The sequence below is a fragment of the Cryptomeria japonica genome, chromosome 6 (assembly GCF_030272615.1).
Source record: "Cryptomeria japonica chromosome 6, Sugi_1.0, whole genome shotgun sequence".
NCBI lineage: Eukaryota > Viridiplantae > Streptophyta > Pinopsida > Cupressales > Cupressaceae > Cryptomeria > Cryptomeria japonica.
This window is the reverse complement of record NC_081410.1, coordinates 152,141,991-152,214,079: the sequence shown is the minus strand read 5'-3', so window position 1 is coordinate 152,214,079 and position 72,089 is coordinate 152,141,991. Positions and strand designations below refer to the sequence as shown.

The window sequence follows — 72,089 nt, the reverse complement described above, 5'->3', positions numbered from 1 at the left end:
GTCAAGTGTGGTCAAACGGTTGGTCAGACATGTTTAATGTTTCATCTCTAACTTGCAGATAAATTTCATGTTTAACAATTTAAGTGGCGACTTAGCGAGTGTTGGTTTGGGTTTAAATCGCGAGGCCTCTAGTTTTTTGAGTGTTAGCATTTTATGTTAGCGAGCTGGAGATTGTTAATGAAATTGCTTTGGTCATGAGGTCTCGAATTGGTTTGATGCTATGCATTATAGCCACGAGAGTTAGCGAGTAAGTACTAAGTCATTAATGGTCTGTGTGCCACTACTCGCACCTGTTTATGATGGTAAATTAACATAAAACATCAATTTTTGTTGGTACTCGCTGGGTTTTTGTGGTCAAGAGATAAAAAGTTTTGAGATTTTATGGTTATCGCTAGCTCACAGGTCCTTTATCATCAAGTCAGTTTAAGTCGCGAGCTTGCGAGTACTGGGATATTTTAGTTGTTGCTACCTCACAAGATGTTTTGCACTTGACCATTTTATGTTGCGAGGTTGCGATTGGGTGTGATTTTATGTTGTCGCAAGGTCGCGAGGTGTTCATGGTTAAATCATTTTAATTTGCGATCATGCGATGTGGTTGGTATCGCAGCTTAGTTGGTTTCGTGCTTGCTCGCAGGTTTTGAATTTTTTTAGCATTTTAGGTTGCAATCTGGCGACAGGTAAGTTTTGGTCTAATTTTGTGGTCATCGCATGCTCCCAAGTTTGTAAGTCTTAAGTGAAAAAATGTTGTGAGCATGCAACGGTGGTTAGGTGGCTTGTTGTTGTGGGATCGCAAGGGTTTAAGTCAAGTTAAGTTTCTAATTGCGAGCTTGCGATGAAATAAGTTGTTTCGTTAGATTTGCAGTGGTCGCCAACTTGCAGGTAAAGAAAGAATATTACAAATGTTGTTGCGAGGTTGCAACTAAAGGGCTTGATGAAGATCAACGGTTGTCGCTCACTCGCGAGATTCTTTGAGGATTCGTAAAAGGGGTTACGAGCTTGCAATTAAGAGGATTTGGTAGCATTGTCACTAACTCGCCAGTTCCTTTCCAAATTGTTATAACCGGTTGTGAGTGTGCGATTAGAGATGGGGATTGACATGTGGACTTGTTTGTCAGGTTCTGTAAAAGTTTTGAATGGCAATCGCCAATCAAATGCCACAGTAGCTACTACTACTTCATGCAAGTGTGGCAATTTATATTAATGAGAATTGAGAGAAGTGACGGCGCCCAAATACAATAAATTGCATGATCAAGCTGAGATTTTGACATTTGTATAATTGCATTATTGCCACACTAGCTAGTTCATGCAAGTGTGGCAAACCGCAAATGGAAATTAATGAGACTTGAGAGAAGTGACGATGCCCAAATACCATTTTATGTTGCAAGGTTGCGACTAGGTGTGATTTTATATTATCGCAAGGTTGCGAGGTGTTTGCGGTTAAGTCATTTTAATTTGCGATCACATGATGTGGTTGGTATCACGGCTTAGTTGATTTCATCACTTGCTTGTAGGTTTGGAAGTTGTTTAGCATTTTAAGTTGTGATCTGGCGATAGGTAATTTTTGGTCTGATTTTGTGGTCATCGCATGCTCGCGGGTTTGTAAGTCTCAAGTCAAAAAGTGTTGCGAGCATGCGACGGCGGTTAAGTGTCTTCTTGTTGCAGGATCGCAAGGGTTTAAGTCAAGTTAAGTTTCTAGTTGTGAGCTTGCGATGAAATAAGTTGTTTTGTTAGATTTGCAGTGGTCGCCAGCTCATAGGTAAAGAAAGAACATTACAACTATTGTTGCGAGGTTATGACTAAAGGGCTTGATGAAGATCAACGACTATCGCTCACTCATGAGATTCTTTGAGGATTCGTAAAAGGGGTTGCAAGCTTGTGATTAAGAGGATTTGGTAGCATTGTCACTAACTCACTAACATGTGGACTTATTTATCGAGTTCTGTAAAAGTTTTGAATGGCAATCGCAATCAAATAGAAGGGCATGAATTCAAATTTCACTCGAGTACTTCAGCTTTGAAGTTTGAAATTTGAATTAATGCCACAGTAGCTAGTTCATGCAAGTGTGGCAATTAATGAGACTTGAGACTTGAGAGAAGTGACGGCGCCCAAATACCATAAATTGCATGATCGAGCCAAGATTTTGTATAATTACATTAATGCATTCTATCTTCGAGGTAATCCAGTGAATTGAGCTCTGCAATAACATTGGAGAATTCAGAGTGTTGGGTGTGGGAAAATTTCAGAAAATTGGTTAAGTTTTTCTCCTGCAGCTAAAATGAGCCAGGTGACGAGTGGAACTGGAGCTTCCAAGCCCAAGCCCAAGCCCAAGCCCACAACAAGTGGAGTAGGAGGACCTGGAGGTTCCAAGGCTAGTGCCACTGAGGAAAAGATGGTTAAGAAATACAAAGAAGAATTTGTAGATTTGATGCCAGGGACTTTCGTTGCTTTGAATATAAATGATTTGGCATGGAAAGATTTATGAAGCCAATGCATAAACACTACCATGATTAATATAATTGGTTTTTCTCTGTTTAATTATTTCTGGAATAATAGGGTTAAGGGTGTCCCGATGTCAAACCCTTGGGATTTGAATATGGCAAAGTTAATTGTGCTAGATGTGTATATTGATGTGGATTTGATCAAAGAGTTGGCCAAATGCTATTTCCCAGTATCTAGGTTAATCAGAAGAAAGAACCAATCTGTCCTAGTTTCAATTAACAGAAATATCTTTGTTGAAGCTTTCTAGATTACTGGCGTTGCATGTACAGATATAGATTTGGAGCAAATTGCAGAGGATTATGACAAATACAAAGGTGTTATCAAGAAGCATGCAATCCCCAAATACATGCCTAGGGTGAATAGGAAGCCGGTTATAATTCCAGAGAGTATCGAACCACCATTTGACATCACACCTTTCCACCATTATATGCATTGTACAATCTATGGATTATGCAAAGTGTTGGGTTTTGATGGAGATTCAACAGTGTTAGCTGAATTACTGATGATGGCTATGGACATTCAACACCCAAATGTTAACAAAGATTACAATTATGTAGGCTATGTGGTTGAACACATTCATAATGCTCTAGTTGAAATTCAGAGTGGTGCACCCAGCCCTACATTCAAGCATTATTCATTGTTGATGCATTTAATCTTGTTCTATAATGTTGAGTTCGTTGATAAAGAATTGGAGCTTTTCAAAGAAGAATTTGGTGTCTTAATGCCAATACAAAGATGGACCCAGGTTTGGGATAGTAGTTCTCCCCATTCTTCTTTCCTTTTATTTGAAAATTAAATTGTTTCGCCAATTATGGAAATGCTAGGAATAAATAGGGAACGATTGTCAATTAATGTTAGGAGAGTTTTGAGACCTTACCAGTTTGTTCCAAACTAGTCTATTTCACATAATTGGGGGGAATTTTTTTTTTTCGATAACTTTACTGTGATCAGAGTCTATGGGTGTCCTCAACCTCCCCATATTTTACCAAAATTTGTTCCAATTAGGATTGCTTTTATGGAGTTTATCTGGCAATTGACCCTAGTTGAAAAAGAATACCTTGATAAACATAGGAAGGGTTCTCTTCTTCCTAGGCTTTGGGTTGCATCTGATTTTACCATTGGTAGGAGTTCCTTTGATGAAGTAAACAATTTCCTTAAACAGTATAGGTTGGTTAATGTTGTGTCTAGATTATATGATCTGGAACAATTTATTAAAGTTGCAATGCCAAAAATGACACCTTGAGCCACAATAAAGGACCATGAACCATTGGATGATGAAGATGTGGTTAGAAATTTGCTAAGAAAAGATGAAGTACAAGAAAGGAGAAGAAAATGGAAAAATTTGATGAGAGTTGAAGCAGAATTGAAGGCTGCTGACCCTAGTTTCTCGGGTTTTTGCCCTAATAGCCTATACCTAGAGAGGATTAACAAAATGTTGAGTTTATATGAAACTCTAATGGAACAAATGCCTCAAATTCTAGATTTAGAAGTGGTTGCTCAGCAGCAAGACCCCCAAGATGGACATTCTTCACATGGTAAGAGGCCACTTAGTGTGTTTGGTGATGATGTAGAGAGTGGGGATGAAGTTCAATCTACCCCAACTACAAAGAAACAAAAAACCAATGAGGTCGGTACAATTATGAGGAGAGACCCTACTAGAGCAATTGTTACAGAACAAGGACAATACTTTCATCAAATAAGGACACATCTCAGAGAAGCAGGGTAGAATGAAGAACAGGGAGAAACAAATGAAGCCCTTGCTCAAGGCTTTGATGAGTGTGTGATGTTGTCAAATGAGTTCATGAAAGATGATGACTTTATTAAGTCAGATGAGTTTAAAAGTTTTTTGACAAGATTGAAACAAAAATAATTAAGACAAAATCTAATCATAGAGGAAGCAAATGAAGAAAAGAAATAGAAGATCATCAAGGCACTATAGGAATATGATCCTCACAGGGAGCAAATATCTGTGGAATAGGCAAGACAATTGATTAAGAGTACTGGTATGATTATGATGCTTGACAGGGATATCCAGTCTATTTTTATTATTGATCAGATTAGGAAGCAAGAGGACCCAATGTTTAAAACTGAATTTGAAATTGGAGATGTAATAAGAGGAACATGATTTAATCCTAAGTCAAAGACACTTGCTTCTTGGTCTTTGGCCCCTTCCACTCAAAAGACCCACCTTGTAAATATCCAAGTAGAAAAGAAAGCTGACAGAATGATCTAGAACTTGCAGAACACAACTGACACGGAGATTGCCTCATTTTTGACTCAAGTGTCTTTCATGAATTTATCAAAAACAGAGGATTTGTCAAGAAGATACACAAAAACATATACCCAATTGATTGCATTGTCTAAAAAATATGAAGAGACACTGATGAAGAAGGGCGCTCTGGAGGAAGAGTTAGTGGAGTTGAAAGAAAAAATTGCAAATGAGCCCCCTCCAATACAGATTACAGAACAAGTACAATAAATACTAGCTGATGTGATAGCAAAAATGGAGGAATACATAGGGAAAATTAAAAAGCTTAAAAAGGAACAAAATTTCAAGGCTATCTCTATTGTGTCAAGAATTCTGAAACACGGGATTAATGTATTGAAAGGAAAATTGATGGTAGTGCATGATTTGCACATTTCTTTGAAAGAGGCAAGTAAAACATCCTCTAAGGTTATCGCTTTTCTTGGAACTTTGTTCAATGTTTGGTCAGGAAGAAGTAGATTAATGAATAAGCTAGATACTGCAATGATGTATAGTGACAAGTTCCCTCCCAAGATCAGTGACACTAAAGACATGGTGGAGGTAATCAATGCAACTTATGCATTTTTCACAGGGAAGGATGTGCTTATAAATGAAAAATTGCAGACATTTGGGGAAGGTTATAGTAAATTGGTGCCTTCAATTTATGGTAGTAATGGAGATTTGAAATCAGTTTCTGATTGGACTAGTGAATTTGATTTGATTCCGGAGCAAGAAGAAATAATCAAGCATGTAAATGAATAGGTTGATGTTGATTTTCTTAATGGTATGCTTGATTCACTGTTCAAGGTTGAGGTTGACCATGCAAAGTTTATTGTTGAGTCTAGGGCAGTTACAGATGCTAGATGGACAGATTCAGTTGCAAAGTTGGAAGAGGTAAAGGCATTTAGTTGGCCAATAGAGAAATAGGTGGACAGGTGGCAAGCCATGCTAAAGCCAAAGAAGAAATCTCAAGTTGAGGTTGCTACCCAAAATTCCTCACAGTAATCCTAAGCTTGTTGAATCCTCATCTTATAAAAGGATTCCAAGATTAATTTGAGAGGGATGGCTACTTTTTCTTTTTGATCGGTAGAGAGGGATGACCAATTGGCCACTTTTATTGATGTTGAACTTGAAAACTCTTATATAGTTATAATAGCTCAATTGTTCAAGAATTTGATAAGTGCATAGTTGAATCGCATTGTGAATTTACTTTCTGATATCATTATGAATATAATATCAATATCATTTGTAGTTTGAGATCTTCACATAATTATCTTTGTGTTGAATTTATGTTTTCATTGTGAATTGAAAGGTTAGGATTTTTCAGTTTACATATGAATCTAGGTTGTGTATGTAATGGCATTATTCATAATTTCATTCCTATTTATCTACAAATGAATCTTATTGAAGTTTATTACCAGGTTGTCTTTGAATTGTAAGTGACTCTATGCCCTAGGATAAGGCACTGGTATGTTGTCTTGATGTTTTACTAATTCTGTTGTATTCCTATCTATTGTGGTGTTTAATACTTTCATTCTTAATACTCTTATGATTTTATATGCTATGGATGTTTATGTAATATATATGGAGATGTTATAACTTCTATGACTATGTCTATAATCCACCCACCAATTACAAAAAGGTGAATCCTTAATATGATTCTAGACTAACAAAAATTTTGTATTCCTAGGAATAATAGGATTAGGAAGCATTAAATGAAAAATTACATACACCATAACAATGCAACAAATGAAAAAAGTTAAATCTCATGATTTTGATCATTTGAAAGAGATAGAATTATACAAAAAATTAATTTATATATAACTCCTTCAAGAACCTACACAAAGCTTGACACTAAATGCTTTTCATTTTCTCTGTAAATGACTATACAGTATACAACTTGCTCCCTTCACCTAGAGTCTAGAATCACTACTAGAACCAGAAAAGGAACCCCAATGACTATACAACTTGCAAAACTGCTTGAACCATGCCATTATCAACCTGATGCCTTCAGATTGAATGTGAGATGTTATGTTCTATCCAACAGATCATTTCCAAATAGAGGAGGAAGCCTTCATGCCCAGGAACAAAGACAATGGAAAGACGAGCCCAAGTCTTCATGCCCATGATCAAGGAAAGTGGAAATAGGAGCTTTAGGGTAAATGTAATATGTTGGGGAGGGGTTGCAGCTTCCATGTCATCACAAAGATGATTGGCTGCCACTCCCCACCCAAACAAATCCTTCTTTCATTCCTCTATGGGCTCCTTCTTCAAACCCCTTGCCATCCTATGGCAGAGTAGAAGCAAAGGATGTGCCATGCTTGGCCTTTCTTGACAAGAAAAGGCTTTCACACCCCCTTTGGTAATCCTTCTCACTTTCACAACCCCTCTGACAATAAACAAACTCACACAAAAGAAAACAAAAAAACACCCATCCGGTATCAAAGAGCACACAACAACTCCATGCACGATCCTGCTCAAACATCATCTTCCTTTCTGAGGAAAAAACCACTCTCAGAAAATGAAAAAGGTTTCTTTTCTAAGTTTCTCTTCTACCAATTAAGTCACCACTCCATTGTATTTATAACATTTTCACACTTCATTTGGTGATGCTCATTCACCTGAAAAATCATAATTTTGGTGTTTTACAACATGATTGTAGACTCTAGAAGTCATGCCTATCAAATCTACTACATCTTGCTAAGGCTCATCTATTGTGAATGATTTTGTTCTGATTTTATTCCTCCTTGATTGGACAAATTCTGCTTCAGAATCCCTAACAACAAGCAACCTGAGCTCTTATTTCTCAAAGAAATCTGTGATCTCCCATTTCTAACTCAGAAGCTATCAAATTCTTTTATGCCTCTAAAACCGTCGTCCTCGCTTCTTTAATCAACCTCGACTCAAGAGAAACCTTCAAACTAGTCCCTCAGGAGCGAGTCATCATCCAAGGCTTAAAAACTTTAGGTTGCGAGCTAGCAACCAAATAGTTTGTGGTTAAGTTTTATGGTTATTGCCAGCTCGCGAGGTAAAATGTATGAGGACGTGATCAAGCCGCAATCTGGCGACCAGTTGGTTTGGGTTTACATTGCGAGGTCTCTAGATTTTTGGGTGTTAGCATTCTATGTTACCGAGCTGGAGATTGTTAGTGAAATTGCTTTGGTCGCGAGGTCTTGAGTTGGTCTGATGTCATACATTATAGCCGCGAGAGTTAGTGAGTAACTCATTTCATACAGTTGTTGCTAGCTCTCATGTTTGTTTAATGTTAGCATTTTTAGGTCACGAGCTAGCGACTAGACAGTTTGTGGTTAAGTTTAATGGTTATCGCCAGCTCATGAAGTTAAATGTTTGAAGACCTAATCAAGCCACGAGCTTGCGAGTGAAGTGCTAGCAGTTAAGAGATAAACAGTTTTATGTTGGCGAGTATGCGACAAGGGTTAAAGTTACCACTATCTCCAAGTCACTGTAGTGACGAGGACTTAATATTTGTGGTTGATACTTGGCGAGTGCCAATTCAGTTTCCCTTAGTCGCTAGATCTTGAGGTTACAAAGGCTTAGCATTTTCAGCTTGCGAGTTGGAGATAGAGAGAGTCGTAAGGGCTTGTCGCTAGGTCGCGAGATTTTATAATGGACAGTCTTCCAGACAGAGAGTTGATGACTGTGTGCCACGTGTTTTAATTACTTAAAGTTAATATCTTGAAATAGCCAATATTTTATTTTTATGGTTTGAAAATAGCTTGAAATTGCCAATATTTTATTTTTTATGGTTTGAAAATAGCTTGAAATCGCTAATATTTTTTTTCAATGGTTTGAAATCATCTTGAAATCGTCAATATTTTATTTTTATGGTTTGAAAATAGGTTGAAATCGCCAATGCAAATATTTTTCAGGTTTTAAAAACATTACGATTCCCCCATGCAATTATTTTTTGGGTTTTAAAAATAGTACAATTTGCCAGGATTTTTCACAAACTTTGAGCGATCATGGCTAATTTGCCAATGGAGATTATTATTTTTCTCCGTAAACCATAAAAATTCGGCAATAAAATTAAAATTTTCTTCGAAATTATACAACTTTTGCCAGGTTTTTACACCTTGTCCAAGGGAGGAGTTTCTTAAAGTTTTCCCTGCCCCTCTCCTTATCCTATTCTCTCTCTCTCTCTCTCTCTCTCTCTCTCTCTCTCTCTCTCTCTCTCTCTCTCTCTCTCTCTCTCTCTCTCTCTCTCTCTCTCTCTTTTCCCAATCTCCCTCTCTCTCCCTCTCCCTTCATCTCTCCCTCTCCCCCTCTCCTTTTCCCAATCTCCCTCTCTCTCCCTCTCCCCCTCTCCTTTCCCCAATCTCCCTCTCTCTCCCTCTCTCTCTCCCCCTCTCCTTTTCCCAATCTCCCTCTCTCTCTCTCCCCCTCTCCTTTTCCCAATCTCCCTCTCTCTCACTTCCCTCCCTCTCTCCCTCTCCCTCCCTCTCTCCTTCTCCCCCTCTCCTTTTCCCAATCTCCCTCTCTCTCCCTCTCCCCCTCTCCTTTCCCCAATCTCCCTCCCCCTCTCCTTCTCTCCCTCTCTCCCTCTCCTTTCCCCAATCTCTCTCTCTCTCTCTCTCTCTCTCTCTCTCTCTCTCTCTCTCTCTCTCTCTCTCTCTCTCTCTCTCTCTCTCTCCCTCTCCCCCTCTCCTTTTCCCAATATCCCCCTCTCCTCTTCCTAGTTCGACATAGCCCATCCAGGTTATGTAGAACTAAGGTCAAAACTTCTAGTTCTACATAACTCGTACGGGTTATGAGAAATTGTGAATGTTGACATATAAGGTTTCCATAACCCGTACGGGTTATGGGAAAATATTTATATATTTTAGTCCCAATGGCCTAAAAACCAAGATTGCAAGTTGTTTGAAGGCCCCACTGCTTTTGCATAGATTTTCTGGGACAGTAAAAGTCACGTTTTCATATTCTTTTGTCACTTTTTCTTTGGAATGATTGATTTTGAAGTTATTTTATAATTGTTACTTTAGATAATAATAAAATCATGATCATTTGTTATTTTTTTGCTTTGATCATGATTTATTTGTCTTGTATTTTGGTTTTTTTTAAAGTTATTTTATTATTGTTACTTTAGATTATAACAAATTGATGATCATTTGTAGTTTATTTGCTATTTGATTGTGGATTGTCATCATGATGTTATGTATAGGACAATGGGAAAAAATAAGAGAGGAACAAATGAACAAAGAGAGGTAGCAAAGGAAAGACAAAGGGAGCGTATGAAGAGATTACATGAAGGTACATCATCTAATGCACCTAATGAAAGTGATGAACATTCAACAATTGAAATTGATATGATTAATGAACAAAATCAAAATGATCAACATACACCAAGTCAAATACATATGATGAATGCACCTAATGAATGCAATGAACATACACCATTTGAAAATGATTCGGTGAATGCACATGTTAATGAAATTGAAGAAGATATACCATTTAAATTTGATGTGATCAATGCACATAATGCACCTAATGAAAATGAAGAGCATGCACTAATCTTAACACCTCTTAGAATAATTCGTAGAAAACCAAAGTTCCTAATAGATATTGATGAAAATATTGTGAAGCCAATGCATGATAAAATTTCCGAAAGAACTTGTAGAAGAATGGTTAGAAGAATTTGGAATAACTATTTTGAAAACTTAAATCAAAGTGGAAGATGCCAATTAGTTGTTGAAATGATTAAAAATCTGAAATTTAGAGAGACAATGAAAATTTTGGGGTTAAGAACATCCAAAAATAATAGTGAAAGAACCATTGTGAGAAATCTTTTTGATGCATACCAAGCCATTGGTTCGAAATCACGCACTAAAGATGCTAATGTTACTCGTTGTGTCCTCACATCAACCATAATGGGAAAGAAAATGAAAAAATATCATTTAATAAGCAAAAGAAGCAAGTCATTAAGGATAAGTAGAACCATGTTACACTATGCCTTAGAGAGGTGAGAGAAAATCGAGGATCCTAACAATAATTCTCTTTGGGCATTCTCGGGTAGACTTCCACACAAGGACAAGGTTGTTGTTGTTGATGCACTAGGAACGTTAATTGAGAAATATTGGCATGACAACACAAGGGTTTCACCCAACCAAAGAGATGTTGTTAGAAGGCGAATTGGAATTAGTAATCGTGAGCCACATCCAAAACACTATTTAGATACAACTCAAACACAATTTTATGAAAGGTTTCTTCAAAGCTTTCCTCAGATTAAAATTAGTCAAAGATTTTTTGAGATGACAAAACCATTCTATGTTAAGATTAATCATGCACGTACTACATGTTGTAGGGTCCATGTTGAATTTTCCATGCATTTTGATATTTATTGCTATATTTGTTATACTTTGCACACTAACGATGTTTTGCAAGAATGTGGTCTACAAGCACTTCCTAAGTCACCGATAGAATTTATTTCATGTGTACTATTTAGATGAGATGACGGGTGCATTTACTATAAGATGATGTGTTTGAGAGGTTTTTGTCCTACATGTGGCAGTTTGCAACAGTTGCATAGATGCCTACATCTGGATAGCACACATGAAATTGGTAAGGAACTAGTTTCTATTGGAAAATATAAGTTAGTCACATATGGTGTTAAAGATGGAAAAGAATTAAAGAGGTGTGAGTTAGTGAAAAGGGATATATGCGTAGCTGATTTTATGAAGATGTTTCAAGAGAAACTAGTATATGAGTACATAGGTCACACACATAGAGCTAGGTGGTTAGATGAGCAATTCAAGTTGTGTAAGGACACTTTTCCCCTCGACACTATTGTCTCTGTCGTTGATTTTGTTGAGAATTATACACTAAAGCTGCAAAATGAAGTACAATCTATGTATTACCACTCTACACAAGTTACAATTTTTGTACACATAGCATTCATGCATGCACATGATAGCACTGAGGAGGACAGAAATGTTATAAGAGAATATCACTTCTATATCAATGATGATCGTACTCATTCCTCAGAGTTTGTGCAAGGATGCTTTACAGTCTTCTATGATAGTTTAAGGGAAAGAGATATAAGATACAACCAACACTTAATATGGTCGGACAATTGCATTGCACAATTCAAGAATGCAAGGATGGTCTACTAGTTGACTAGGATGCATGTGACAAGTGGTGCGCAACATTTTTGGAATTTCATTGAGGCAGGGCACGGAAAGGGAGAGCATGATGGTACAAGAGCATGTGTGAATAGAGATCTTAACATAGAGGAATTGAAGTACGAAGGTGGTGCAATGTTAATAGATGCAAAAATAATTGTGCAATGGTGTAGCTCTACGATGGGACCAGGCAATGCAAGTAAGTCTGTGGTTTCTAGATATTTTTGGTTAATAAGTGAATCTAACATTGAAAACTATCTAGATTGTTGTACACTTACTGGATCAAGTGACATGCATTCATTTAGAAGTTCAAATGCAACATCACTAGTTATTTATACTAGATATATTGCATGCTTTTTCTCTTCGTGTATGCATTTTTTGTGGGATGAATGTGAATCAAAAGAGTGGGTTGACCAATGGTCTTTTAGACCTTTGCAAACCCTAGATACATATCAACTCCCTAGAGCACTACAAATGAACTGGATTGAAGCATCGGTGGATTTTGACCATGTATTAGACATAGTTGAACCAAGTAAAGGGTTGCAATTTGCTACAATTTTAAGCTTAATTTATTAGTATTAACTTATGCTGATTTTGGTATTAACTTATATCCTTCTATTAAATACAGGTCATGTATATGCAGTTATTGCGGATGAGAACAACAAAGAAGGAACATATTACTTTTTGTGTCGTTGTATTGAGGCCAAAAAGAGGTTGACTTCTACAGTGGTTTATGGAGAGGGTATTGAGTACCCAATAGGATCCATTGTTGTGACAGGGACATGGCTTAGAAGGTACCGTTGTTGTGTCAAGTTGTATTGAGACCTCTTAAACTTATTTATTTAGCAGTCGTTGTATTGATTTTGGCATTATCCTTCTATAAAATGCAAATACCCTATCGAAAATTCTAATGCCTGGTTGTTTGAGGACTTTGAGACACAAACATATTCTTCATTACTCAAACCTTCTTGTTGCAACAAATATTTATTTGATTAAATATCGTGGTAGACCTCTTAACAAGGATTTGTGGAAAGTTCGTGAATCAGACCACAAGGCAATACTTGAGACACTAAGGGTTAGAGTTGATCCAAAAGGTTCACTTGATTGATTTTGGGCCATCTAGAAGAATAATTCTACAATATGGTAGAATAATTTTGACAATTTTGTATATATCTTTTGTGAAACGTTGTAACTTCACTTTTTTGGATGCGCTCTACATGCATATGAGTTGTAATATGCATATGAGATGTAATGTGCATATGTAGATGCCAAATTTTATATATAAAAACATCAATGAGTTGTAATGTGCATATCTAGATGCTAAATTTTGTATAAAAAAACAATAATGAGTTGTAATGTACATATCTAGATGCTAGGTTTTGAATAAAAAAACAACAACGAGTTGTAATTTGCATATTTAGATGCAAAATTTTGTAAATATAAATAGTAATGAGCTTTATTGTTTATATAAGATGCCAAATTTTATATATGAAAGTGTCCATGGGGTTGATTTGCAAATTTTGAGAGCCCAAATTTGTACCATTTGATTATAAATACATTTGTAATAAACTTGTACCATTTGATTATAAATAACTGAGTTTAATTTTTACATATGTTAAATAACTTGCAAATGGGTATCTGAATATGCAAATTTTTTTCCAAGTGTTTTGGGAAAGTTTTGAGTTATTATTGAATTACCCGATTTGAAGGGCTAGTAGGAATAGTCTGAATCCGAGATAGGATTTTTTAGGCAGAAATAACGTGACCCCATAGGTTCAAATAGATCATCCATAATTGCAATGGTCTATGAGCTATGCTATGTCAAAGTTTGACCCTTTTTTCCACTTTGAGTGCTCAAGCGAAAATGTCGCTACGAGGTGGCTCGTAACGATCAGACGTCTTGGGAAGTGAGACAAGGGCACACCTAGCATAAGCCTGACCACCTAGATGTGCTTGCACTGATGGTTCATTCCAATGACAAGCAGAACAAAAGATGCACTATTTTGCCCCCTCTCACTGACGGTTTTTGACGCGATAGAAAAAATCTCACCACAAGAAAATGGAATCGATTTGCCTGAAACTGAGATAGGATTTTTTAGGCAGCGAAAATATGAACCCATAGGTTCAAACGGATCATCCATAAGTGCCATGGTCTTCGAGTTACGGGACGTCAAAGTTTGACCATTTTTTCCACTTTGAGCGCTCAAGGGAAAACATCACTATGAGGTGGCTCATAACGATCAGACATCTTGGGGAGAAAGGAAAGAGAGCACCTAGCATAAACCTGACCACCTGGATGTGCTCACGCTGATGGTTCGTTCCCATGACAAGCAGAACAAAAGATGCACTATTTTGCCACCTCTCACTGACGGTTTTTTATGCAATAGAAAAAATCTCACCACAAGAAAATGGAATCGAGTTGCCCAAAATCGAGATAGGATTTTTTAGGCAGAGACAACATGACCCCATAGGTTCAAATAGATCATCCATAAGTAACACGGTCCCCGAGTTACAGGACGTCAAAGTTTGATCATTTTTTCCACTTTGAGCGCTCAAGAGAAAATGTCGCTATGAGGTGGCTCGTAATGATCAGACGTCTTGGGGAGTGATACAAGGGCACACCTATTGTAAACCCAACCACTTGGATGTGCTCACGCTGACGGTTCGTTCCCATGACAAGCAGAATGAAATATGCACTATTTTGCGACCTCTCACTAACAGTTTTTGACAGTTTTTTATGCGACAGAAAAAATCTCAGCACAAGAAAACAAAATTGAGTTGCCCGAAACCAATCTCTTCATGCACGAAGGACTCAAAGAAAATTCACTCAATCAAACTACACAATATCAACATTACCGATATCAGTACTTGGGTATACACAATATGAGCAATAGATAGTTTAAAAGTATATGCCATATGAGTTACAAGTAATGAAAAAATTGGATCACATTTCAAGACATATACACAATGAACAAATTTGATCACATTTCAATAGCAAATAACTAAGTTTCAGGAATATCATGTTTCATATATATCAATGAACAAATTGGATCGAATATCAAGTTTCATATATATCAAAATGAACAATAATCATGTACATATATCAAAAAATGGTAGAGATGTCAAATCAATAATAGTTACAAAAATGTGGCATGTGCCATGTCTGTCAAAGTCAATATATACATAGACAAATGTCAAATATATAAAAAATTGGTCCTTCAATGACCACAACTATAACTATATGTCTCTATCGGTATCTATGACTATGGCGGATCATCAAAATCGAGCCTCCTTGAAGTAGTACATGGCTCTGCAGGTGGCTGCACAAGGACAATTCAAATGTCGAATCAAATATATTTTCTCAATATAACATCAAAATAACTAAATACTAAGCTCTAAATTGTTTGAAGTTGAAATGTTGATTACCTCATCTCTGTCTTCTACAATTCAGCGAGGCTGAGGATCCGTGGGATGTCTTGAAGGAGGCTGTAACTGGTAAAACAACATTAATACATGTTAATGACATATATGTCAAATAACACATAATAACTAAAAATGAATAGACTAAAAAACTAAAGCATACCAGAGCCTCAGATGGATGTGTTGTGGTCATAGGAGGAAAAGTCACAAATAAATCAGTTACGACCATTTCCTATATCCATGGTAAGTGATCCAAAAGGAGTTAACTAGACGGTTTCAACTCCGTCGTGGACTTAGTGAAAAGGAGTTGTTCTAAGACAGACATACCTTTTGCCTTGGTCGTGTTGGATGTCATAATATACGTGTAGGACTTCTACTGAAATAGAATGGTCGAATAATAGTAGGAAGTTTGGAAGGGGCCTGCAATAGTTTAAAGACAATCATACAATTTAATAACCCAAAGTTGTTGGCAAACTAGATAAAACAAATACTTTTAACATATGTAGAAAAAATGCACACCAAAGCCTCATATAGTTCTCTTGTAACCTTAGGAGGCCTAGTCGAATCTGATGCAGCAATTACCATTTCCTGTATGAAAAATGATAACATATGATATAGACATAAAAGGATTTAGTTATTTCGAACAAGCAAGAATGCAATCCAAAGTGAATATGAAGATATCACCTCTTCCCTCTATTGAACCTCATTGACATCAGGTGCATTCATTAATTCTATAAACCCCATATGTTTATGTATATAGAACAAATAAATTAAGTGCATTTATCAATATCTACATATACATGTTTAATCATAATACATTTCAACAATTGAATTTAAATTGTAGTGAATTACCTTCTGTCGTTTGGGTGTTCGAGAGGATATCTTTTTCTACCTCAGAGTGCTAGAGGATGGCTTTCTCACATGAGATGTCCTCAAGGCAAGTGGGGTAAACAAATGGAAAAAAAATTAACATAAGGGAAAAGAGCATGTATTTAATATATCACTTAAGTCAAAAATATATAAATCTAAATGGTACCGCATAGCTATCTTGGCGAAAGTCAATGGCTGAAAGCGTGATATCATCAAGTTGGGATATCTCAGCCACTAATAAGCCCTACAAAATATCAAGTAATGATACATATAATTAACAAAATATATTTTGAATCCAATGTATTGTTATATTTTTGTAAAGCGGAAAATCATGCGTGAACCCTAAGTGTTCCCCTCACCACTCCGAGGAGAGGGGAAGGAGGTCACTTAGGATTGACGGTTTTCACTTAGGGGAGACTTTACATTCAAAAGAAGGGTTGAAACCCACAAGATCCAATCCCACACAATGCAAGACTGGATTCTAAATGAGTTTCAAGGGTTAAGACAGCAAGGCTACCCTCTTTTGTAAAGAATGTAGATAGAAGGATTAAGCTAGGAATGCATGAAAAGTGAGAAAGATTCGCTTATAAACAGATATAGGAATATAGGATGAAGCTGCGGACCTAGAATTAGTAGTAAAATGTCGAGACGATGTTGTCCTGCAAATTTGAGCGAAAGTTGACGGGACAATGGCGCCCGGCGTGCACACGGTCCTCCGAAAAATTCGCAAAATGAAGGGGGATCTGTTCGTCTCTGCCCAAGGATTCCAGATCTTCAATTACAGCCACGTACCTGCAACCTACACACAGAAAAGCGAAGATGATTGGGGGGTTAGGGATTAGGGGTTTGCCCTTAGGTCAAACACCGGTTTTGGAATTAACCAAGAAATGAGAAATGCTGTAAATGTAAATGATTGTAATGTAAACAAGTACTTGATACCTTGTTGTAAGAATGTTTGTATTCTTACATGCGAAGGTGCAAATGTTGTTGTATGTTGTATGTTGTATGTGATCTCCTCTTCAATGGTTGAATCCTTGTCTTGAATGCAACACTTAGCCTTGAATGGAGACTTAGAATGATCAATTGCTTGAAGGAATGCTTGAATGCTTGAATGTTTGAATGCTTGAGTATCATTTCCGCCTTTTTTTTTCATCTTACCAAAATGGGAGAGGAAATGTAGTTTATATACTTGTCAATTAGGGTTGAAAGACTGATTTTTCTGACCTTAGGCCGACCAGGAAAGATTATTTTCCAAATTGCAAACATAAAGACCCGAGGCCCCAAAAGAGACCGGGCCCAAAATAGGGCTAGGGACCAGGGCACTGGGCGCCATGGTCCCACCTCCAGGGACAGCGGGGTGCAAGGAGGATCAGGCCAGGGTGCTGAAAAATGTAGTTTTTGATGTCATGGACAAGTTTCGGGGTCTCCATTCAGGTTCCGTGTTGCATCGCCATCATGAAGACCCAAATGCAGTCGAAATTGCAAGTGTCGCAATTTTAGGATGCTACATTTAGCCCCCACTTTAGCGGGAGTATAAGCATACGCTCATACTTCCGGTAAAGTACAAGGAAACAATATTGAAATACTTTGACCTCGTCAAGGAGGCAAGATACACCAAGCCCCCAGTGGACTAAGGATCTTACGACTTCGATTGATAAAGTAAAAGGGAAGATCACGAGGGAGAACCATGACTGTCAGTAGTAAGGTTCCCTCACTATGAGTCATGCAAGAAAAATACCAAAAATTTTCAAGGCAAAGCTAAGTTCGCGAAGAAATTTTCAAGTATCCTGAAGGGATAGACGGGGTGTATGCCCCCCTACGTTAAAGCGATCGCACACACCTCAATGGGGGTGATTGCTTTAAGGTAGTGATACACATAAGAAATGAAAAGGGAAAGGAGCATGTTATCACAAAGATTTAGCCCCCAAGTGTGAGATAAACCCAAGGATAATAGACACAAAACACAAAGCACGAGGTGACTTCGCTTTCCTCGGGGTCAGTATGTTGTATGATAAGTCATGTATATCATATGTATGTATGCATAATTGTTCTTCATTCCCCAATCAAGGAAGGTCACCTAGAAGAAGGGAACACATGTGTCTTTTGAGTCAACATGAGAGAGACCAAAAGAGATCTCAATGCTTTGCATCATCCTCAAGTAGACAACACTAAGGACAACAAATAGAAGAATGAGAATAACACATAGAAGAAGTAACACAAGAGAGGAGGAAAGAATCTGCTATGCTATTGAAACTAGTCTAGCACGTCATCTACCCCCCGATCTTGCTGATCAATGTTTCGGGAAGGTAGGGAACACGCTAGAGGAGGAACATCCAACACAGCAGATGGAGCTATCACAAGATCCAAACAAGGGCTATGTTCATGTTCCAAGCCACGTTGTTCTTGTCTAGGAGCTAGGATAAGTGCTTTAGAAAATTCGTTAGATAAATGGTTATCAATATCAACAAATTCATATTCACTATCAGAATGAAAAGAAGTAATATTTTCATCATGAATAACATTTTCATCTATATCATCATCAAGATTTATAAAAATAGGGTCTTTAACTCACACAAGATCAAGACCATCATGCATCTTATGTTTAGGAGATTTTGGAGAAAATGGAATAATGCTTGTTGAAGGTGTTTTTGGAGATTGTAAAGTTTGAGAAGCAGCTGCTTGAGCTCTAAGACGACACTTTTGTCGACATTCACACGCAGAACGATTTCGTCTAGTCTTAGTAGGAAGTGGAGAAGATTGAGGAGGAGGAATGTTCTCATCCTTATCACTTGGGTGTTTAGGTTGTGGTCTCTTAGGCTAGATAATAGGAGAAGAAGAAGGCCTCTTCTCTTTATAAAAAGAAGGAAGAGGAACTGCTCCATATAAAGTAGGAATATTTGGTTTAGGAAGAAGAGCAAGTCCATCATGACGAGGAGGTATAGGTCTGCTTTTAGAAAGTTTATTAGACATAGACATAGTCACATCCATAGGGATGGGTCGGGAATCTTCTTGAGGAAAGACATTAGTTTTATCTTTCAAAGGAAGAACTTCCTTCTCAAGAATGATAGGAGTATCAAGTTTGGGTGTTCTAGGTTCACTTAGAGATAGGATCATATCTGTTGTCCACTTTTGATAAGATTTGAAAAGATGATCACTTCGCGGTGGAAGAGATTGGAATTGTTTAGGCCAAAAATAATCGATAGGAACGCTAGAAGTTCTTTCAGTTGGTTTAAAGAGACTATGATTGACAGTAACAACTTCACCATTATGGGGAAATTTCAAACACTTATGAATAGGAGAAGCAATAGCTTTCATGGAAGATAGCCAAGGATAGCCAAGCTTCACACGAAATTGTTGGGATGAAGGAATAATAGCAAAGTTCACATCAAGGGATTTGTTATGGACCTCAATAGGTAATGTAATAGAACCAATTGCAGGAGAAGAAAATGCATCAAATAATTTCACAACCACATCTGTTTTGTCATAGACCACTTGATTCAATTGCAAAGTAAAAAGAAATTCTTCAGTAATAACATTAACCATGCACGAAGGATCAATAAGCACTCCACGGCAAGGTGTATTCTTGACTTTTGCAACTATGTATAAAGGACCATCAGGTGCCCTGATAGTTTCACTAGAATCAAATGTGATGGAAGGTTCCTTAGGGTTTTCTTGCTGCTCTACAAAGTTAATCACATTCGGAGTCATAGACACAAGACCATCAGATGAGAAAGAGGAATCATTAGCCTCAATCGCATTAGAGGTATGAAAAGGTAATGGATCAGTATAAATCTTAAGATTTTGGTTAGGAGGAGCTACAGATGTATTGCCTTTATCATTCACTCCAGAAATAGAGATAGTATTATTATCAATCAAATCTTGAATTTTACCCTTTAAAGCAAAACATTTTTCAGTATCATGCCCAGGTTGACGATGAAATTGACAAAAAGATTTGTTATCAAAATAGGGTAAATTAATCTTTGCAGGATCTATTTGCCTTATAGGAGGAAGAGTAAGCACATTTTGTTCCAATAACTTATTCATAATACTATGCAATGATTCATTCAGAGGAGTAAACTTTCTTTCTTTCTTGAAAAACTTAGAAATAGGAGGCACACCTGATGCTGCATTCACATTGTTGTTGATGATGTTTTCATTGAATTTAATGGACTCTCTGTTCGGTTTAAACTTCCCAAATGGTTGTTGACTACTATCACCCTTATCACTCGGAGCCATAGGATGTGATTGTTCCATTTGACTCACAGTCAGTTGATAATTGTGAAGAGTTGCACACAACTATTGGAAAGAAGTAAACTCAGAAAACAGAAGTTTATCTCGAATATCTTTTTGTAAATTAGAAATAAAGATTCTTTGAATATCATTGTCAGGCACTGGAAAAGAAATTTGAGCATACAAATGCTTATATCTACCAATGAAATCAGTTACTTTTTCTTTAACACCTTGTTTACAATGCATTAAATCAATCAAAGTGACTTTAGGACTTATATTGTTTTGAAATTGTTGAATAAAAGCATTTGCAAGTTGTTCGAAAGAAGTAATAGAATAGGAAGGCAACGAGCAATACCATTGTAGGGCTTTATCTCTTAATGTTCTAGTAAACAGTTTTGCAAGCAACCTTTGGTCATAAGCAAAATCGGTACATATTGTTTGAAAAGTCTTAACATGTGTTAGAGGATCACCTTTACCATTATAAAGCTCCAAATGCGGGATTTCAACATGTTTAGGAGGGATAGCTCGAACAATGTCAAGAGAAAGTGGGCTCGCAACATCAAATGTGGGCACACTAAACTTAGATTGATTCATAGAGGCAATTTGTTGCTATAAAGAAGAGACAGTTTGTGCAAGATTGTTAATGGTCGCTTCAGTCAAAGAGTTCATATTCGATGTGTTAGATTGAGATGGAGGTGTTATGTTATGGAAAGAAGGTAGAGAGTAAGGTGGCGGGACACTATGATAATTAGTCATAGGAGAGGATTGGAAAGGAGGAACACTACAAGGAGGAATGGAATGGTTGAATGAATTGCCCCCCTGTGTCATGTTCATTTGTGGAGATGTAATAGGAACACTCATTGAAGGAATGAATGAAGAAGTCGGATTGAATGAAGGCAGAGGGTTAATTGAAGAAGAAGGATTGCCCCCATAACTGGTGATCATAGGAGGAATGTCTTGTATAGAAGTAGTCATTATGTTTGATGTAAAGGTAGGTATGCTAGCAATAGAAGTTGTCAAAAGAATAGAATGATTGACTTGAGTAGGAGGTTGTGTATAACCTAAAGTTTCGGCACAACTCTTCATAGGCATCACATTCGAATCCACAATGTGTGCAATACCATGCAAAATATCAATTCCATTCTTATCACTTTGAAGCATATGTTTTAGACCCTCAATTAAAGGAAGAGCTTGACTATCGGGGTATTCTTGAGACATCCATTGTAAAAAATCATCAAATTGGTTATCCAATTTCGAAAGTTGTTCTACAGAAACCTCATGGAGAGCTTCTTCATCATTAAGAGGATTAGAGGAATTACCCGTGTCCTCGTTAAAAAGGCTATTCAAATTAGGTTCCATCTCCTCAATAATTAAACCTTGGAAAGACTTAATTCTAAGGCTTCGTCTAACGGGAATAGTGTAAGTAGGGCTTATTGTTGTAAAACTCATGCACTAGAGAAGGAGAGAAGATTTTGAATTTAGAGGTAGCAAATTTCAATAAAATCAGCCAATCTCCTAGATTTAAGCTGTTAAATGCAATCACGACAATCTCCCAAAATTTCAGAAAAAAAAGTCAGGGACCGTGGCGCTCAGAGTGCACATGGTCCTTGCAACTTTTTTCGAAATTATCAGGGATGACAGTTATGATGATTTTAGAGCTAATCTGAAAAAATTGAGTGATTTTACGATCTGTAGATAGGCCAAATTAAAGTTGCAATCTCAAAATTGAATCCTACCCAGATTGTTGAAAAATGTAAAATTTGAATTTTGAAAAAGAGGGAAACTGAAATTTTGAATTTTATGACTTTAGAGGGAATACCAAAAGCAATGCAAGTTTTGAATTTTAAAAGTTGACTCAATTTCACGCAAAAATTCAATTTTGAAAGCGGAAATCAAAGTTGGTGTAATTAAACACTTAATTTCAAAAGTCACAAATTGCAAAAATTTGAATAAAGCACTGAAATTTCGAATGAACGCCAACACACTTTTCAGATTTAGGATAGTAAGAACACAATTTTGACACAAAATTTCAATTTCAACAATTTTTGAATGATTAGAAGCCTTAATCCAAGCAATCACTAGACCAACTTTGACTTTAATTTTGAAAGTGTTGTAATTGATGAATCAGCCAAAATTCTGGATTTTAGCAGAAAAATACAGTAAGATCTAACTCCCAAAATTTCAAAAAAAATGTCGGGGACGATGGCGCTCGGGGTGCACACGATCCTCGCAACTTTTTTCCAAATTTTCAGGGATGAAATATATTATGATTTTATTGCGGAATCCAAAGTTACAGCTGATTTGGAGATGTTTTGATCAGTGAAATTATCAGTCAAAGGTTGAATCAAGAGGGTTTTAAAAATTAGGGTTTTGACACTTAACCACTTAATTTTCAGAATTAAAGCACAAATATGAATTGATAATTTGCAATAGAAGGGTAGATCCAAACCAAGCATTAACAATTAAACATTTCACAAGCTCAATTACTAAAAAGAAAATTTAGGGTTTTTATGCAATTAACCTCTAAACTTTGCAAAAGATCAAACATGGAAATGTAATCAAGGCATCCAATTTTCAGATCTAACCATGAATAATCAGAAAGGATGTTCACGTCAGGTTCACCAAAATGTAAAGCGGAAAATCGCGAGCGAACCCTAAGTGTTCCCCCCACCACTCCGAGGAGAGGGGAAGGAGGTCACTTAGGATTGACAGTTTTCACTTAGGGGAGACTTTACATTCAAAAGAGGGGTTGAAACCCACAAGATCCAATCCCACACAATGCAAGATTGGATTCTACATGAGTTTCAAGGGTTAAGACAGCAAGGCTACCCTCTTTTGTAAAGAATGTAGATAGAAGGATTAAGCTAGGAATGCATGAAAAGTGAGAAAGATTCGCTTATAAACAGAGATAGGAATATAGGATGAAGCTGCGGACCTGGAATTAACAGTAAAATGTCGAGACGGCACTGTCCTGCAAGTTTGAGCGAAAGTTGACGGGACGATGGCGCCCGGCGTGCACACGGCCCTCCGAAAAATCTGCAAAACGAAGGGGGATCTGTTCGTCTCTGCCCAAGGATTCCAGATCTTCAATTACAGCCGCGTACCTACAACCTACACACAGAAAAGCGAAGACGATTGGGGGGTTAGGGATTAGGGGTTTGCCCTTAGGTCAAACCCCGGTTTTCGAATTAACCAAGAAATGAGAAATGCTGTAAATGTAAATGATTGTAATGTAAACAAGTACTTGATACCTTGTTGTAAGAATGTTTGTATTCTTACATGCAAAGGTGCAAATGTTGTTGTATGTGATCTCCTCTTCAATGGTTGAATCCTTGTCTTGAATGCAACACTTAGCCTTGAATGGAGACTTAGAATGATCAATTGCTTGAAGGAATGCTTGAATTCTTGAATGCTTGAATGTTTGAATGCTTGAGTATCGTTTCCGCCTTTTTTTTTCATCTTACCAAAATGGGAGAGGAAATGTAGTTTATATACTTGTCAATTAGGGTTGAAAGACTGATTTTTCCGACCTTAGGCCGACCAAGAAAGATTATTTTCCAAATTGCAAACATAAAGACCCGAGGCCACAAAAGAGACCGGGCCCAAAATAGGGCCAGGGACCAGGGCGCTGGGCGCCATGGTCCCACCTCCAGGGACAGCGGGGTGCAAGGAGGATCAGGCCAGGGTGCTGAAAAATGCAGTTTTTGATGTCATGGACAAGTTTCGGGGTCTCCATTCAGGTTCCGTGTTGCATCGCCATCGTGAAGACCCAAATGCAGTCGAAATTGCAAGTGTCGCAATTTTAGGACGCTACAATTTTTAACAAATTTACAAATCTTTACCTCTGGTGGTGAAACTACTCGTGACTGTGGAGTTGACTGAACAATATGTGGTGTACTCCCACCACCTGTTGCACCCTGCAATGCATTTTATTTATATGTCACTTTAAATTGATCTAAAAATAAAAATTCATTTCTTTTTATAAGATTTTGTCACTTAATTGATAACATGTCATAAACAAAATTAAACGCACCTGTGTCTGATAAAGAGGGTACAACATATTGAGTAGTTTGTCGGTGAGGGCCACATCCTTTGCAATGGAAGCATGGCATCTACTCCCGCAACATGTGCATGAATGAGATGTCCCACCATCCTCGTCTGCGTCAGTGTCTACACCAGAACATACACCCTGGCAAGTGGGGCACATATGTTGAAAGGGCTGGCTCGTGCCAAATGATGCATGAGGTGCTGCTGATGAAGGAGGTGTCGCTGAGGAAGGAGGTGCTATTGATGAAGGAGGTGTCGCTAATGAAGGAGATGCTACAGGTGCTGGTACATCCTCTTCTCTAACCAGCTATGTGCCATGCTAAACAATGACATCAGTCAATGATGCAGCTGCCTGAAGAGTCTGTAATTCCATAGACTCCTTCAAGGATATAGGGACATTGACATGAACCATGGATTTAGGAGTTGCATGCCTCCTATGTTGTGGGTCTACCACCCTATGGGCCCCAGGTCTATCCTGCGTAGAGCCTCTCCCTCTACCCTGAAATTATCGGATGTCAAAGTAATTCGGCTTCTCACTGAGGATAAACTCACAATACAACTTTCTCAAAAAATATAGAGGTACCTCCCAATTATTACAAGGTGGTTGGTCAAAGACCATATACCACCTATCCCAAAAAGCTTCTTTCAACCTAGCATGAACACACCAATGTATAGGAAACCGAGTCGTATTTAGTTCTAGGTTGTTACTGGTAACAGGATCGGTGAAAAGAGCACATATGTCAGCTTTACCTATGCCCTTTTTCTTCACTTGATCATATGACAATCCATCCCCATAAAATGTTCGACATCTATCCCTCCATGAACCCAATTTCGTAACCTCCCTAGATACCTCGTTTGCACTATTAGCCATTGTTTCTAGTGTTCTGGCAAGGGTTGAGTGGTTCTCAATCCTAGAGGTCCTCAACCTATTCACCAATATAGAAATTTGGGCACTATTTTGTGTAAGGCAATTGATGAGATCCTCTTGTGTGGCATCTACATGATCTAATGGAGGATGTGGAGGGTTTCAGGGTGGTGGTGGTTGTTGAGGAGCAACATTTTCAAGATTTTGAGGGTTTTCTTATTGCTCTTGTGCAATGTTAACAGGGTTTTCTTGTGTTGCTTGTGCAGGAAGAGGTCTTTGTTATCTATTTCATTTTTGGGGATTGCTTGAAGAATCTGACATCAAATTAATAAAAACAAAACTTAAATCAATTAAAAAACCCTAATTTAATTAAAATGCAAAGAAAAATAATCAAACAAATCAAATCTTACCTATTCGACTGGGTGCCATTGTTGAAAATTGCTCTCAATGTTGGGAAAATAAAAAATAGTTGCAAACCCATGCGAGTTCTATGCTTTTTTGGCTTCTCCTTGATGTTGTTCCACGGGTTTTGGCCTTGAAAATGGCCACACAAAAGAAATATGTTTCTCAAAACCCATACGGGTTTTGAGAAACTTTAAATTTTTTTATTTTAAAAAAATGTTCCTCAAAACCCGTGAGGAACTTTTGGTTTTTTATATCATTTTTTCTTTAGGCTTGGTGTTACCAAGCCTAGCACATTTTTGAAATTTTAGAACACGCACGGGTTATGAATTTTTTTTTTTTTTTTTTGGCATGTGGTCACTTTTCTATTCACCATCTTGGTGCACTTACCCATGTGTGCATTAAAAAAACACACATTTGTTTAACTGATATTTTTTCTTGAATTGTGGTCACCCACATCACTTGCAAGAGAAAAAATTGACACAACATTGTCTCATTTTTCACCTAAATTTGAAGAATCCAAATCCTTACAAACAACTTTGAATTATATAAAATATGTCACAAAGTTCCACAAATTATTGATCCAATATTTGATCAAATTCACATGAAGATGTGAAGGTGAGCATATATAAAGTAAATACATATTATACATCTCCATTTGAGTGTTGTTACAACAAATTATTTAGTTGTTTAAAGTTATGTCATATTTACATGAGCTACCTTAGAATGCTTTATTTCAACTCTATTATTTCAAATTTGGTTTTTGAATCAATTTTTTTTTTTTTTTGTTCTTTAAAAAAAAATTAATCACTAGGACTTGAAGGCCTTCTTTTGTCTTCCAAACCCAAACTTCCTGATATGACTGAAACTTTGCAAGTATGTTCTTTGACAAAGAGACATTAGATTTGTTAGGTAAATCCTACCTATTTAAAAATATATGGAAGTGTGTCATACAAGAATAGATACACATTCTGATCAAACTATTAATTATCAAATCTCGTATGGTATTTTAAATAAAAAATGTATTGCCAATTATTAAAAGGGTTATTTTATAATTTTAAAAAATTAAAAAATTATAAGAATATTAAATTGTATATTTAAAAAGTTTTATTTATTTATGAATTAGTTTTTGACATGGAAGGTGCATCTAACAGAAAGAAAATGGTTTTTAAAAGCTGAAAATGATTTATTTTATTTTTCGTTAATTTTTTTAAAATATATTACAATTTATTTAACATTTTTAATGAATTGTGCATATTTCAACATTTAAATTTTTTTTATTTAAAAGGTATCTAAACTTCTATTATAGGCCTAGATCAGAAATTTATATTGAACTTCAATTTGTTGAATTATCCTCAACAAATCGTTCTCCTTACCAAACGATGAAAGCTTTGAATCTGATTAGATAGGAGGATCATATTAGACAAGACAAGCCAAGATGATCCAGACAATGAGCCTAGCATGATGTGAGCAATTCTGAATTTTCTCATTTCTTACATAAGATTAGTTGTACCTTGTGAGATATGTGATAGATAGGTGGGTCATATTAGAAAAAAAAGATGGTCCAAGCAATGAGGCTGGCATGATGTGGGCGATCCTGATTTTTCTGTCTTCTTATTTCAAGATTAGTTGTACCTTCTGAGAAATGTGATTTATATTAGAAGGCAGTATTAAATGAAGAATGAACAATTCATACGTCATGCGAACCAACTCTCAAATAAATTTCAAAATTCGAGGAGCAGAAAAACTATAAGAATAAACCAATAAAAATAGCATGGCATGAGACCTACTTCGCGATATATTTTGGAAGCTACCAATATTTTTTTTATGAAGACTGCCTTCGATTTGATTGTGTAGAATAGAGATCTCATTAGGGTTTGACTTATAATATTTTATTTTTTTTTGTAAGAGATTTCATTACTGTTTGGTTTATATGTTAATGTTTTTTATTTGTGATTTTTTTATTAGGATTCTTTTATGAATTTATACAAATATTTTGATTATTTTTTAGTGAATGATCTTATTGAAGTTTTTATTTTATGGTCATGTTAATGTTTTTCACTTATAATTTATGTATTTTTTTGTATTATAAGTTTTGAAATTTTTTCATAATTTTAATAATTATTCTGTATTATTTTTTAATATATATATTTATTGTTTATGAGGTAAATTGATCTTTATATAATTAGAGTTAAAATTATTAGGGAACAAAGTAATAGTATTTTTTTTTTTCTTTTTCTCTTTTAGCATAATAGAGATGTTTTATGAGGTAATTTAAATCATTTAATTAAAAAATTTATTTGATGTTATATAGAGGAAAAATGGGACCATGGCACACGTGTCTTTATCTTTGCAAATAGAAAAGGTTAAAGATGAAAGAAATGAAGTAATGTTATTATTACATGAAGATGATTATAATAGATAGAGACACTCTTGACTATTGCTAAATCTAACAAGAATGTCATTTTATTATGGATGGGAATAAAACATAGGATATCATGAAGACAAAATAAAAATAGATAAGAATATGTAACATTTAAATTTATGGTATGGAAAGATTATTAATAAACATTCAAACCACCTTTTTCATTTTATAGCTCAAATTGTAGTAAGAAAACCTAAAAGACAATGAATATATAACAACTTCAAAAGAAAGTGGTGTATGATTAGATGATATATACATGAAACATGTCATTTATTTTTTAGGATTATCATGACTTGCAATAGTGTTTTCAAGGAGGAGGTAGGGATAATACACCATTGTTGGGAGTGTGTGAGACATTAGATAAATTGTAATGAGGATAAGTAGTGAAATGTGGTGTCATGGTCATGGATAGGAAGACCACATTCTAGATGGAGTGCACATTGAGTATGATGGAGGAATTGTATGGGTCATAAAATGTGAAGAATAAATATTGGACATAGAAATAAATTGAAACTTGTAATAGAAGTAGTAAGAATAATGGATGTGATTGGTAGAGTTGTTGTGAATCCAGAAGAAGAAGACGTGGAGAATATTGACTTTTGTGAAGAATAAAAATTGGCCATAGAAATAAATTGAAACTTGTAACAGAAGTAGTAAGAATAATGGAAGTGGTTGGTAGAGTTGTTGTGAATCAAGAAGAAGAAGACGTGGAGAATATTGACTTTTGTGTAGGTAATTATAAGAGTATAATTAGGAGAGATGATAGTGAGGTACAAAATTTATGGGAAATGTGGGGGAGGGCAAGGTCACATAGGGATCGAGGATGATAGAGGTAGGGGTCACATTAGGAGAAAGAACATGATTTTTAGTAGTCATGGAAATGGTAATCATGGGTTTCGATGAGGTAGTATTAAAAGAAGAGGAGGGATGGCATTAAAAACTATTTCCATCAAGAATAGATCTTCTAAATGGGTTATTCACTAATATTCTATCTAAGATGGTGGTCAATTATTGAATAGATTATGTATTCATAATTTTATCCACAATCAATTATCTAATAAGTATAAGATCTTTCTTAGTTATATGTGCATGTTGCATCATAATCAAATTTTTGTTGGTTATCATAATCATAAAAATATTTTTCAACATAAACATTAAAAATATTTCTTTTTTCTTAGATTAAGTAGTCATTTAGGGAGTAATTACAACTTCTACCACATGACAAACACATGGGTGATGATGAGAACAACACTTAGAAAAATTTGACAAACAAAGATCCATACAAAAAAATTCTTAGATTAGTTACATGTGATGGGAAAAATAAAGCCCAATTATATAAAGGAGCTAGTATACAAGAAAAATTTGGCATTGTTAGATGGAGTTCCAACAAAACCCATTCACCTATTGAGTTGTCAAGCTCATCAATTGTCTCAAAATACCATCTTAAGTTCTTAAATATCTAACATGAATAGAGGTAAATAAAATCTCATTTGTACTTTTTATGAGATTAGTTTTTAACAAACTAGATTAGTTTCATACATTAAATCTAATTCATAACAATCAAAATCAATCAACAACATCAATCCATAATTTTATTGAGGGAGTAAAATGATTTTTATTATTGATGTTTCAATGAACACAAGAATAGATGTATAAGAGTAAAATGTTAGTAGCTAAGCATAAGCTTATTCACCTAACTATATGCTCTCTAAGTAAATAATGGACAATTTAATATGTCAAAAAAATTTTCAATTTTAATTTTCATTATAAGATATTTAGTAGTTTAAGGTAAATAATTTCATAAAGGTAATGAAAATTTCTAAAATAAAATTTATATTGTATATCTACCATCAATTCTAGATCAACAGAACTAATTGCTAATTTGATTTTTTGAAAATTTTCAAAAAAGTGTTTTGGACCCAATTTAACCTCGTCCTTCTAAATTTAAATATACCTATTCTCTATTTAATTATCACATTCATTTAAAAAAATTGTTATTTTTATTATCTAAGCTAATTATATATTTACCAGGTACGTATTTTATTAACCTATGTAACATGATTAAAACCTTTCAAATGAAAAGAATTGAAGTGCTTCACGAGTTAAAAGGGAATTTGCAGTAAATACAAATTAAATAATATACTGGCATACCATGTTGATAAGTCAACTATATGAAGACGTAAAAATCTGGTTTTCCTGCCTTTGCAGAGATCTGCAACAAAACAGAATAAAATATCCGTTAATTTCCATATGTCAATCTAAAATAGATGATTGATTCTATCTTAAAATTGCCATATTTCAATCACGGACACTTTTAAATCCAAACAATTTTCAGATTTGAATCTTCAGAGGGCTTAAAAATGGATCAGAGAAATTCAGGAAAGTTATTAATTGTGATCTGGTCCTGCGAGTAGTTTATATGGATTTGACCTCAATTTCAAAGGAGGATTTTGAAGGTGCAATAATCTGATCCACCATAATTTTGTGATTAAGGTTCAAAGCTTGTTGGAATAGTAATTTCTTTCATTTTATAGGAAGAACTGCAGTTTTACAGAGATTATATAGAAACTTAAAAAATATAAATATAATTTGTATGATGTAACTAATCCAAATTTTGCTTGCATATGCATATAAATATTTCAATTTTTATCTGTTTTTGGACTTCTTTTTATTGAGGCAATTGTAATGCTTTATTCCTTTCTGATCTTTCAATCAGTTGATTCATTTTTATGTATTCAATCTAAATGAATAAAGACTGGTGTATGTTAACAATTTGTGTTATCACTATTGACCAATTTCTATGTATTCAAGATTTTTTTGTGTAATCAATTTAAATGAATAAAGACTGATGTATGTTAATAATTTGTGTTATCACAATTAAACAATTTCTATGTATTTCTTTCATTTTCTTTAAAAAAAAATGACTTGATTGTCAGGTGTATTAAGAAAGATTGGAAGACAATCTGATGTGTTTTTTAACATCCATCATTGAGTAGGATGCCTGTCTAATTTTAAATATGCTTTAATCAGGAATCTGGTTATGAAAAAAAATATGATTAATTTTAAATGTTCTTTAATCATGAATTATCTTCGAGGAAGTGTCTTATTAAAACCATTTAAATTAGTACAAATCATAGGAATAATGAAAAAACATACTGTAATGAAACAATGGTAGCGTTTTAATCTTTCACATATATACCATTTGAAAATCTGACAATTACTTGTAAATATTTGTCCAAAACTTTAAAGAGGGTGGATAATTTATAATTAATGAAAGCTTCCTTTAAAAAGGGTGGATAATTTATAGTTAATGGCAACTTCCTTATCTTTGATATTCAAATGTTATTAAAAAATTCAGAGATTGTAAAGAATATATAATTGTTATCTGTAATCTGTGAACGAAAACCTTAACAGTTTAAAACTTAAAAGCAGTTTATGTACCCTGATAGTTTTAAGATTAAAACTTTAAAAACAGGGTAGATAACTAAAATTTCAATAATGGGCACACCCTGCCAATTTCTCTGAAAATAAGAAAAACAGTGAGAATGACGTTGTATTGCATTTCCAGATAATACTGTCTAAAGAAAAACACACAGTCTGCATAAATGAGCACGTATCACAATTCAGTCTTTTAACCAATAATTTGCAAACAAATCATCTCACATAACTGCTTCCACATAATGATTAAAATTCTTGATATAACACCATTTATTTAATAAACTATTAAGTGATTCTAACAAACTATTCCCATTTCTTAACGTTGATTTCCCTGCAACCAACCAGATAGCAGTGATGGATTGTTATGGAGATGCAGAGGTAAGGTTCTTTTGGGCTATTTGCAAAGTGGATTGATTTAGTGCAACTGCGTTAGGCCAGCACTGAGCAAGACAGTTGCCAGATGCACAGTAATCTGATGTGCTTCCACACCAGTTATATATGCTGCAGCACCGCCCACTGTTGCAAAGAAAGTTCCCAGCCGGACTACATGTTGGATCTCCCTTCACCATCACCATAACTGCCATAAACACTAACAAGATATAAAGTCCCATTCTTAAGCTGGTCTCTGACATCTCTTCTCTCTCTGCAATTACAAGAATTCCATAATACTCATAATTTATCTTTTCTCTGCATTCAAATGGGCTGATCAGATACTTACACTTTTGAAGGCTGCTAAAAAAACATCAACAATGGCGAAAGTTTTTCAGAGCACTAATTGTAAATCGCAATCTTGAATATTATCAAGTGCTTTGGTTGAGTGGTTCAATGTTTGGTTGGCTATATATCACGATAGAGAACAGGATGAGTTTCAATTTTATAGAATTTATTATTGATTCAAAATTATATTTTGAATTTTAATTAATAAATATAGTCAAACAAGAGAGAAATATTTTATATTTTATTCATTCTAGATGGCTGCCATTATTTTATACGTCAAAACTTTAATTATGAAAGAGACATGTTGTTTGAAAATAGCTATAGGTCAAGAAATATATAAAATAATCTTTTTATTGCTTACAAACTTCTCTTTTTAAATCTTAAAATATGTTTATATAGTTTTATTTTATATATTGAAAAGTATACATCTAATTTTTTGAGATTTGAATCTTTCTAGATGACATAATTTTAGAAATATTTAGCTATCATCATCATTGGGTGTTATTTTATTCTAGAAGCTTCTTAAGTCACCCAATCTTTTTGAGATTTGAGTCTTGATAGATAAAATGATTTTCAAAATATACTAGCATCATCACCAATTAAACCCAGTCTCTTCAACTATAACTAAATATTCATATTTCAATTAAAAAAAGTTAAGAATATACAAACATATAAGTACTAATCAATATTTTTTGTCTATTAAAATATTATCAATAGATAATACAATACAAAATTTAAGCAAAAACTTATTATAAATTTGTCTTAGACATATGTTCAGAATTTCCTTTTAATCTTTATAGCATCTATATAAAATTGTTTAAATATATTTTAAAGATAATGAAATAATTTCACAATCACATAAAATAGCTATTTGTCATAAAGTTAGACACTTCTCTCATTCATGTAAAACTATTAAAAATAAATATCATCTCCCAAAAAAGAAGTGTCATTTCTTCTTCTAATTATGGAAAAAAGATATAGAATGTTAAAAGATACTTTAAAGAGGAAAAAGCATTCTATTATGAATGTTGAATCTATAATTTTTCATTCTGGTTTCAATCATGATAATTGTTATTTTGGTTGTCCCTTTGTTATGAGTTAGTTGTTTGTTTCATATGGACCTTTTACTTTTAAGATTTGTTTGGTTGAAATTTCTAATTTCATATTATTTTATATTTATACTTTAAAGATAATGAATTTTTTAAAAATAAATAAAAATATTACATTGCTAAAAAAAATTAAACTTCTTAATGATATTTTTATAAAATATAATATGTTTAAATGTGACCAATGATAAAAGAAAATAATTAGACATTCCTCATTTTATGTATTTATTTTTTTAATTTATAATTACCAACATCAAAATAGAACAGACGGCCTGGGAAATACACAAGATGGATTCCTTGAAAAGACTTTAGAAAGTGGAAGCAAAGGCAAAGAAAGTCCAACTCCGTGACCTGTGATGCTTTTGTATTAGAATACTTTGGAGAAAGAGAGCTGTTACAAGGGAAATGGGGTGGAGTTTTATGTTGTGGAGCTAGTGAAGAATATATGAAAGTCTTAATTTAGTTGTCTTGTAGCCATCTTCTGAATGTTGTTGTCAGGTTTAGATGATATATCAATGTAAATAGCAGTTCTATATATCAAAATGTGTGATTTGGTCAAGTAGTTAGGTTTTGGTAGAGACCAAAGTTTTAATTTTTTTTTTGAGTGAATTTGATTGTAATGACATAATCTAGAATATAAAAATTATAAAAATTGTATAAGAGTTGAATACTATTTTAAGATGTTTGTTTGTGATTGTAAAGATATTAGATTCTTGTCATTGCTCATGGTTTTACGATGGTTTCTTGTTTTCAAATTTTTATGTATCAAAGATTTGTAATTTTAATTTTCTTTACAAAGACTCTTATACTATTGTCAAGAAAAAAATGATTTTATTAAAATATATTCTTTTAAGATTATATTAATACAAAGAGCGTGAAGAACTCAAACAGCTCATTTTATGAATTTCTCCTCTGCACCATGTTTATTTCATTTTCTATATTTTCTTAGATTTTTAAAATTCCCTTTTACCAATTTTTCCCTCAAAAGATTTTTGGGGCTTTTGTTCAATTCTACCGACAGTAATAATGCATCAGCTTTGCTCAGAGCTAACAACCTAATAAATAATACATCCTATGGCAGGCTGGGTAGCTGCATTTGACGTATTCCATTAGGACTCTTCCATTATAATGGTTGGAATGTTCAACTGCTTACGAAACCTATGAATCAGATGATCCACACAATGAGCCTGGCATGATGTGGTCAATCTTGATGTTTTCTGGTTTGTTACATCAAAGATTAGTTGTACCTTCTAAGATATGTGGTTTATATTGGGAAGGCACTATTAATGAAGAACAGACAATTCAATTTTCATTCAAACCAACTCTTCAATTAAATTTCCTTTTTTTATTATGATAGGAAAAGCATTTATCAAAAAATTTAGTAATTGTAAACCAAAAAAAATATTATGACATGAGTCATACTTCGGAATTTAGTATGGTAAGCATAACTTCATCCATATTAGATTGTGTAGAACTCTTCAAAGAAATTTTGACTGAATTTGGTTTATATGTTAATGTTTTTCATCTATGAATTGTATATTGTTTATCATTTTTTTTGGAATTTGTAAAAGTGTTAATAAGTTTTATTTAGTTTTAATTGAGATTTTAGGTTAAGCGTATCAGTATTGATTATAGCTAATTCTGTGTATTCACAGATCTTAAACAGTACATCAGATTTCAAATGATTTTTTTTTGTTCTCTTTATACAACTTAATTGTTTATAGCTTAAGTTCTGGCCTTTGGATAGTAATGATGCACGCGATGGGATCACTTATGAGCACAAGGATCAAAAAGTACACATTTTTGCCATTGATGGAACTTTTCATTATCATTTTTTTGACTCCGTTAAAATTAATAATTGAAAGATTATGTGCACAAAAAGTAATTGATTATTGAAACGCTATCCACTACTGCTACTTTTCTCCTATTAAAATTAAGATTTTGACTGCATATATCTATTATGCTTGTAAAGAACATTTATCAGTATACTTTAAAACTTTAAAAACAGGGCACTCTGCTAACCTCTTTGAAAATAGAAAAAACACAGTGAAAATAATGTTGTATTGCAATTCCAGACAGATCTTAGTACACATAACTGCAACCACATAATAATCTATTATCTTGATAGAGCTCCACAAATTTAACAAACTATTAACTAGTTCTGATAACCTATTCTGATTTCTAACAGTTAAATACTCTGCAACCAAACAGATAGCAGTCATGGTTTGCTATGGAGAAGCAGAGGTGAGGTTCTGTCGGGCTACTTCGAAACTAGACTTATCAAGTGCAAGCGCGTTAGGCCAGCACTGAGCAAGGCAATTCCCAGATGCACAATAGTCTGATGTACTTCCACACCAGTTATATATGCTGCAGCACCGCCCACTGTCGCACCAGAAGTTCCCCGCTGGGCTGCACGTTGGATCTCCCTGAACCTTCCCCATAAATGCCATCAACACTAACAAAATATAAAGCGCCAGTCTAAATCTGCTCTCTACCATCTCTTTTCTCTCTGCAATAACAAAGAAATCCATAATACTAACCATAAGAATATCATAATGTTCCCTTGTTTCTGTAATAATGAGAAAATCATACCAGTGACGTTAAGGAAGTTAAGACTATCTACTGCTGCATACCAAAATTTGGCAAGCAGAGACTTACTTGTTTCACAAGAGGCCTTCTTAAAAGAATCAACAAGGGTAGAGGTGCTGAAGTTTTTGAGCACTTTTTAATGATAACAAATTGTAAAGAGCAGCTATATATATCAAAATAGTGTTGTTTAGTCCAGTAGTTAGGTTTTGAGAGAATGTTTAATGGTAATTTACAAAAGACTCTTATGCTATCAGTTTATTGTCAAGAAAAAATGATTTTATTAATATATATTCTTTTAAGATTATATTAATACAAATTTGAGTCTCTCTAAATTTTATACAAATCTAATATTTATATTCTTATTGTATCATATACTGATCAACAAAACTGAATTTTACTTTTTATGTGGGCATTCAAGCGCAGAAATAAGTATTTGTAATGGCCATGTTTAAATCCTTGTCAGCCACTTCTCTCGCGCATCCCTGTTGCTTATTTAACAGATTTTGACATCCTCTTCCGTTAAGAGCGGGAAAAACATCAAACTTTTTCCTTTGCCAGTACGCAGACCAAATTAATATTCAACACTAATTGGTGGAAAACATACTTTACCATGCTCTCTTTTGGTTGTCAATCGTCACTAGGATTTTATATTCCATGACCAAATACATAGTTGTGCTTTCATTTCCTTCCTTTCTCACATTACCGTTGATATATGTTGCCCAGGGAGAAATTTAGTATGTCTCACACTGGTATTTTTTCCAGTTTACATTAACAAATTTGAGCAATTTTATGAGTTTTGGAAAGTCATCTATCAAGGGCATGCATGTAGTAGGTCATTCATCGATGGGGTCTTTCAAAAGAAATTCACTGTGTTACTGAATTTTTTAAAGAATATATTAAACAAGTATTCTCATGAATAGAGTTAATAGTGTAGTTAAGTTCAAAAATTTAAGTAATTAAGGTTGGGTTTTAGGGAGTCTTCAAGATTATTTTAAAAAAATTGGTGTCGTATGAATCTTATTATATTGTGTATTTAGTATACAAGAATAATTAAATATAAAATAATTAAAAAAATTAATTGTAAGAGTTTTAAAATTTTATATGATTGAGGAATGATAGAAAAAAACTTAAGCTGATGGGACTAGAATGCATATGTTCAAATCTTGAAACAAAAGATAAGGGTTGCTATTATTAAGAAAGAAATTCTATTAACCCTTTAATATAGTTTTTTTTTTCCATCATGAAACACCCTCTCCTTAAAAAAGACTCCAAAGACCCCTAATAAGACCTTAGCCTTAATTATTTAAACTGAATCTTACGAGTAAGATCCATGAAAGGATTAATTAATTTTGGTATGCCTATCCTTTGGTGGACACTCCAAGTCCACGTGATTGTTAGCATTCATCATGGCTATGTCCAAGTCCTTGTAATCAAATCAATACAATCAAATTATATGGAAGTGTGAATCAAAACCAAAGGAAAATGACCTTATATTCACTTTTAACCTTGGTGGGGCCAACTTTGGTTGTATCCTTCAAAGCATCATAGACTTTTCTTAGCTCTATTGCATGTTTGTGCTCTTCATTTCTTTTCTTCTCTCATAATTTTCATGACAGATAATGGAAATGACAACATTGATAAGAAATATGTTCATGCTCTTACTCAAGTTATATCCATCAATATATTGCTTTCACTCCACGTCTCTACCTTATACATTTTTTCTTTGCCTTCTCTCTTTAAACTAATTATTATTCTTTCATTATTAAATTTTTTTAATTATCCTTCTTTTTTATTTTAATTTTCTTTAAAAAAGAAGTCTCTACTTACAGGTTGATGATGGATATGTAATGACAACCCCAAATAGGATAAAATTTTTGAAAACATTTTCATTTCTTTCAAAATATGATAACAAAAGAGTAAGTACATTCAATGGCCAATACAAAATATTTTCTAGCAATGTAATTTCTTTTGGACCATAAATCATATATACCACATGTCAAAAATATTACAAATTTAATCACATCTTAAAGAACAATTTACTGTTAAGGCTAATGATACCTAAAACATACCATAATTATTTGTCTATTTATGTACACTCTTGTCTTTAATCTGCCATGGTTCACCTTGGGGTGCAATACGAACCCTCCAATGTGGACATTATCCCTATCCACCCCTCCAAGTGGATTGTGTGGCTCGTGGTGAGAGAGGGGACATTCAGACCATCCTGCAGTGCATAGGGATAACTTCCTATAGACCAATTACCCAAGATGTACCTACCATTCACAAATTAAGTTAACAATTCCATGCTAGGGTATATCATATCAAAAGTACAAGGGGTCCAATTGGTTACCTATTTATGCTTTATTGGAAATTCTCTTCCCTATAGTCCATTGAATGACTAAGGAACCTAAAACATCCATCATCAGCATGCCGCTCACTCCAAGGCCCACGTGCTCTTGAAAAAATCTATCATGTTGTCTATCTAGTACAACCAACAATTTGTTGGTATAGTATGCTACTTGACTAGTATCAATCTCATGTTTACACTCCTTGACTATTGTCAATCTCAAGAAAATATTTCATGGCTATTGTCAATCTCAAGCATCAATAAGCTTATCTTTATATAGGTCATAGGACTTCCATCAGTGATCGCCTCAAATGGAGAAGGGTAGTCTACATATTAGAGGTATATAACCTCTACCTATGTCCTCGTAGGGCCTTACTCCATATGTAGTCATAAAATTTAGAGTTTGTACTCTAATGGAATATTGGTGAAAACTTAATAATCATTTATTCATGCAAGGCTCTATACTGGCGATAGATATGCAATTCATAAATTGATATAACTGAATAGTAACATTCACGTAAGTAAGTTAACAATATAATAGTAGTTGACATTTATGCTAAAATTTACCCCTTATTACGTTTTTCTTATAAATGTATCATTGAAATCTTAAGGTTCACCTAGCCAAGGGACCCCCTCCCCCCTTAAGGCTAACACAACAAAACTTGTTGATTACATAAATGAATAGATATTTTTGAAAAGATCTTTTCTTGAAGAAACAAATCTTTCAAATCAAGCAGAACTTCAACAAGCTGTCTCACGACCCAAAAGGTCGACCCTCAAAAAGGTGTAGCTTTGAGCTAAATTCTTAAGCTCTTAGGACTTCAAACTCTCGAATCAAAAACATTGACTTATTCTCAATAACAATCCATATTGAGCTCTATATGCATCTAGGTCTTCATCATGTTGTCTTTGACCCTCATAAGGGTAATAATTCTCAATCATGGTCTCATAAACTCTCTAGGAAACCATCCATACTAAGCTCTACATCTAACATCTTACCTATTTCCAAAACACAAACTCATAATACACACATTTAAAAAAAAATGTTAACATCAAGAATAAAATCTAAAGGAATGCAAGAAAGAAAAACCAAAAATGCTTCTCATGCAAAGCACCATCTCGAAGTGAGAAGTTAATTTGAGATAATGGAAATTCCTCCATCCTCTAGTGCCTCCAACCTCCAAATGTGAAGGCTCAAAGTAAAAATAATTGGTTAGGGCCAAAAGAAGAGTCATTAATACAAACTCCATCATCTAGTGAATCATCATCCTCAATGTAGGCCAAGTTGTTGTAAATGTGGTGTTGATGGTGTTGATATGTTTGTCATGTTGTCATTAATATCAACATATGGTTTTCTGAGTTGGTGATCTAGAATATGTTTCCTTAACTGTTTGGTGCTTAAATGGATGTTGTTCATTGTTGACTAGTAATTGATAGTGTTGGTTGTGGTCTAGATTTCTATATTTTCTAGATATGGTGTTGATTGCTTGAATTCATGTTTATCTTGGTTCTATTCTTATTTTTCTAAGTTAAAAAGTACTATTTTTGGGTCTGGTATGATTGAGAATTGGAGACTATGCAATGGCATTTGTGTAGCTTATTAGTTTTTATTTTGGCCCGAGTATTTGTGACGGATGTAATGTGTTGATCCAATTGATGAAGCATGTTGTGGTGTGGTCCACTTCTCATTCCTTTCCACCATGGGAATTCTTAGTGCAAACCTATTTCAAATTATGTTTGGCCAACTTGGAAGATTATGTAGTCAGGAGGATAGTATAAGTAAAGGATGATTAGAATGAATGAGGTATGGAAGATACGTGAGATTGAAAAGCTAAATCTGATAGATAATTGATGTGAGAAGTTGTGTGAAGGTGTGTTGTGTGTTGTTCGGCACTAAAGGCTGTTTCAACATTGTTGTTTGTGGTAGTTGTATCACATTGGTGGATTTTCTTTTCTTTCTTTCTCTTCCTGTAGTGAGCCTTTCTAGGTAGTGAGCCCTCCCATGGTGAGCATTCTAGCAGTGAACTACCTTTGTAAAAATCACTTTAACCAACATCACCCTAATAGGTGTTATATATTGAAAATTAACATTCTATGTGGTTTTTCCCTTCTAGGGTTCTCCACGTCATATCTAGTGTTCATTGTGTATGTACATGTGTGCTTTCATGATTACATCTATTCATATTAAATAATTAATAAGTTGGCTTATTTCAGATTTGATAAAGAATTAAAAGTTTAATTGACAACTAATTCACCCCCCTCTCAGTTGTTTGAGCATTCAAAAAAAGTTACCTTCATCCGCTTGATCTTTGAGTTTTCCTTTAAGAAGATCATTGGTTTGAATTCTACAAAATCATACTATTTGACCCTATTTCTTTTAGTTAAAACACGTATTTTCTTTTTTCTATTTACCTGACTATTTATCATTGCTTTGTGAATATAATGCTTTCTCCTATTGAGGATCATCTTCTATATCTTGTTTTATCCTCTTTTCTTTTGCTAGAAGAGCTGAAATCATATCTTCTAAAATTTGTGAATTTATTTGACGAAGTGTAAAAATAACATTATTGTATTTTGGAGGTAAGTTGTTTGACAAGATAGCTTTAGCATCGTCATCATCTATTGGAGGTGTTAACTTATGGTGTCTACCTAGTGAGAAACCTCACATTACTTATATTAATTGATATTGTGATTCTATCTTCCATTTTGAATTTAAACAATTGGAGATTTAGGAAATTTTTTGCATTGATTGATTTTGTTCCAAATAGTTTATTATTATTATCCCAAATTTTCACCAATGAATCTAAATCTATATGATGTAATTCAAATTCAAAAAGAGAAAGACCAATAATAGCCTTCGCTTTATCATCTCTACTACTCTAATCCAATAACTTAGTTCAACAAAATCTCGGTCTGGGTCAGACTTCCTAACCTTCCTCTCCACTTGTGGGTTGATTCTCTCTTTGAGGAAATCAGTGATGTCATTGGGAGCTTCATTATGGCGAATAATGACTCTTATGGGCTTTATCATACTACTTTTTATCGTATTCTGGTTGAGCTAGATGTTTCTAAGGGACTGCCAGCTGAAATCACCATTAATTCCTCTTGTGGCAACTGGGTCCAAACTTTGGATTACAAAAGTATTCCTTTCAGGTGTCGTAGATGCTTCAAAACCGGCCATGCAGTTGGGAATTGTGGGCTTGAGAAGAAAAATTATGTGGCCTCATGGTGGTCGAGGGCATCACACCAGCACTATATGATTAGGAAACCATTGGACTCTTCTAAAGAGTCATTGGTTGTTGGGGTTTCTACTTTAGCTGGCTCGAATTCTTTAAAGGAGAAGGTAGATTCTTCGGCTACCACTAAGGATATTTCTGAGATTAATGATATTTTGATACAGGATGTTATTGTCCCCTCTACTGAAAATGGATTGTTGTCTCTTACCCCATTGGCTGCTTCACCATGTGTTGACACAACTTTTGCCCCATCTGCTGGTTACGGTCCTATGTCCGTGACGGTTGTTGCTCAATTTTCTGATGCTCTTTCTCCCAATCCGTTAAGATTGATGTTGGGCCCTTCGAACTGGTCAGTTGTGGCTGCTAAAGTTGAAGAAGGGTGGATTACTGTTAAGGGGAAACATTCAAAGACGTCCAAGCCTTCTTTCGATATGACTCTTCGTTCCCACAAGGCCAATTGTTAATCTTGAGGGCCCTTGTAGTTGGTTGTTTGAGATGGCTTTCTTGGCCCTGTCTTTGGTTGAGCTACCTGTTGTCATTTGAGGTAGTCTCTTCTTTTTTGGTTGTGGCTCTCTCTGTGTTGTGTCTTTTTTTTTGTTGGCTTTTTGTTTTCGGCCCGCTGTCCTTTCTGTGGTTGCTGTATTTTGTTTTTTTGGTGGACTCTGATGATTATCTTTTGAATCTCTGATGTAAAGGGTTTTAGGGGCCCTTCAAAACTTGTTTTCCCCTAATCAAAAACTTAGTTGCATGTGTAGGCATTTTCTCTTTTCCACTCATTACTCCACATAAATTTTTATTCACTATTTGCATTTGAATTTTTTGTAGATCCAAGTATGAAATTGAATCTAGAATACTTGTCTAATGGAATCTCCATTAGAAAAAAGAAATAAAAAATACAATCTCTATCACTCCAATTCTTCTTATGAGCAACCCACACAAATCTGAAACACTGTTTAGTAACAAATGAACTCATGTAGTCTTACCTTCAAGAAAGATGATCATATACTCTTTGACAACCCCTCTGATTTGATACACAGGTCATCATCATTAGTCATATCAATTCATCTTCAAATCTTCCAACATTATATTTTTATTATTTTTCCAACAATGATAATTATCTTTAATTCAATCATACAAATTAAATATGCTATGGAAATTCTTTCAAAATAAAAAATTGAACATCATTGAATCAAACAAACAAAATAGATTGCCAATTAAATTTTAGACCCTTACCTCTTCTTAAGAACACATTTCAACCACCTCCATTAAACATGCTTGTTCATCGAGTGCCAAAAGTTAAAATATGTGATGTTCTAATGAATTTCCCCTTACACACCTGCACATAATTGTTTCACACCGTCATTCAATATTTTGAATAGGAGAAAAATTCAATACTTTCATTAATCATCTTCTATTAACATTTCACAGATCTTCCACGTGCCTTCATTACATTGCCTTTCTCATCACCAAGTTCTTTCACACACCACTAGATCACTTATGTGCTCGGATACCAAATAATGAAATATTGGTGAAAGCTTGATGAGCACTCATTCAGATGCAAAGCTTTAAAGTAATTCAATTTCTTTGAATGATATATGTTGCAAGCTTTTTCTACCTAATTTATATGTTTCAAATTTTGCAATAGTTTGAATACATTCAACCAATGTCTTTAGATATTATAAGTCTAATAATAATTACATTTATATCAATTAATATTTAAACAAATACATAAATTTTTAATAAATACTATTATTGCAATGTTAAAGACAAGTACCCAAGGACACTTGTTTTATTTGCTCTTTATGTTTTATATTATGAAAATGTCTTTAAATTTTAAAAATAAATTTATTTTTTTTCATTTTTTTCTGTGTTAGAAACTGTAATCATCCTGCAACAGCCAAACAGAACGCAACTACAACAGTTAATACATGAAGACTTAATTAATGATCTGCCTCATCCTTATCTCCTCTGCTCACCTTTTGGACTTGTTTTTATCAACAAACTTATTATTCTGAAGTAGCCCATGTGTTGCCCATGCTCTTCAGACTACCCATCCATAGTTGTTCAATTCCCTATATATTAGATGAATTTGTATGTTACAATTCACTCTTTCATGAGTCCAGTTGTAAGCAGAATGCAAGTTTGTATGAGTAGTAGCTAAAGCAATTGTGAATCTGTGTCAACAATGGAATATAATAGTGTCTTTGTTTATTATGGACAATATTACAATTGATATGGAGGGCCTGAAGAACTCAAACAGCTCATTTTATGAATTTCTCCTCTGAACCATGTTTATTTCATTTTCTATATTTTCTTAGATTTTTAAAACTCCCTTCAAAACAACTTTTCCCTCAAAAGATTTTTTGGGCTTTTGTTCAATTCTACCGACAGTAATAATGCATCAGCTTTGCTCAGAGCTAACAACCTAATAAATAACACATCATATGGCAGGCTGAGTAGCTGCATTTGACGTATTTGATTAGGACTCTTCAATTATAATGGTTGGAATGTTCATCTGCTTACGAAACCTATGAATCAGATGATCCACACAATGAGCCTGGCATGATGTGGTCAATCTTGATGTTTTCTCGTTTTTTACATCAAAGATTAGTTGTACCTTCTAAGATATGTGGTTTATATTGGGAAGGCACTATTAAATGAAGAACAGACAATTCAATTGTCATTCAAACCAACTCTTCAATTAAATTTCCTTTCTTTATTACGAAGGGAAAAGCATTTATCAAAAACATTAATAATTGTAAACCAAAAAAATATTATGGCATGAGTCCTACTTCGGAATTTAGTATGGTAAGCATAACTTCCTCCATATTAGATTGTGTAGAACTCTTCCAAGAAATTTTGACTGGAAGAGAGATCTCATTAAAGTTTGGTTTATATGTTAATGTTTTTCATCTGAATTATATATTGTTTATTATTTTTTTTCGGAATTTATAGAAGTGTTAATAAATTTTATTTATTTTTAATTGAGATTTTAGGTAGGCACATCAGTAATGGTTGTAGCTAACTTTGTATATCCATAGATCTTAAACAGTACATCGGATTTTAACAATTTTCTTTTTTGTTCTCTTTTTACAACTTAATTGTTTATAGCTAAAGTTCTGGCTTTTGGATAGTAATGATGCACGTGGTGGGATCACTTATGGGCACAAGGGTCAAATGTCCCACTAGTTGTGCACAAAATGTCGTAGTAGTGGTGCACAAATGGACCAATTATGGATCAAAAAAGCTAAAAAGTGATCCACTATTGATTGAACTTTTCATTATCATTTTTTTGACTCCTTTAAAATTAGTAATTGAAAGATTAGGTACACAAGAAATGATTGATTATTGAAACCCTATCCACTACTATGACAGCATATATCTATTATGCTTGTAAATCTATTATGCTTGTAAAGAATATTTATCAGTGTACTTTAAAACTTTAAAAACAGGGCACTCTGCTAACCTCTCTGAAAATAGGAAAAGAAACAGTGAAAATAATGTTGTATTGCAATTCCAGACAGATCTAAGGTCTCACGTAAATCATATTGGCTGTGTAAAGAAGATGCTGTCTGTATAATAGTACACATAACTGCAACCACATAATAATCTATTATCTTGATAGAACTCCACTCATTTAACAAACTATTAACTAATTCTAATAACCTATTCTGATTTCTAACAGTTAAATACTCTGCAACCAAACAGAAAGCAGTCATGGGTTGCTATGGAGAGGCAGAGGTGAGGTTCTGTCGGGCTACTTCCAAACTAGACTGATCAAGTGCTAGTGCGTTAGGCCAGCACTGAGCAAGGCAATTTCCAGATGCACAATAGTCTGATGTACTTCCACACCAGTTATATATGCTGCAGCACCGCCCACTGTCGCACCAGAAGTTCCCCGCTGGGCTGCACGTTGGATCTCCCTGAACCTTCCCCATAAATGCTATCAACACTAACAAAATATAAAGTGCCAGTCTAAATCTGCTCTCTGCCATATCTTCTCTCTGCAATAACAAGAAATCCATAATACTAATCATAAGAATATCATAATGTTCTCTTGTTTCTGTAATAATGAGAAAATCATACTAGTGATGTTAAAAGAATCAACAATGGCAGAGGTGTAAGAAGATTCGAATACTAAGTGTCATGCTATTGGTTTTAAAACTAACAATTATGCGGAATTTCATGCTTTGTCTTTTGGATTGGAATTAAGGACTTAATAATTGAAGGAAATTCTATGATGATTATTCTATGATGATTACTTGGCAAATTCAGCCATTGATAGCAATGCTAATCAGCGAGAATATGATTTTCTTGAGTAATGTTGATGTAAAATTTTGTATGTGGTTTTGAGCGGCTACAAATATTCTTATATTACAGTTTATTGTCAAGATAAATGATTTTATAATTTATTAAATTTCAAATATTTTTACTGTATCCTTTACCTTGTTAATCAACAAAGCTAAATTTTAATTCTTATATACAAATCCCTACCCACAAAGGATAAAAATTATTATTTTTTGCCTGATAAACCTTTATGTGGGCATTATTCATGCACAGAATTAAGTATTTCTCATGCTGCATTTTCTTTTCACTCACTAGATTTTAATTTTGTTCATTCAACTGATTTTGACATCCTCCTCCGTTTAGAGCAGGGAAAACGCAAATGTTTATTCCATTGCCAGTAGACAGACCAAATCAATATTCAACGCTCGCTGATTGTTCTTCTCCAAGGAGTCATTCTTTACAGTCTCAATGATTGTTGGGGTTACTTCTGATAGGGTTACTTTCCCTGTTCCAGAGGGATCAGCCAAATTGTCTTTTGGGTGGAAGATAGGGTTTTCCGAAGGCCTCAATTTGAAGTTAGGGCAATTCCTGTTTTGATGCCTTTCATTTCTACACAGGAAACAAGAGCTTAAACCTCCCAACAAGTCAATTTTGCAAACAAACTCCCGGGGACAGAACAACTAATAACCTGACATCCATATACGGAAGAGTAGATCTAGTTTCCTCTGCTTGGAGCAATGTATCCACAGGAAACAAAAACTGGGGTAAAAGTGACCAAATCTGAGTAGGATCATCTTTCACTACTATCCATCTAGGGACACACACAACAAAAAGAAAGAACTTCATTACTCAGACCATATCACAGCCCTAAAGATAGAGTTCCCCACATTTCAAAATTGCTTCACAAGGGCTCTTTCTTCCAGGGAATGGTTTTGGAAGAAAAATATGAAGCCCTAGTATTTTTCCCCATATATTACCAAACTAGTCATCAAGAAATCTTCTAACAGGCAGTTTATTACTATCCAGAGCCACAAAGAAAACTGCAATGTTGCTGAGCCTACTTTCTTCTTTACTCAAGGAATCATTAGAAACCAGAACGAGAGCGTTCAAACCGGAAGAGACATGCTTACCTTGTTCTCTTAGGGCATCTCCACAATCGCCGAGCACTCCATATTCTGCACGCATCACAAATTTGGTCGACACTAGAACAACTTCCTTCTCTCCCCCTGTCACACCATCTTTAAATGGTTAATGACGAAAATTAATGGCACATTGAATTACCTGTACCTTGGGTAGTTTCCACGAGGCATCATATCAGTAGACAGAATGACGTCCATGTAATCATTTTAGTTTAAAAATATAATACATTTTTTATTATTTTCTGTTTTTAAGAAAATTAAAAAATACAAAATAATCAAATCAGAAAATTACTCTGTCTATTGAATAGCCATTGCTATTCATGGACGCGTCTATTCTAGCTCCAAAAAGATCGCGTGGGCTCCAAAAAGATCGCGTGGGCTCCAAAAAGATTATCAATTCAAAGAAATTTTAAAAATCAACACAGATATAAGAGAGAAAATATAGAGAATATGATAAAATCAAAAAATCAAAAAAATCCCAACCCAATATAACTGGAATTGGTTTCAAAGGCCAACAAAGGGTACAAAGTAGCCTCAATAAGCAAGGCCGCAATAGCAAGAATATAGCAGGCTTACAATGGAGGGTGATAATTCGTCTCCTACGAGACCTTGAACGAACTCTAACCTCTCTTTTTTTATATCATTACAATTTCTTTAAAATATAAATAATAATAATATTTTATTAGAAAAAATATATATTTAAATTTTATAAAATAAAATTTTAAAATCATCACTTATTCAATCAAAATTATACTCCCAATTTTCCTTATTTTAAGAAAATCAAAGACTATGATATAAAGATCTGATATGATTTTGGTGCACATTTGAGTAGAAAGAAAAATTTAGTTGGATTTCATTTAGTTAGCTGATATTTAGCTGTGTAGATTAGGCAGAGTCTTTGATTATACAATTTCTTGGATTCTGTTACTTTTTGTAATTAAAATATAAAAATATTTATTTTTCAACTAAAATAAAACCCTTATAAAAAATTCTCATATATGATAAGATTGGCATTACAGATAATCCTAAATCCATTATTTATTATTTATTTCATGATAGATTAAATCAGATTAATGGCAGTAACAACAGAGGATGTCAAGGAAGCATTCACAGGTCTCATAACAGCAGCACAAAGCAATTGCACTGAAGGGAAAAATAGAGTAAAAAACATATTGGTTTTGTAAGAGTGAAGTATGCTTCCTTGAGAAACATATTCATTCCATCAAATTTATTGAAAGACAATTCTAACCTCCGTCTATATGGAAATGACATCTTAATTACCTGCTGAAAAAGTAGTAGTTCTGTTCAAATCTACCGACAGAAAATAATACAAGATCAATGAATATGATTGTTACGTGCTTTGTGCTAATCCAACGACTTAAGTAATAACAAGTTCGCATCAGATGGCTGGCTGAGTGCCTGCATTTGACGTATTTGATTATGATTTTTCCATTAGAATGGATGGGCTGATCTACTGCTTATGAAACTTTTCAATCTGATGGATAGGTGGGTCATGCTAGACAATAAAAATGTTCAAAATCAAGAGAATGAAGCTGGCATGATATGGGCAATCCTGAATTTTCTGGTTCGTGACATCAAGAGTGGTTGCACCAAGGTATGTGGTTTATATTGGAAAGGCACGGGTGAGAAAAGTATGCCTCTACAGTATTAAATGAAGAATGGATAATTCAATTGCCATTCAAACCAACTCTTCAATAGATTTCAATGTGGGAGCTTTTCTAATTAATTCACTATGTTTTATTATCAAGGGAAAAGCATATATAAAAAAATAAAAATAAAAATAAATTAATAATATTATAATTTTGATTCAAAATTTATCTTCATATTATATAAAGATAAAATCAGACCATGATCTTTGGAAAACGGGGGTTATACATGAAAGAATTAAAAAGTAGATAGTAATCTTGTTGTTACAAGAATATGACAGACTAAAGTGGATGGAGGCACTTTCACTATTGCCAAATATTTCAAAAATGTCATTTACCATGGAGCAGAATGAAACATAAGATGTTCCTCCCAAATTTGGTGATGGATATGTGTAGGTGGTAGATTGTAATTCAAGTGCAATACCTAAATATATCATATGGAAAGATTGTGAAAATTGGGATCATCTTTTCTATTTGATAGCTAAAATCATGATGTAAAAACCTAAGGGACAATGAATATATTATGACTTAAAATATAAATGGTGTATGATGTAGAGATCATATGTGATGGAATCCTTGATGTTAGTATATCATTCACTTGTTATGGTTATCCACGGCTTGAGATAGTGTATCAATGGTGTTGGAAGTTTGTGAAGTAGAAGAGGAAGTGTAATCAAAATGAGTAGTGAATGTGGTGTCATGGTCAAGGAAGTGTAATCAGAATGAGTAGTGAATGTGGTGTCATGGTCATGGATATGGGGGACTACATTATAGATGGAGTGAACATGGGTCTGAGAGAGGAATTGTACAAGACATAGGATGGGAAGAATAATAATGGCCATAGAAGTATAGATGTAACTAGTAATAGTAGTAAGAATAATGGATGTGGTAGGCAAATTTATTGTAAATAAAGATGTGATGAATATTGAATAGTGTGTGTAGGTATGGCAAAGGAGCAAAACTAGGAGTTAGGTCACACTGAAGAATCAATTGGAAAAACAATATGATTAGTAGTGGTCATGGAAGTGATAATTGGAAAAACAATATAATTAATAGTGGTCATGGAAGTGATAATTATGGGTTTAGATGAGTTAGGTTTAAAAGTAAAAACTAGTTCCATCAAGGATATTTGTGTCAAATGGGTCATTCACTAAAGGATGTATATGACAAATGGGTCATTCGTTAAAGTTTAATGTAAGATGATGGTCAAGTATAGAGGAAATTAGGCATTCACGAGTGCAACCAAACAATTATCCCATAAGAGTAGGGCATTTCTTAATTATATTTGTTGTTTCATTGTTATTAAAATCTTGTTGGTTATCATATTTGTAAAAATATCTCTCAAAAGTAAATTGTCATATTTGTAAAAATATCTCTCAAAGTAAATACCAAAAAATATCAGTTTAATTAGAGAGATAAGTTCTCAGATGAACCATATTGACTGGGTCAAGAAAAATATACTGTACACATATTACAATTCAATCTTGTAGTCATTATTTTTCTTACAAATCATCTCAAATAGCTGCAGCCACATGATTATCAAGATTCTTGATGTAACTCTACCCATTTAATAGACTATTAACTTATCCCGATTTTAAGAAGTTGAGTCCCCTGTAACCAGCCAGATAGCAGTCATGGTTTGCACTTAGTCAGTCTAGTTTTAATCTATCCCAACAGAACATTAGCTCATGGTTAAAATTCTCAAATTATTGCAACCACATAATGATTAAATTTCTTGATAGAACTCCACTTATTTAAAAAACTATTAACTAATTATAATAATTTATTCCAGTTTATAACAGTTAAATCCCCTGCAACCAGCAGATAGCAGTAATGGGTTTCTATGGAGAGGCAGAGGTAAGATTCTGTTGGGATATATTCAAACTAGACTGCAAGATGCACAGTAGTCTGATATACTTCCACACCAGTTATAGGAAGTAGTTAAATTTCACACAAAATAGTGTTTGGTACAGCTTCTAAAATTTGCAAAACACAACAAATTTTATAAAAAAATTTAGAATGAAATCTTCATGCTCTACCAAAAAAAACAGTATATCTCAAAAATCTAATTCTTTTTTTGGAATGGCAATTATATACCCTCCACCACTGCCTCCACCACTGTCTTCAACACATCCATAAGTGCCATAACGACAACAATAACAACCACCAGAAGTGCAATCAACACCGGCACCATTACTGCCATGAACAACATATAAACTGCCCTTCTCAATCCAACTGTATTAGACCAGCACTGAACAAACCAGTTATATATGCTGCACCACAAGTTCCCAGCCGGACTGCACATTGGATTTCCCAGTACCTTCACCATAACTGCCATCAACGCTAACAAGATATAGAGTCCCAATCTTAATCTTCTCTCTGCCAATTTTAATCCGTTAAGTGCCATCTCTCCTCTCTCTGCAATAACAAGAATTTCATGACACTGATAATCATACGAATTTCATAATGGTAATGTTAAGGTACGTAGTAAAGACTATCTGCTGCGGTTAATTAAATTCTTAGAAAAAATTAAAAACTTGTATGGCAATATCCGAATTCAATTGTAGCGATCAGAGACTTACACTTGTTTATTTAACAATAGACCCGCTTTGAAAAGTCAGCAAGTTGCAGAGGTTTTCAAGAGCACTTTTTAATGAAAAATAATTCTAAGGAGCCTATATGTATCAAAAAGTGTTGATTTGGTCAACTCGTTTAGTCTTCATAAAGACTCAGTCCAGATTTTTTTAATGGTATCTGATATTGTGTTCACAATAAAAATTAATAATTGATTTTTTTTTTAAATAAACGGAGGAAAACCAGATGCATCCTGAATGTACACGTAACAAATGGCAAACAGTCGATCTTGTTGGAGTTTCTAATTCACGGTGGAATTTATTGCCCTCTTATCGACAGAAAAGTTGTCATGACTTCATACTGTTGGCACTGTTTTGTTTGTAAGTGTGTGCGCAGAGTTTCTTATTCATGTTGGAATTTATTCTTATGTTTTGGACAAGAATGTTGTTATGAATTAATAAATTTGGCACTGTTTTGTTTGTTTGGGTGTGGATTGAGGTCAAATGGCATGAATTCATATTCATATTGTGAAAGATTTTTTAATTTTTTTATGTAAATAATAAGGTTAAATTTTTCATAGAATTTATTGTCTTGGATTCGATAAAAAAGTTGTCATGATTTAATAAAGTTGGCATTGTTTCGTTTGTAAGCATGTGGATTGAGATCAGATGACATACATTTATACTTTGACATTGCAATTTTTTTTTTAAAATCTCTTTTTACAAATGATATCACAATAGTGTGGAGTTTCTCATTCATGCTTGAATTTATTGTCATATTCTCAACAAGAAAGTTGTCATGACTTTAAAAAGTTCGCGCGATTTTGTTAGTGTGTGAATTGAGGTCCAATGACATACATTCATACTTTCAAATTGTAAAGTTTTAAAAAGATCTCTTTTCACTTCAAATGATAGGGGAGTGGGGGCACTAGTAGTTGTATAGGATCCTAAAGTTATACACCCACTTGTGCTCATAATATCTAGGCTTGCCACATATGTATACTATAAGTTGCAAATAAATAGTCCTCATATAAAACAAAAAAAAAAAAAAAACACCAAATGTTGGTCAAAACAGACCCATACTTGAACACATGAGAACCAATGAATATTATGTGAAAAATCATAAATACATTCATTAACAGGTGAATTATATAAATTTTTGTTTCAAATAAGATATCATAGCTATTCACTATAAATGTGTCATTTATAAAATAAGATACTCACTCAATAAAATAAGATACTCATTTAAAGAGGTATTGTTGTCATAGTGAAAATAATTATTTCTATGTTTGCAACTAGTGGGGTAGCAATGTATATGCATTGGAGTAAATTTCCTATTAATATTTTGTCTTATGACAAATATAAAAGGTGAGCACAATAAATACCTTGTATTTTTCCATGAAATGTGAAGGATTGTCAAAATGTTTTAGTGTTCAACTATTGGTCCATTTGTGTTGGATATGAATTGCATTTTATATAATAATGTGTTCTTTTTATAACAACAAATATTCTTTTTGTGTTCAACTATTGGTCCATTTTTGTAGGATATAAAAGTTGAAAATAACAAATATTAATGGTTGCTAATAGTTATTTGATCCATTTAGGTTACATATAAGTTATAGTTATGTAAAAATATGATATTCTACTAACAACAAATGACATTTTTCTATTCAACTACTAGGGATTTTTAATAGATTAAGTTTTGGTTGAATCTTTAAAAAGTCATTTTTAGGACATTTTACACTAGACATGCTATATTGATGAGTTGTGAAGAGTCACACTTCCAAACCTTAGTTGTAGATAAATAAGTGTCCATTTTACATTTCAAAAGGAAAAGCATAGGTTTTATGATATTTCATTTAACGACTACATGTTAACTTTTGGTTTACTAGTTTAGAAATTATATTTTTTAATGCAATTAATCACAATCTATTTAAATACATTATTATAAATAAACTAATAATTCCTTTGCAAAAACTTTTTTTTTTTATAAATAAACCAATGAAATAGACTAATTAAGAGTTGGGTTATAGATCATATAATTTAGAGCTCTAACATCTAAAAATAACTTAAATAAATATACATAGTTGATTATGATGGTTAAAGGACAATTGCATGTTATTTTGATGTTTACTTTATTGTTGGTGGGTTTACTTCGAACTCACACAATCTTTTAGGTACTTGAGATGAGAGCATATGCCTTAGGCTAGAACCTCTTCAATTGAGGGATAAGGAAAAAGGGATTCATTCTTCCAGAATTAAATTGATCCTAACCTCATTAGTTGATCCTAACCTCATCACTTATAGTGTTAGGCCTTGCACTCAAAAGACTTGATATTTGATGGGTCCATTCAAAACCATTAAACTTCTCCAATAAATTGATGGCCCATTAACTTGGTCATAAATTTCAAAGTGGGAGGATTTCTAATCAATTCACTTTTGTTTTATTTTCAAAGGAAAAACATTTATCCCCAAAACTTATTAATAATATAAGTTTTATTCAAACTTTCTCTTCATATAATATAAAAATAAAATGAGAGGATGACATATAAGCCTTCATCTTTGTAGAAAGGGGATATAGCTGAAAGAAATTGAATAATAATATTGTTATAAAAATGTAGCTAACTCTAAAGTGGATGGAGACACTCTTGATTATTATCAAATCTAACAAGAATGCCCTTTACTATGAGACAGAATGAAACATAGGGTGTTCCTTGGTAAATTTGGTGGCAGGTAGTAATTTATATGCAAAATGTAAAGATAGAGAATCTTGAAAAAAACTGTACCAGTAGTTAGTGTAGTCACATAAATCTGTCCACTTAATTAAATTAATACTTAGTATTTATTTGATTATTTAACCATCAATTAATAATTAATTAAATTAATATTTAATTAATTCATCTTAACCCTCTTCTCCTATTAATTAAATAAATTATTCAATTTATTTGATTTAATTCACTTAACCAAATTCAGACCATTAATTAAATAAATAAATAAATCATATTTATTTAATTAAATATTCTCTCACATTTAAATAAATTAATATTTATTTAAATCCCCCAAAATCCCAACTCTCACATTTAAATAAATTAACATTTATTTAAATCACCTTTATCCTCTACCCACTTGTATTTTCCTACAAAAGCAAGTTGCACAATTATTTTAAATAAATAATTTATTTAAATCACCTTTATCCTCCACCCACTTGTATTTTCCTACAAAAGCAAGTTGCACAACTATTTTAAATAAATTATTTATTTAAAATCCTATTTATCCTCACCCACTTGAAACCTTTAATGGTTTCCCTTAAAGTATTCAAACTTGATGGCTTTAAAGTCTTCAAACTTGATGGCTTTAAAGTCTTCAAACTTGATGGCTTCCTTCTATAGTCTTCTTAAGACTTTAATGGTTTTCCTTAAAGTCTTCAAGCCTTTAATGGTTTCCCTCAAAGTCTTCAAGCATTTTAATGCTTTATCTTCATTTTTCTCATTTAAATAAATTAATATTTATTTGAATATTTATCCAAATGCAAATTACACCATTTAATTGAAATAAATGATTTTATTTTAATTGAAAATACCAAAATTTCTCCCACTTGCATTTTCCTACAAAATCCACTTGCATGCCTAAACCCCTTCTAGAATTTTCTAATCACTTCTAAATAACCTAACCCCTTCTCTAAACTTTGTCACATTCCTAAGCAAAAGGGAAGTCACTTCTCAAACCCTCAAAGTCTTTGATAACCATTAAAGGCTTTCAACCTTCAACCACTAAATGGCTCAAAGTCTTTGATAACCATTGAAGGCTTTCAACCTTCAACCACTTAATCCCCAAAGTCTCCAATAACCATTAATGGTTACCTCAAACCCTCCCACATGGTTAAAACATTTGTTTTGACTCAACCTCTACCCAACCCAAAGGTCTCATCAGGCCATTAATGCTTTGACCATGATTATCTCTTAAACATTTGCACAAAGGTTTATCCTTGGATTAACTCTTAATCCAGTGGGTAATCTTAATTTGGACTTGACCCTCAGCCTCTAGATAACCATGAGGTCTTCTCAGGCCTTTAATGCCTCCAACCTCTTCTCTCAACCCAATCCTATGTTGACACTTGTCACTATTTTATTGGTGCCAATTGTGCACATGGATCCCCAACTTTCAAACTTGGCCCTTGATTAAACCATTCAATCTTAACCCTTCATTTCCCCATTTCTTCTATAAATAGAACCCTTCTCCTCAAGCAAAAGGGAGAAAGCATTAGAGTATTGTTGTTATACTGGCATTAGCATAGAGCTTTCTCATAGCATCACTATCTACACTTGCATAGCATTTGCTTATCATATTCAACCATCTTGAATCTCCATATGGCATCCATGGCTAGTGCTAAAAGCTGAGAGCTACACTCATTTGGGACTTGGAGAGGAGAGGAACAAGGGAGGAGCAACTATGAGCATCTTGATTAGCTATTTTATTCTATGTTTATATGCTTTCTATTTCATGCTTAATATCTCTCTTGATATGCCTGTTTAGGATAATCTTTTGTTGCTAACACTAACGTTTGTTTCTTGTGCTCTTGTGTGTGTTGCTATCAAACAGATTTTCTAATCCTTTTTGTAGAGCATCAGATAGTAATTCAAATGAAACATCTAAATAAACCATATTGAAAGAATGCAAATGAACATTGGAATCATAATTTCTATTTGATAGCTCAAATAATGATGTGAAAAAACTAGGAGATAATGAATTTATAATTGTATACACTTAAAAATGGTCTGAAGATAATTAATTATATACACAATTATTTAATTATAAACCTTCCCAATTGGTGGAGGAGTGAGATGGTGGCATTGGACAACAGCAGGAGCAGCGCTGGCGAACATAACAGGGTTACCAATCTGAGGTATTCTGGCTCCCAGTCCACAAAGGTTGGTTCTTGGAGCGATGAAGAGGACATTCCTTTTCCCATTAAGACTAGTAGAATGCAAGCGGTCCAGGAACAAGATAAAGCGGGGGTAACAAATAGGTTTCAAGGCTCCAAATATTCTAGTCCGCAGTTTAACCATGGAGATCCCTACTCAAGTGGTAATATGTGCCCTATTGACCCGCATAAATGGAAGGCGAATGGTTTCAATTGGAAGAACAAAGGCTAGTTCCATAAGGCTAACCATCTCATATCTGTGGGCCCCAGAAACTGGTATCCACCGCCTAAACCTAACACTTACGATGCGCTGCTCTAGAGAGACATCCCTTATACCGACTCTTTTTTGGCTCCCTTGATTGAGGTAATTTCAAAAAATGGAATGGGCACTTCAGACAAGGAAACTCTAAGGCGGATCAAGCAAGGTTTTGGAGATCTACCTTCTGTTCGATTAATCGGAACCGTCGACCAAATCTAGAAAGACGCCCAGATTTTTGGAGAGCAGGCTCTCTCTCTCAGCGGCCCCATTTTCATAAATCGGTAAGTAAAACCTCAAGACCCACTATCTTTCTGGATGAGAATAAAATTAATTCTTCTTAGTCAAATTTGCTTGAGTCTTGCTTTTTAATCAATTGGGGTGGTGGAAAGCAGGTTAAGGACAACTTTGAATCCTGGTGTAGAGCGCAGTGGGGAAAGGATATTAATATTAATATTCTAGCGAATGATTTCTATATGATTGAATTTATGAGCAATAAGGAGCAATGGCAAGCTAAAAATAGAGGTCCATATATCCTAGATGGCATTGAAGTTCACATCATCGATTGGCAGCCCAATTTCAATCCCCAAACATATGTCTTTCCAGATAGCAAGGTATGGATAAGAATGTATAATTGTCCCTCGTATTATTAGGAAATTGATGTCATTAAGGACATATGAAAAAACCTTGGTACCTTTGTATCGGCTGATGATATCTTGGAAGATAAACTATGGGGAAGCTTTCTCAGAATTTGTATTAGCACAAATCAAATCAACAAGATCCCTGACAAAGTAAGAATTATTGGGGCTCGAAAGATCTGGATTCAAAAGATTGACAGGGAAGATCAGTTGCATATTTATCCTAAATGCTTCTCCTTGGATCATATTGGTATTAGTTGTGATGTCTCGGCTACGATACAACGAAATTATTCTTGTATGCAATCTCCTATTGAGGATAAATTGCAACCGGAACCTCTCATTACCGATGACTCTGGGGATGCCCTTTGCAACGATACTCTTGAGAAGGAGAATGTTACGCTAACAGAGGCAACCCCTTTGATCATAGTCCCCCCCTCCTCTAGTCAATGCGAGAGCCAACAAGATCTTCTCACACTGTTGGAGAAGACCAAATCCCTATAGGCAGACATTGAGTCCAAGATTGCGGACTCTCTTCCACCCTCCCCCTTTGTGCCTAGGAATCAATTGGCAATTGAAGACAGAAATCCACCCTCTCAAGATATGGAGAATCACACTATAGGGGTGCTGGGAGGGTAGACTCACTCTCCGATAGGCATTGAACTAGAAGATGGCGAAATTGAAACCTCCTCCTCAAAGGGGGAGGAGGACTTTGAACCTTACTCAGAGCTTATTATGGAGGGTTCCTTAAAAGGTTTCAGAAAATTAGATTCAACTATTGATAAACCAAACTTTAAACCAAAAGGTGTGCAGGGGCACAAGTCCAAAAAAGTCATGCTAGCAGTAGCTGGTGCTGCCTGTGGTCAAACCAAACTTAATTTAGGGAAGGGAAATGCCCTTCCCCAAGAGTCATGAGACTCTTATCTTGGAACATCCTGACAAATGGCGCTTGATTAAGCGCCAGATTGATGATACCAAAGGATATATTTGGCTACTATAGGAAACTAAATGGAGCAAGGCTGAGTTTGAGGCCAAAATGAGAGTTTGGAAATAGTGGAATGGGTTTTTTAGGCAATTAGATGGAGCTTCCGGTGGCTTGAGAATTATTTGGAACCCCATGAATGCTAAGATCTTACTTGTGGGAGAAGATAAGTATTGGCAACATTGCTTGGTCACTATTCTTGGACGAAATGAGAACTTCAACCTCTTCAATGTGTATGGACCTTCTTTTGCTGGTGATAAGCAAGTTCTCTGGGATCTCCTATCCATTAAGCTAAACAATATTACCGATGGTAGTTGTGTAGTAGCTGGGGATTTTAATGGGATCCTTTCTGGCACTGAGAAAAGTGGGGGTATTTAGAGGATTGGTACATCCCAAAAAGACTTCTTGGACTTTGTTGAGAATAATCACCTCTTAGACATTGTTCCGAACAATGGAATTTTCACATGGTCGAACCGAAGATTGGGCTTCACTAATATTGCTGAATGGCTTGGCCGGTTCCTTGTTTCTGGTGATTGGCTAGGCCAAAATCTAGCCTTAGAATCATCGATTCTATCACTCACTGGATCAGATCACTACTCGATCTACCTGGAGGTTGCCTTGGCTCAAGTGGAGGGAGGAACTCCATTCCGGTTTGAGAAAATGTGGCTCAGAGTGGTTGAACTACATGATGTTATAGCGGCTTGGTGGAATGAGCCAATATTTAGGAATCATTCGAGACTTCTCATTCTCAACAAAAAACTCAAGTATATTAAGGTTAAGATCAAGGAATGGAATAATAACCACTTCAAGAATATTCATATGGAGAAATTAAGAATTAAGGCTAAACTGGTAAATTTAACCAACTCTGTTATGTCTTCAGGAATGACTGAGGAGCTATTCATCAAAGAAAATTCTCTCAAATCTGACCTAAATGAAATCCTTAGATGTGAGGAAATCCATTGGTGATAAAAATCAAGGGAGTTATGGTTAAAGGAAGGAGATAAAAACACCAAATTCTTCCACCGATCGACCATTGCCAATCGAAATAGAAACAAAATATCAGAGATTATGATATCGGATGGAGTCATTATCAGTAATTACAAGGACATTGCGTAGGTAGCTGTAAGTTTCTTTGACTCTCTATTGAATGGTGATCGCCAGATCGATCATGAAGCAAGAGCTAGAATTCTGAACTCAATCGCATCCATCATTTCTGCTAATCAAAATACATCTCTCTGTATGCCCATTTATATTGATGAAGTAAGGAAAACCACCCTCTAGTTGAAACTGGATAAGACTCCTGGCCTGGATGGCTTCCCTACCGAGTTCTTCCATCATTACTGGGATATCATTTCTCAAGATTTATACCTTGTTGTAGAAGAATCAAGAAAGAAGATGACTATGTTAGGGGCCATCAATCACACATTTTTAACTCTAATTCCAAAGAAGCATAACCCACAACAGATGAGTGACTTCAGGCCTATCGCTCTATGCAATACTGTATATAAGATTGTAACAAAGATCATAGCTAACAAACTGAAGCCCCTCCTTAAGAACATCATATCAGAGGAACAAAGAGGGTTTGCCCCTGGAAGATCCATTGTAGAAGGTATCATTGTTGCTCATGAAACACTCCACAGAGCTAGGAAAACCAAGGACTCCTGTATGATTTTAAAACTGGACATCCTGAAAGCCTATGACATGGTGGACATGGATTTCTTATTTGATGTTCTCAATAAATTTGGCTTCTGCAAGGAATGGCTCACTTGGGTCATGAGTTATCTCTCTTCCCCCAAAATCTCTGTTCTGGTCAATGGTTCATCCCACAGTTTCTTCTCTTCGACAAGAGGTATTAGACAAGGTGATCCATTATCACCCTTTCTGTTTACCATAATGGCTGAAGCTTTAGGTCAATCCATAAGATCTCTCCAACAAGATGGTCGTTGGGTTGGAGTTAATGTGGCAATAGGGGTTGAAAAAATGACTCATCTTCAGTTTGCTGATGACACCATTCTATTTGGATCAACTTGTAGGCAGGAAGCCAGATCAATCAAAACTTGCCTTGATGATTACTATTTTGCTTTTGGACAGAAAATCAATTGGCATAAATCTGAAGTGTTTATTATCAACACTCCGCTCAACTTGCAAACAATATTATCAAGGATTCTCAATCTCAGAGTTGCTAATTTCCCAGGGAAATTTCTTGGTACCCCGCTCTTCATTGGTAGTAACAGAGCTCACTACTGGAAGTACCTCATTGATCCTAAGTGTAAATCCAAGCTTGCAACTTGGAAAGGCAAGTGGTTATCTTCTATTGGGAAACTCACTATGATAAAGTTGGTCCTTTCAGTGCTACCAGTTTTTTCCATGGCTTACCTACAATTACCAGTGGCAGTTGAAGATGAATTGATTTCTCTAATGAGAAATTTCCTTTGGAATGCGTCGGATGATAAAGGTAAATATCCCCTGATAGCTTGGAAAAATACCTGTCAACCAAAAATGGTAGGTGGTGCCGGTATTCGCCAAATATCAATTATGAATTTAGCAATGGGTGCTAAACTGGTTTGGGAAATCTGTAGCGGCGGGAAGCAAAAATGGGCAAGGCTCCTTAAACATACATATATGGAATCCCTTGAACCTAAGAGGATGTTGACTATCAACAACCCTCCCAAGGGTTCAGCTATCTGGAATTTCATTTTGGACAGCAGGGAAATCATAAGCGATCAGGTTACCTGGAAGGTCAGGAATGGCAGGGATGCCTCCTTTTGGTTTGATTCTTGGTCGGGTGAAGCTGCCCTATGTCACAACCCCTCTCTACATCCTGTTATGGAGGAAACCTGTCGCCTCTAGGGGCATAATATCTATGATTATGGTTATCCGATCCTAGAAAATAGTATTTCTAAATGGAAATGGAACTCCTTGGACGAGCTGGACTTGGATCAGTTTCAGAAGGACTTATTTACTAGCATTCTCAACAAAAGGATTATTTTCCCTTCCCTTGACAAGGATATTATTAGGTGGTGCAGCTCCTTTGATGGAAAATACAATGTATGCTTTGGCTACAAGCTGAAAGAAGCGGCTATAGACAAAAAAGACTGGCCTGTTAATCTACTTTAGCATCAACACCTCCTTCCCCAAGCAGGTTCCTTTGCCTAGTTGGCCTGCCAGAGGAAAATCTTAACTCAAGAAAGGTTCCATTCAATGGGTATCAATGGAACCAGTAGATGTCCTTTATGTCTAGATTAGGAAGAGACTCTAGATCATCTTCTTCTCCATTGCAAATTCTCCTGTCATTGTTGGTGGTTTTTATGGGAAAACTGAGATTATTCGACCCCTTCCCAGTAGGGCTGGACAAATGGTTTTTGCAATGGCCTAAATCGATAGGAAAGACGGTTTTTTCTGATTTTCTCTTCATCCTCCCATCACTTTTGATTTGGGAAATTTGGAAAGAAAGGAACTGCAGAATCATCCAGGGTAAAGATATGGGCCCTCAATCTTTTTGCGCAAAAATTGAGAACCACCTAACGCAGCTCCTGATTGTGGTGGCTCAATCCAAAACACTTAAGAAAAATTTGTTCACGTACTGGGATTGTAAGATTAAGATGGCTCTTCCAAACCTACTCATCCCTCCAATTTTCGGTCTGGGCTCTCCGGTGAATCAGACCAATCCAAGAGCGGGGGTGATTTGGGTCGTACCAGTGGTTGGGTGGAGCAAGGTAAAATTTGATGGTGCTTCTGTAGGCAATCCGAGCCAAAGTAGTATTGGTTGCATTCTGAGGGACTCTGATGGTCTCTGTATAGAAGAAATCTCCGAAAAGATTGGAGTGGCTACTAATAATGAAGCAGAATTCAAAGCGGCATTAAGAGGTCATTAAATGTCATTAATGCGATCTGCTGCAATAGAACCCCTTGTTAGCGCCTTAACCAGTGGCTTCAACCGATCCTGGTGTTGCTAGCTACCTTTGATGAATTTTGAGTTAGCCATATCTACAAAGAAGGCAATGGTGAAGCCGATAGACTTTCTAAATTGGCTATAACTATTAGTGACCCCCCTTGAAAATCCACCAATGATTTTTTCCATTGGGCCAATTGACATGCTCTCCTCACTCAGGTTGGGTCCTTTGAAATATGGCGCGTACCGGTGGGTGTCTTGATAGGTGCACGCTCTCCATTTCTATCTTCCCCTTCCAGTTGTGGAGAAAACCAGTGCTCTGCTCCCTAGTAGCCGTGATTCCCCCTCTCCACCTTTTGGTCTTGTTTTCGGTGGAAAGATCAATTGGCTACCTTGTTAACTAGTTAAGGTCTCCTTTTTTTCATCCTGATGTGACACATTGTCGAGACTATTGATTAGTGCCAGCTTTTGGCTCGTGGCTATTAAATACAAGTGTACTTGAGTATCTAGTTATGACTGTATCCTTTCAATATTTGTTTCTGATCACTTGATGCTTAAAGTCAGTTGACATCAAGTTGAGGAGTTTTGGAGCAGATGGTTAGTCGGATACCAATAGCTCACGCATGTGGGCATTTATTGGAGATGCAGGTGCAGGGTGTCGTAATCTCTGGTTCGATTCCTTTCTATTTAATAAAGGAACACCCCTTCTTTCCACCATATTTTGCTTTCCTCTCTTGGCAACTCGGTATGGAGACCCCAATCCTCCTCGAAGCCACTTGTCGACAACTGGTTTTCCTAGGCGAAATCACAGACAAGCTTCTACAAGAGGTCCTTTTCTCTCGACATCCTCTCATTGTCCACAGCTTGAAGAGGATCCTGGGAAAGGAATTTATTATTGCTTACCACAGGTACAGAGCCAATGCTGATATTCCAGCCTTTTTTCTTGCAATATTAATCTACATGGGGACTAGTAAGCAGCAAGCAAAACTGCTAACCCAGATGATGTTCAAACACCGCCTATTGGGGGAAATACATGTTGTATTGGTCAATATTGATGCCAATCTTAGAATTCCATTTCCCCAAAACTACTATGTGTCACATAGCAACGAAGTGGAGGTGAAGAAGCTTGTCATTGTTAATTTTCTGGATTTCGAATCCTTCCAAGCAACTTGGCCCGTCATCTCCAGGAACATTGAGTTCCTTTGGAAAGTGGCTGGTATACAAAGTGGTTTCACGTCGAATTGGAGGGCAATTTTTCTCTGTGGTGAAGATCTAGCGGTGGTTGATGACCTCGGGATCCTTAAGAATGGTGACCTGGTGGATGGAAATGTCTGGGGGTTTGGGCTGGGTGAAGAATGGTATCCAAATGACTACCGACTCCCTAAGGAGAAGGTAGAATCAGTAGCTCATTTGAATTGTGGCCCTGAATGTCCCATTGTCTTAGATGTGGCCAGTGCGCTCATGGATGATGCTTCTAATGGCTCTTTGTGACTCCGGTTGGCTTTAAGCCCATCGGTCTCTGCCTTTTGAGATTGTCTGTTTTTGTCTTATGACCTTTGCGTCCTTAAGAGGTCCCTATATTGTTGTCCTCATCCAGTCCTATGTTGATTTCTCTTTTCCATGGATTAGAGCTATGGTAGGGGGTTTTCTTCCCGATTCTTCCCCCCTACTGCTCTTATTGAATCAAGCCTTGCATTCTCCTTCTTTTTTAATACAAGGGTGTTGTCCCTCTGCAGCTATTTACTTATTAAGACAAAAAAACCCTCCCTAATTAATTGAATTTCCAAATAATTTGATTAATTCCCCCATTCATCTACTTATAAATAAATCTAAGGATTTATTCATTAAGTTCATTTCAATAATCCCCTTTGATTAATTAATATATCCTTCCCCCCATTTAAATCAATTCCTCTAATCTCATAATTAAGATTAACAAATCCAAGTTTGTTGAAATTAAATATTCATTTTCCTAATTATTTGAATTTCTAAATTCAAATTGAGCACATGGCTCCTAACTTCTAACCACCTAGCCTAACCAATCCCTAACCTAACCCATTTTATCTAATCCTGAGTTTAACTAACCCTATCCTATCTTGCATATCCGAACCTTTTTTATTCTGAACTCATGTGGATTGCATATACCCTCCTTGAGAAACATGGCACTTTGGCCACATGTCTTCTCCCTTGGACACTTGTTCTCTCATGAGCAAGGTTCCTTGATACTTGTCACCATAGAGATGACATGTGTCCCTTCCTCCAACCTCTTCTCCAATTTCCTCAATCCTAGCCCTTGATATCTTCAACTCAAATCCAGACCGTTGATTCCTGCCACCTCATCTTTGGCCTTGGAAATCCTATAAACACCCCTCATTTTGAAGCAATAAGAAACCCTTGATTTCATGGTTTTTTCATACTTACTATAGGCATTTTTGCATTCTAATCATTTAGCATAATTAGCATTTAGATCAAATATTAGCATGTTTAGAATAGTTGTTATCATGTTAATCTAGTTTCAATTATCAAATCATGTAGCTTAAATCCTCATTTTAGCTAATCAATCATCCTAGTTATAATCATGCATCAAATCATCCTAGCCTCATGCATTTGCATTATCATGATCATATAGCTACTCAACTTTTGAGTTGCCACTTTTGAGGTCATTGCTTGCTTAGAGCCAACAATCTGACACCTTCAAGTTCCCCAAAAATAGAGGAAGATGGAACACTCAAAGGAGCTTTTGGTTTGCTTTTATTTAGCTTTCAATTTGCTTCATAATTTCATTTATATTGTCTCATTAATTGTGCTTGTTTATTGCAATTGAATCTAATTTTAGTAGCACAATAATAACTTCAAAAGAAAGTGGTGTATAATGTAGAGAATCATATGGGATGGAATCCTTGATTTTAGTGTATTGTTCACCTATTGCCTATGGTTATCGATGGCTTGAGATAGTCTATCCAAGATGGAAGTAGGTGCAGTGGCGTTAGAAGTGTGTGAGGCACTAGAGGTAGTGTAATGAGGCTGAGTAGTGAAATGTGGTGTCATGGTCATGGATAGGGGGACTACATTATAGATTGAGTGGACATGGGGTCTGAGGGAGGAACTGTACGAGACTTAAGATGGGAAGAATAAGGAATGGTCATATAAGTATAAATAAAAATAGTAAGAGGAGTAGTAAGAATAATGGATGTGATGCACTAAATTGTTGTAAATATAAAGGAGAAGATGTGAATAATATTGAATATTGTGTGTGGGTAAGGTAAAGGAGTATAGCTAGGAGTTAGGCCATAGTGAAGAACAAAATTAATGTGAAATGTGAAGGGATTTCTATAGAGGGAACATGGATATGAGAGGTAGGGATCACATCAAGAGAGAAACAACATGATTTGTATTGGTTGTGAAAGTGGTAATCATGGGTTTATACGAGTTAGGATTAAAAGAAGAGGAGGGGTGGCATTAAAAACCAGTTCCATCAAGGACACATGGGTCATTCACTAATGTTTGATTTAAGATGGTGGCCAATTATTGAGGAGATTAGGTATCTATGAGTCCATCCACAAGAAATTATCTAATAGTAAGACATTTATTAGTTATATGTGCATGTTGCATCATAATTAAAATCTTGTCGGTTATAATAATTGTAAAAACATCTCCCAAAATAGGGGTTGTCCCCGCAGCGCAGCGGTTAAAGCTGCAAACCTCCTTAAGGGAGGTCGAGGGTTCGAGCTTTCTCGAGCCTCTCCTCGCTCCATTCGCATAGGTGTAGGTACGTTCAACATGCTTGAAGGAACCAGTGGTTGGTGCTCGCATGCCCGAGCCCAGAGTGAACAGAGTTGGCGCCAGCGGAGAAATAAGGAGATCGCACCAGCGGAGAGATAAGGAGGTCAGGTAGTGACACACATAGGTAATGGAGAGATAAAGTGGTGCCCGACTTAGGACACAATCGAAATTCACTACAGCGAGATTAATTCCCAGCAGAATCCATTCCCATATTGAGTTGTTAAGCTCATCAATTGTCTCAAAATTCCATCTCCAGTTCTCAAATATCTAGTTCCATCTCCAGTTCTCAAATATCTAGTAGGCAAAGATAAATAAATTCTATATTGAACTTTTTATTTTTTTTTTATATTCACTATCGTGGAATCTGGAGGTGTCCTTGCCGAAGCAAGACTAATCCCCCAGTGTGTACAACCCACTCACAAGGTAGCAACACACACAGAGTTAACACAGCCGGGGACTCGAACTCAAGACCATGGGGAGCATACCCACGCCTTAAGTAACTTTTTATTAGATTAGTTCCACACATCATATTCAATTTCAATCCATAAAGTTTCTTCCATGTCATTTCAAATTAAGAGATATTTATCAAATTAAGATAAACAATTTTACAACAGAAACAAATAATTTTAAATAAAATAAAATTTATGTCAGTTATCCATTGTGAATTCTAAATTTTAATATAATTATATTTATTTAACAATCATATTTATTTTAATTTTCTTATCTTAAAATTATCATTTATTTATTTATTATTTATATATATTTAATCAATGTATATATCTATAAACCCTACAAATGAAAATATTTAGAGTTTTTTTTTAATTAAATTATATTAATCCATAAAACTGAGAGTGTTACATACAGATTTATATTAACCTATACGTCAAAATTATAAAGACTTAAAATCTGGTTTCCTGCCTTTGCAAAGGTCTGCAACAGAAGAGAATAGACTATGTATTAATTTCTATATAGTAATCTAAAATGGATTCTTGATTCTCTCTTAAGATTGCTTTATTTCAACTGCAGACATTTTTGAATCCAAACAATTATCTAGATTTGAACCTTCAGAGTGCTTAGAAAATGATCAGAGAAATTTAGGAAAGTCATCAATTTTGATCTGGTCCTGCGAGTAGTTTATTTGGTCCTGAAAGTCATCAATAATTTTGTCTATTGTTATGATTAGTCTGATATTTTAATGTAAATATGTGGCTCAAAGATTATCTATTGACACAGAGAAAACTGTTGGACGCTCTGTTTCTACTCTACTGTTAATACTGTACTTGACTGTTAGGTGTATTAAGAAGCATTGGAAGACAATGTTTTAGTAACTGCCAACCAACACCATCAAACTTCTGAACTAATGGTAAACATCTTATCTTTGACATTCAAATGATATTAAGAATATTAGAATTTCTTTCATATTTTTTGTTTGAGGAAATTTGATTTAGTCTAGTTCAAGTTGGAAAAAAACATTTATAAAAAATAAAAAATCAACTGTGAGCTTAGTAGCCTAAAGATAATTTGAATCTTGGTAACTGCCTCACCAAAAAAATAGACCTCAAATTCACTTGTGAAAAATATATCTGTAATCTATAAATGAAAAACCTTCAAAAGCAGAAGAAGAGGAAACCCATGCTGAACGGGGAGGAGAGGTGGTGGTAGAGGCTTGGCTCGCAGTTCCAGTCGGGGCCGAGGACGGCCTTTGAGCAGAGGCCGTGGTAGAGGCAAAGCCCCAATTCCCCTTGCTGAGCCAGAAGATCTTTAAACAGATAGGTTCTTTATGCTGGTGGTTTCCTTTGAATATGTTGCTAAGCCTCTAGTTGACTGCTGGTTTTTAAGTTTTTTCTTTAAAAATAATATAGATAATCTCTGTGAAAGCTAAACTCGTGAATAGTATGTTAAGCTTTTGAATATCGTTGCTATAAACTCTGAAGTTTTTTTGAATTGATGAAGAAACTGTATAGGGTTTAATGCACTTCAAGATAAACTTGCTTTCATCCTCAGCCCAGAAAATGTGGGCGTTGAAGCTAGATTCCCTCACTGCATATTCAGAGATTGGTTTCAAATATCTATCTTAGGCTCTTGGGTTTTGAAATTCTAGATCTTTATGCTGTAATCTTTTCTAAAAATGAATATATAAATCTGGCTCTGCCTTTAATGATAAAAAAACAAAAAACCTTAAAAAAATTTCCATAACCTTAAAATTTAAAATAACAAATTAATGATAAATTTATAACTTGTAACATCTAAATACTGTTTAGATATAGATGTTTGCTTGTAAATAATATTTATCATTAGTTGGAAACTTAAAATCAGGTTAAGCAATCTGATAGTTTTAAGATTAAAACTTAAAAAACAGGGCACATAACTAAAATTTCAATAATGGGGGCACACCCTGCTAATTTCTTTTGAAAACAGTGAAAATGATGTTGTATTGCATTTCCAGAAAGACCTTAGGTCTCACGTAAGCCATATGGGCCGTCTAAAGAACATGTTGTCTGTATGATAGAACATACATCAAAGAACATGCTGTCTGTATAATAGAAAACATAGCTAAACCCCACATAATGATCAAATTTCTGATATAACTCCAATCATTTGATAAACTATTAACCAATTCTAATAAGCTATCCCTATTTGTAACACTTAAATCCCCTGCATCTAGGCAGATAGCAGTCATGGGTTCCTATGGAGTGGCTGAGGTGAGGTTGAGTTGAGCTACTTTCAAACTGGACTGATTAAGTGCAAGCGCGTTAGGCCAGCACTGAGCAAGGCAGTTTCCAGATGCACAATAATCTGATGTACTTCCACACCAGTTATATATGCTACAACACCGCCCACTGTTGCACCAGAAGTTCCCAGCCGGACTGCATGTTGGATCTCCCTTCACCTTAACTACCATCAATAGCAACAAGATATAAACTCCCAATCTTATTCCTATTCCTCTCTGTGACATCTATTCTCCCTCTGCAATAAAAAAAATAAAAATTCATAATACTAATGTTAAGATCATCATTATGTTCTCTTCTGTAATAATGATAAAATCATACTAGTAATGTTAGGGTGGATATCTTGGTAATACCTGCATTCAAATGGGGCAACCAGATACTACACTTTTTGACGCCTGCTATAAGGAAAACAGCAATAGCAGAGGTTTCTATGAGCACTAATTGTAAATAACAACCAAATCTTATTATTAAATAAGTGTAAACACTAAACATTAGCTTTGAATATTATTAACAACCAAATCTTATTATTAAATAAGTGTAAACACTAAACAGTAGCTTTGAATATTATTAAGTGGTGTGGTCAAATCAAATTATGGTGGAGATCAAGATTCAAAGCTTATGATGAAGTTAATTTGACTGTATTTATTTATTAATTCAAATTTATATTATATTTTAAATTTTAACTAATAAGTATAGTCAAATTAGTCAGAAATATTTTGTATTTTGTTTACATATAAAATATTAAATAATTGTTTTATTTTTATTATTCAAATTTACCTTTAACTATAAAGATGTTGTTTGAAAATAGTTATTCAAGAAGCATATATAATATTCTAGATGGATTGATTAGTCTTTTATAAAGAAACCCAAAATTATATACTATTCTAGAAACTTTTTAATTATTCAATCTATTAGAAATTTAAATCTTGATGAATAACATTATTTTAAAAATATACTTTTATCATCAACAGCTAAACGCAATCCTTTCAATTATAATTACACATATATTTCAATTAAAAAAATAAGAATATATAAAAATAAACTATCAATATTTTTAATTTTTAATTTTTAATTGAGTCAATTAAAAGCCTAGAAAGAGAAGACGAGTAAATGTATCGGTGAGTTTCGAGGAAGGTAAGCAAGTGAAGTAATTGGGCAGTGAGTCAGTGTTGATGGAGATTGACAGAGCAAAATTTGCCTTTCATGCTGAACATTTCGTTCACGTCACTTTCACCACCTAATCTTCTTACCTTCTCGTGACTGAAAAGTTGTGATGACAGGAAGAAAAGAAAAAAGATAGCATGACCGTATAAAGTTGTGAGAATTGCGGTCCGATTCATCCTTCCACTTTATAAAACTCCAAAAAAAGGTCTTTCACGTGAAACGATAGGTAGAATAGTCAGTTCAAAGTATTTTTCATGGAAATACTGTGGGTTTTTTTGGTACGAGGATACGATAAAATTGAATTTAATAATGTTCTTTGTGGAGTTTAATTAGGGATTGTTGGGAGGCAGTGGATACTGGAAGTGTCTAAATTCTACATTAAAAAAAAAATACATCATGTTTTGTAGATCTGATAGATTTTTTGGAGTCTCATTTTGTTTGGAAATTAGTCTGTATAGTGGGTAGTTTGAAACTTAATTTTACTTAAAATGATTATCTATAATTAATTTTTCAATTAAAAAATTGGCGTTCTTTCACTGATTTTTGACACTTTAATTTTTTTGAATTTGTTGTTTAAAAATTTAGTAATTAGTACGGTCGGTAGTTTGTGACTTAATTTCACATAATTATTTACAATACATATATAATATTATAAAAAGTAAATGGATTCTTTTATAAAAAGTAGGTTTTATAAATAAGACAGTCAATTAAATTAATTTTTGTAATAGAACTTTAGAATTGTAATCCAAAAATAATGGAAATATATGTGTTTAGTTTTAGTTAGAGAAGCACAATCCAATAACAAAAATAAATTATATGTTTAGATTGATTAGATAGGCATGGGAAGGGCCTAAACCCATTAAAAATTAGTCATCAAGGTAAAACAAGTGAATCTCACATGATTTAAAATAGGGAAAACACCAAACTAGAAACTTGAAAGCTTTTGATTAGAGAAAAGAACTATCGAGAAACAAGGGTCCTGACCCTAAACTACATGCTTCTCTTTTGCAACACACGGAAGAGAAAGAGGAGAAGAAGAAGAGCCTTTCATCCTTCCATGGATCATAGTCCAAGTAATATTATTGTCTTGGACCCCATTACCGTGGGAAACAAGAAGTGACTTCACTGCTAAGGAATCAAAACACAATCAAGGGAGGAACAACAAGATAGGACAACTATCAACCACATGAGAAGACTAGAAATAAATATGTTTTGTTGATTTAGATGATCTTAAAGGATATTTATATGGATTTTATCATAAATTTTGAAACACAACTCAAAATTACAACTTCCTCTTATGCACTGGAAGAAGAATTATACAATTCGAACTAGGATGCTCATAAAAATTTGTGGTTTGACTTGTTACATACAAAATCAACTCTAAGGATTGTGGATCTAACCTTCTATGTGGATATGACCTAACATTTTGTAGGAATGGGCATGTTGAGAGTAGATAAATGGGACATGCATAATTTGAAACTTTATTTTGTTGATTCTCAAGGATTGCTAGTATTCAAAATACCTTATGGAAGTTGTCAAATCACCGAAGTCACGTTCTTGTAGATCAAACTTCTTGGATGAATAAATTTATAGTGGAAATAATTGAGAAAAATAATTAATCTTCAAATGTTTAGGTTCTTTGGAATCATTATGTGCTTTTAGATTCATTTTAGTGCTCCAATTAGAGTACTTCTAAAATGATTCTTCTCTCCAATACATATGATTCTCACAAATGATTATCAAATATGAGTGGATCTAATTTGATACATGAAATGAATCCAATTGAATGCCTATAATACAAGGACGAAGCAATAAATCATGCAAAACATGTGTTAATCAAATTTTGATACGGGTAAAATGGGTGGGACTCAGCCAAAATTTGAATGTAAATTTTATAATTTTATGGGCTAGATATGTAGAATGTGAGATCAATCATGTGCTTGTGAGATTGACCTAGGACATGGAAACAACAATATCGAGGTAGAAAATGCATGTTTGCATCTGGGTGGCAATAGTTGGTAATATGTGTGAATATGGATAAGCCAAAGGTAAGTATTGGAGAATGTGTAAATAGTAACAATAAATAACAATGGACATGTTAGAGTAAAATACTAAAATGGTATTTTCTTATTTAATGTATTGGGCCCCTTTTCACACTAGCATACTTAATATTCCTTAGGTCATGTGTTTTTTTAGCCTAAGTCACAGGATGATGACACATGTCATGATCTAACCTTAGATAAAAAAATTATGCATCCTAAAGCCAAACAAAACTCGTGCAATTATGTCCAAAATATAAAAAACCTTAAGATCACCTATCTAAGTACTAAAATTCAAGCAAGGTAAAATCAAGTACATTTTATGGTATGAGAATGGAGAATTTTTTGTTGCATTACCAAATAAATTTTTGTTGCTTACTGGGTTATTTCAGTAGGTTTTGGTACACCTCTTGTCTTCCTTGAACTATTGTAAACTTATCAACAACATAAAAT

The 72,089-nt window shown here is 34.6% G+C and overlaps 1 long non-coding RNA gene across 1 annotated transcript; it reads right to left on the bottom strand.

The window, feature by feature from the left end:
* Positions 1–35,392: 35,392 nt before the first annotated feature.
* On the bottom strand, positions 35,393–47,296 carry LOC131065004 (uncharacterized). The gene is made up of 3 exons (XR_009358166.1): positions 46,990–47,296; positions 42,806–42,908; positions 35,393–35,909 (listed from the first exon to the last, which is right to left on the bottom strand). It is a non-coding gene; the product is annotated as an uncharacterized LOC131065004 (long non-coding RNA).
* Between the last annotated feature and the right edge of the window lie 24,793 nt (positions 47,297–72,089).